At 37.6% G+C, this 71,556-nt stretch overlaps 4 protein-coding genes, 2 long non-coding RNA genes and 1 other non-coding gene across 11 annotated transcripts; 2 read left to right on the top strand and 5 right to left on the bottom strand.

The window, feature by feature from the left end:
* Positions 1-6,400: 6,400 nt before the first annotated feature.
* LOC112793880 (small nucleolar RNA R71) lies at positions 6,401-6,508 on the bottom strand. Its single transcript, XR_003198569.1, has one exon. It is a non-coding gene; the product is annotated as a small nucleolar RNA R71 (small nucleolar RNA).
* A 19,786-nt stretch (positions 6,509-26,294) lies between these two features.
* On the bottom strand, positions 26,295-28,786 carry LOC112770855 (uncharacterized). The gene is made up of 6 exons (XR_011878715.1): positions 28,418-28,786; positions 27,847-28,109; positions 27,678-27,759; positions 27,380-27,517; positions 26,826-26,895; positions 26,295-26,632 (listed from the first exon to the last, which is right to left on the bottom strand). It is a non-coding gene; the product is annotated as an uncharacterized lncRNA (long non-coding RNA).
* A 1,267-nt stretch (positions 28,787-30,053) lies between these two features.
* LOC112778707 (blue-light photoreceptor PHR2-like) lies at positions 30,054-34,779 on the bottom strand. The gene is given in 5 exon segments (XM_025823004.1): positions 30,054-30,095; positions 30,589-30,626; positions 30,721-30,784; positions 32,548-33,057; positions 34,702-34,779. Coding segments are annotated over 5 exon segments (732 nt in total).
* On the top strand, positions 34,580-36,490 carry LOC112790710 (uncharacterized). Of its 2 annotated transcripts, XR_011879988.1 has the most exons (4): positions 34,580-34,925; positions 35,027-35,219; positions 35,318-35,902; positions 36,286-36,490. XR_011879988.1 is itself a non-coding variant. In XM_072233109.1 (3 exons), the coding sequence occupies exons 1-3, from the start codon at positions 34,824-34,826 to the stop codon at positions 35,725-35,727; spliced, it is 705 nt and encodes a 234-aa protein (XP_072089210.1). In that variant the 5' UTR covers positions 34,580-34,823; the 3' UTR covers positions 35,728-35,962. The 2 variants fall into 2 exon arrangements, 1 of the variants encoding a protein (XP_072089210.1); XM_072233109.1 differs by lacking the exon at positions 36,286-36,490 and having other exon boundaries at positions 35,318-35,962.
* On the bottom strand, positions 36,129-39,835 carry LOC112790709 (ethanolamine-phosphate cytidylyltransferase). 3 transcript variants are annotated; one of them, XM_025833240.3, is made up of 10 exons: positions 39,609-39,835; positions 38,602-39,029; positions 38,185-38,420; positions 37,884-38,035; positions 37,644-37,715; positions 37,489-37,556; positions 37,290-37,410; positions 36,915-36,974; positions 36,698-36,820; positions 36,129-36,591 (listed from the first exon to the last, which is right to left on the bottom strand). In XM_025833240.3, the coding sequence occupies exons 2-10, from the start codon at positions 38,937-38,939 to the stop codon at positions 36,520-36,522; spliced, it is 1,242 nt and encodes a 413-aa protein (XP_025689025.1). In that variant the 5' UTR covers positions 38,940-39,029; positions 39,609-39,835; the 3' UTR covers positions 36,129-36,519. The 3 variants fall into 3 exon arrangements, with proteins under 3 accessions (XP_025689025.1, XP_025689026.1, XP_025689028.1); XM_025833241.3 differs by having other exon boundaries at positions 39,448-39,777; XM_025833243.3 differs by having other exon boundaries at positions 39,641-39,777.
* A 7,952-nt stretch (positions 39,836-47,787) lies between these two features.
* LOC112778716 (uncharacterized) lies at positions 47,788-48,273 on the bottom strand. Its single transcript, XM_025823012.1, has one exon. The coding sequence runs from the start codon at positions 48,271-48,273 to the stop codon at positions 47,788-47,790; it is 486 nt and encodes a 161-aa protein (XP_025678797.1).
* Positions 48,274-48,862: 589 nt separating this feature from the next.
* Positions 48,863-53,976, top strand: LOC112790711 (uncharacterized). 2 transcript variants are annotated; one of them, XR_011879987.1, is made up of 9 exons: positions 48,863-49,390; positions 49,541-49,697; positions 50,327-50,439; positions 50,531-50,609; positions 50,773-50,866; positions 51,951-52,035; positions 52,237-52,477; positions 52,997-53,532; positions 53,733-53,976. It is a non-coding gene; the product is annotated as an uncharacterized lncRNA (long non-coding RNA). The 2 variants fall into 2 exon arrangements; XR_011879986.1 differs by having other exon boundaries at positions 48,881-49,390; positions 51,944-52,035.
* Positions 53,977-71,556: the final 17,580 nt, after the last annotated feature.

The raw sequence follows: 71,556 nt of genomic DNA, 5'->3' as shown, positions 1-71,556 counted from the left end.
TTAAGATGCATAATGTCTTCAATTGTTAACTCATGTCCTGCATATTTCTCAAAGTTGCTTGCTTCTCAAGCCTTTAATTATATGGTTAGTATGCATAAACTGAGTGTGGTTCCTGGATTGATTTTGGTGTGGGAACACCAAACTTAATTGTTTGCCACTGCTTCTGATGCAACAGTTAACCATATGTGAAACCTTGTGTTCTTACTAAAGGTTAATGAAATTAAAGCTAGAAAGCAATTAAATAGTTGAATAATGTGTTTGGTTGCTTGGAGCTAGCATCATGCAGGAGGTGAGAATGTGTTTTTAAATGATATTTTTGGTGGAACACCAAACTTAAAATCTTTCATTCTCCCTTAAATTGTTTTGGTGTGCAACACCAAACTTAGCTCCTTGCAATCCATACCAATTATTCAACATTTTTATTGAAAAAGTTATGAAAGAAAACTACCTCAGGTTGGGTTGCCTCCCAACAAGCGCTCTTTTATTGTCACTAGCTTGACATTCTTCATTCTGCTGATCATGAAGATTGAAAATCACAGTGCCTTAGCTTGTCTTTCTTCACGGTGAACTTCCTTCCTGTTTCCTCTTTGATGACCTCTATGAATTCCTGTGGAAGGATCTTGGTCACAATGTAGTGATCAGACAGCTGTGGGGACACCTTCATGGTTTGACTGTTTATCATTACTCTATCCCCTAGTGAAAATTTTCCAGTGGGGATTTTCTGCTTTTCTTTAATTATATCCTCTGTCTCTCCTTGTAAGAATTCCTTGTTGTGTTTTTCTTGGCTGGTATTTTCTTCGTCCAAGGTTTTCTTACTTTCCTCTATGATCTTTTTCCATCCTTCCTTCCTTGCAGCATCTTCATTGTTAGTCAGTTTATCTTCAGTGGCTCTGGGGAAGATATTTACCCTCTTCTCACCCATTTCTGCGAAATGCTTCACCAGTTGAGCTAATTGCCCCTCAATTCCTCTGATTGAAATCTCTTGGTTCTTTGTTATCTCCTCTTGGTGTTTCAGCATTCTCTCCATTAAGATCTCCAAGTTAGTGATTCTTTGAGAGTCTTGTGAGATTGGTTGGTTGTGGGATGTTAAAGGTTGGAGGGGTGGGTGTTGTGGTGGTATGTAATGGTTGTTGTTACTATAATGATGTTTTTGTTGGTTTGTGAAGCTGGGGTTGTATAATTGAAGTCCCTTGGTTTGTGATTTTGGTACTCGTTCCTTCTCCAGTTGGGATGAGTCTGGGAGTGTCTGTGTTGTGAGTATTGGCTTTGAGTGGTATTACTGGGTGAGTGATGTTGATTGTTCGTGATCATGGAATTGCCCTGGTTGAAACTTCCTTGTTCTTGATGTTGAGACTCCCTCATTCTCAGATAAGAATGGGGTCTCCATGGTGGAAATTGGACATTCACTGCAGCAGTCTGCAGGCAATCAACTTTTCTATCTCTCAGCTCCATGTTTTGCTGTGTTTGATGGTGCGTTTGTTTGTTTATGTCCTTGAATGCATTCACCCCTTCAATATTCATCACTTCTTTTTCTAAGATTACAGTCTGTGGTTTCTCAAATGAAGGTTGGTTGTTGACTCCTTTGTCATTGAGATTTGCAATTCCTTGGGCAGTTGTTGTTGCTTTGAGTAGGCCATCTGAGAAGTGGTCCACTGCTTTTCTTGTTTCTGGGGTCAATCCTTCATAGAAAGCTCGGAAGCCCACTTTATCAGTTGCTTTCTTGTATCTTTCCCATGCCTTGAAGAGTGGTTCTTCTTCTCCTTGTGTGAATGAATATTCCCCCTCTTCCATCTTGATGATCTGTTGGGATGAGGAGAATTTGGCCAGAAATTTGGTGACCAAATCGTCCCAACTAGTGATACTTCCTTGAGGAAAAGTTTCAAGCCATTGTGCAGCTTCACCCCTGATGAGCGGATAATTTATACGCTTTTTGGCATTATTTTTTAGTATGATACTTCCTTGGCCGAGACTTTAGCTCACGACGTTGGGGGTGTTAACGTTTTAGTGAAAGTATGAGTTCGAGAATGTTAGTGACACTCAACATTGTCACTAACGTTCCAATGTACCCCTTTGCCTCACGTTAGAGCCCACGTTAACTAGGTTAACGTGGCTTCTAACGTGGCCTTGCCAACCTTTGAGAACGTTAGTGACACTTAACATTGTCACTAACGTTCCAGTGTGCCCCTATGTCTCACGTTAGAATCCCACGTTAACTAGGTTAACGTGGCTTTTAACGTGGCCATTCTTAGCCATCCCCAACGTTAGTGACAATGTTGAGTGTCACTAATGTTGGCTCATCTTTCACTCATCAACGTTAGCTTTCCACTTAGTTAACGTGAAAGTTAACGTGGCTCCTTGGGGTTTTGTGGTTGCTTCCAACGTTAGTGACAATGTTGGGTGTCACTAACGTTGTCGACCACCCTTGCCTCTTATGTTAGCTCCCACGTTAACTGATGAGCGGATAATTTATACGCTTTTTGGCATTGTTTTTAGTATGTTTTTAGTATGATCTAGTTAGTTTTTAGTATATTTTTATTAGTTTTTAGTTAAAATTCACTTTTCTGGACATTACTATGAGTTTGTGTGTTTTTCTGTGATTTCAGGTATTTTCTGGCTGAAATTGAGGGACCTGAGCAAAAATCTGATTCAGAGACTAAAAAGGACTGCAGATGCTGTTGGATTCTGACCTCCCTGCACTCGAAGTGGATTTTCTAGAGCTTCAGAAGCCCAATTGGCGCGCTCTCAACGGCGTTGGAAAGTAGACATCCTGGGCTTTCCAGCAATATATGATAGTTCATACTTTGCTCAAGATTTGATGGCCCAAACCGGCGTTCAAAGTCACCCTCAAGATTTCCAGCGTTAAACGCCGGAACTGGTACCAAAATGGGAGTTAAACGCCCAAACTGGCATAAAAGCTGGCGTTTAACTCCAAGGAGAGTCTCTACACGAAAATGCTTCAATGCTCAGCCCAAGCACACACCAAGTGGGCTCGGAAGTGGATTTTTATGTCATTTACTCATCTCTGTAAACCCTAGGATACTAGTTCTCTATATATAGGACCTTTTACTATTGTATTTTCATCTTTTGATCACTTTGAGATCTCTGGATCATCTTTGGACATCTAGTTCTTAGATCATTGGGAGGCTGGCCTCACGGCCATGCCTAGACCTTGTTCTTATGTATTTTCAACGGTGGAGTTTCTACACACCATAGATTAAGGTGTGGAGCTCTGCTGTACCTCGAGTATTAATGCAATTACTATTGTTCTTCTATTCAATTCCGCTTGTTCTTGTTCTAAGATATCACTTGTTCTTCAACTTGATGAATGTGATGATCCGTGACACTCATCATCATTCTCACCTATGAACGTGTGACTGACAACCACCTCCGTTCTACCTTCGATTGGGTGAATATCTCTTGGATTCCTGATACACGATGCATGGTTGATCGCCTGACAACCGAGTGCTCGCCTGACAAATGAGCCAGCCATTCCGTGAGATCAGAGTCTTCGTGGTATAGGCTAGAACTGATGGCGGCAATCAAGAGAATCCGGAAGGTCTAACCTTGTCTGTGGTATTCTGAGTAGGATTCAATGATTGAATGACTGTGACGTGCTTCAAACTCCTGAGGGCGGGGCGTTAGTGACAGACACAAAAGAATCACTGGATTCTATTCCGGCCTGATCGAGAACCGACAGATGGATAGCCGTGCCGTGACAGGGTGCGTTGAACATTTCCACTGAGAGGATGGGAGGTAGCCACTGACAACGGTAAAACCCTTGCTTAAGCTTGCCATGGAAAGGAGTAAGAAGGATTGGATGAAGACAGTAGGAAAGCAGAGAGACGGAAGGGAAGGCATCTTCATACGCTTATCTGAAGTTCCTACCAATGAATTACATAAGTATCTCTATCTTTATCTTTATGTTTTATTCGTATATCACTCCATATCCATTTGAGTTTGCCTGACTAAGATTTACAAGGTGACCATAGCTTGCTTCATACCAACAATCTCTGTGGGATCGACCCTTACTCGCGTAAGGTTTATTACTTGGACGACCCAGTACACTTGCTGGTTAGTTGTGCGAAGTTGTGTTTATGCCATGGTACTGAATACCAAGTTTTTGGATTCATTACCGGGGATTAATTGATTTGTGAAAAGTAGTGATCACAATTTCGTGCACCAAGTTTTTGGCGCCGTTGCCGGGGATTGTTCGAGTTTTCGGCAAACTTTTGGTCCGGTAACATCAGTGCCAAATTTCTGATCCGGCAACAGCACCAAGTTTTTGGCGCCGTTGCCGGGGATTGTTGAGTTTGGACAACTGAAGGTTCATCTTGTTGCTTAGATTAGGTATTTTTTTCGGAATTCTTGAAGATGAATTCTAGAGTTTCATGATGATTTGTTGAAGTCTGGCTGGCTGTGAAGCCATGTCTAATTTCATTGGACCGAGGTTTCAACTTATCATCACAAGAGCTTGTTGATTTCTATCAATCTTGCTTTTGGAGCAGTGATCTGCTAAGGCTTGGCTGGCCATTGGCCATGTCTAGTTTTTTGGACCGAAGCTTTCTTTAAAAGCTTGGCTGGCTGTGAAGCCATGTCTAATTCCTGGACCGGAGTCTTAGACTAAACATTGCATGATTCCTGGAATTCTCATTAAGAATTTTGATACCTTTTTCCACTTAATTTTTGAAAATCCAAAAAATTTTACAAAATTATAAAAACAAAAAAATATTGCATGTTTGAGTCTAGTGTCTCATTTTAAGTTTGGTGTCAAGTGCATGCATTCATGTGTCTTAAGGATCTTCAAGTAATTCTTGATGATTTCTTACTCTGATCTTTGAATTCTCTTAACTTGAGTGTTTATGTGTCTCATATGCATTCTCATTAGTGTCAGTAGTATACAAACTGCTAAGTTTGGTGTCTTGCATGCATTGTTATTTGATTTTAGTTGCATTTTGATTATTAAAAATCCAAAAATATTTTTAATTTGTGTCTTTTCAAGTCAATAATACAGAGAATTGAAGATTCAGAACATACTGCAGAGGAATTGCACAGAAAAGCTGGGCGTTCAAAACGCCCAGTGAAGAAGGACAGACTGGCGTTTAAACGCCAGCCAGGGTACCTGGTTGGGCGTTTAACGCCCAAAAGGGTAGTATTTTGGGCGTTTAATGCCAGGATGGCACAAGAAGGAAGATTTTGTTTTCAATGCAATTTTTTTTCAAGTTTTCAAAATTTTTCAAAATCAAATCTTTTTCAAATCATATCTTTTCAATCATATGTTTTCAAAATTGATTTCTTTCCATTTTTAAGGATACTTGCTATCAATTAATGATTTGATTCAACATTTCAAGTATATTGCCTTTTCTGTTGAGAAAGGTTTAATGTTTGAATCATATCTTTTCTTGATAGCCAAGTCATTAATTTTCAAAATCAAATCTTTTTTTTAAAATGTTTTTCAAATCATATCTTCTCAATCACATCTTTTTAAAAATAATCATATCTTCTTAACCACATCTTTTTCAAAATAGCTTTCAATCAAATCTTTTTGATTTCTAATTTCAATATCTTTTTCAAAAGTCACTTTACCTCTTTCTCACTCTTAGTTTTCAAAAATCAATTAAGGTTTTTCAAAATGTTTTCAAAATCTTTTACTTAATTTTCAAAAATCACTTCCCTTCTTCTCACATCCTTCTATTTATGGACTAACACTATTCCTTAATGCAAAATTCGAACTCCATCTTCTTTGATAAGTTCGAATTTTCTACTTCTGTCTTCTAATTTTCTTCTCCTCTGACACCTCAAGGAATCTCTATACTGTGACATAGAGGATTCCACATTTTCTTGTTCTCTTCTCTTTCTTATGAGCAGGAGCAAAGACGAAAGCATTCTTGTTGAGGCTGATCCTGAATCTGAAAGGACCTTGAAGCGAAAGCTAAGAGAAGCTAAGGCACAATTCTCTGTAGAGGACCTAACATAAATCTTCAAAGAAGAAGAACTCATGGCAGCCGAAAACAACAATAATGCCAACAATGCAAGGAAGGTGCTAGGTGACTTTACTGCACCTACTCCCGACTTCTATGGGAGAAGCATCTCTATCCCTGCCATTGGAGCAAACAACTTTGAGCTTAAGCCTCAATTAGTTTCTCTAATGCAACAGAATTGCAAGTTCCATGGACTTCCATTGGAAGATCCTCATCAGTTTTTAGCTGAATTCTTGCAAATCTGTGACACTGTCAAGACTAATGGGGTTGACCCTGAGGTCTATAGACTCATGCTATTCCCTTTTGCTGTAAGAGACAGAGCTAGGACATGGTTGGACTCACAACCTAAAGAAAGCCTGGACTCTTTGGAAAAGCTGGTCAATGCCTTCTTGACAAAGTTCTTTCCACCTCAAAAATTGAGTAAGCTTAGAGTGGAAGTCCAAACCTTCAGACAGAAGGAAGGAGAATCCCTCTATGAAGCTTGGGAAAGATACAAACAATTAATCAGAAAGTGTCCTTCTGATATGCTTTCTGAATGGAGCATCATAGGTATTTTCTATGATGGTCTCTCTGAACTATCCAAGATGTCTTTGGATAGCTCTGCTGGAGGCTCTCTTCATCTGAAGAAGACGCCTACAGAAGCTCAAGAGCTGATTGAAATGGTTGCAAATAACCAATTCATGTACACTTCTGAAAGGAATCCTGTGAACAATGGGACTAGTTAGAAGAAAGGAGTTCTTAAGATTGACACTCTGAATGCCATATTGGCTCAGAACAAAATATTGACTCAACAAGTCAATATGATTTCTCAAAGTCTGTCTGGAATGCAAAATGCACCAAGCAGTACTAAGGAAGCTTCATCTGAGGAAGAAGCTTATGATCCTGAGAACCCTTCAATGAAAGAGGTGAATTACATGGGAGAACCCTATGGAAACACCTATAATCCTTCATGGAGAAATCACCCAAATCTTTCATGGAAGGATCAACAGAGACCTCAACAAGGTTTCAACAATAATAATGGTGGAAGAAACAGGTTTAGCAATAGCAAGCCTTTTCCATCATCTTCTCAGCAACAGACAGAGAGTTCTAAGCAGAATAACTCTGACTTAGCAACCATGGTCTCTAATCTAATCAAAACCACTCAAAGTTTCATGACTGAAACAAGGTCCTCCATTAGAAATTTGGAGGCACAAGTGGGTCAGCTGAGCAAGAGAATTACTGAACTCCCTCCTAGCACTCTTCCAAGCAATACAGAAGAAAATCCAAAAGGAGAGTGCAAGGCCATCAACATGGCCGAATTTGGAGAGGAAAGAGAGGCAGTGAACGCCACTGAGGAAGGCCTCAATGGACGTCCACTGGCCTCCAATGAGTTCCCCAATGAGGAACCATGGGAATCTGAGGCTCAAAATGAGACTATAGAGATTCCATTGGACTTACTTCTACCATTCATGAGCTCTGATGAGTATTCTTCCTCTGAAGAGGATGAGTATGTCACTGAAGAGCAAGTTGCTAAATACCTTGGAGCAATCATGAAGCTAAATGACAAGTTGTTTGGAAATGAGACTTGGGAGGATGAACCTCCTTTGCTCACCAAAGAACTGGATGACTTGTCTAGGCAGAAACTGCCTCAAAAGAGACAAGATCCTGGGAAGTTTTCAATACCTTGTACCATAGGCACCATGACCTTCAAGAAGGCCTTGTGTGACTTAGGGTCAAGTATAAACCTCATGCCTCTCTCTGTAATGGAGAAGCTAGGGATCTTTGAGGTGCAAGCTGCAAAAATCTCACTAGAGATGGCAGACAACTCAAGAAAACAAGCTTATGGACTTGTAGAGGATGTTCTGGTAAAATTTGAAGACCATTACATCCCTACTGATTTCATAGTCCTAGAGACTGGGAAGTGCACGGATGAATCCATCATCCTTGGCAGACCCTTCCTAGCCACAGCAAAGGCTGTGATTGATGTTGATAGAGGAGAGTTGATCATTCAAGTGAATGAAGAATCCTTGGTGTTTAAGGCCCAAGGATACCCCTCTGTCACCATGGAGAGGAAGCATGAAGAGCTTCTCTCAAAACAGAGTCAAACAGAGCCCCCACAGTCAAACTCTAAGTTTGGTGTTGGGAGGCCACAACCAAACTCTAAGTTTGGTGTTGAACCCCCACATTCAAACTCTAAGTTTGGTGTTGGGAGGTTCCAACATTGCTCTGAGCATTTCTGAGGCTCCATGAGAGCCCACTGTCAAGCTACTGACATTAAAGAAGCGCTTGTTGGGAGGCAACCCAATGTTATATTTTTATCTATTTTCCTTGTTATTTTATGTCTTTTGTAGTTTGATGATCATGAGAAGTCACAAAATCAATGGAAAAAGCAAAAACAGAATGAAAAACAGAAAGAAAAACAGCACACCCTGGAGAAAGAACCTGCTGGCGTTTAAACGCCAGTAAGGTTAGCTGTTGGGCGTTTAACGCCCAGTCTGGCACCATTCTGAGCGTTTAACGCCAGAAAGGGGCACCAGACTGGCGTTAAACGCCAGAAAAGGGCAAGAAGCTGGCGTTAAACGCCAGAAATGGGCACCAGCCCGGCGTTTAACGCCAGAATTGGCTAAAAACGCAATTTTGCTTGCCATTTGGTGCAGGGATGACTTTTCCTTGACACCTCAGGATCTGTGGACCCCACAGGATCCCCACCTACCCCACCACTCTCTCTATTCTTCACCAATCACCTCAACACCTCTTCCCCAAAAGCCCTTCACCTATCAAAGCCCATCTTTCTCTTCACCACTCACATCCATCCTTCATAAAACCCCACCTACCTCACCATTCAAATTCAAACCACTTTCCCACCCAAACCCACCCTCACTTGACCGAACCTTACCCCTCCCCACTCCTATATAAACCCATCTTCACTCCTTCATTTTCACACAACCTAAACACCACTTCTCCCCCTTTTGGCCGAACACAAGCCATTCCCTTTTCCCTTCATTTCTTCTTCTTCTACTCTCTTCTTTCCTCTTTTGCTCGAGGACGAGCAAACCTTTTAAGTTTGGTGTGGTAAAAGCATTGCTTTTTGTTTTTCCATAACCATTTATGGCATCCAAGGCTGGAGAAACCTCTAGAAAGAGGAAAGGGAAGGCAAAAGCTTCCACCTTCGAGTCATGGGAGATGGAGAGATTCATCTCAAGGGTGCATCAAGACCACTTCTATGAAGTTGTGGCCTTGAAGAAGGTGATCCCCGAGGTCCCTTTTTCACTCAAAAAGAGTGAATATCCGGAGATCCGACATGAGATCCAAAGAAGAGGTTGGGAAGTTCTTACCAACCCCATTCAACAAGTCGGAATCTTAATGGATCAAGAGTTCTATGCCAATGCATGGATCACCAAGAACCATGATCAAAGTGTGAACCTGGATCCAAAGAATTATCTTACTATGGTTCGGGGGAAATACTTAGATTTTAGTCCGGAAAATGTAAGGTTGGCATTCAACTTGCCTATGATGCAAGGAGATGAACATCCTTACACTAGAAGGGTCAACTTTGATCAAAGGTTGGACCAAGTCCTCACAGTCATATGTGAAGAGGGCGCCCAATGGAAGAGAGATTCAAGAGGGAAGCCGGTTCAATTGAGAAGGCATGACCTCAAACCCGTGGCTAGAGGATGGTTGGAGCTCATCCAACGCTCAATCATTCCCACTAGCAACCGGTCCGAAGTTACTATAGACCGGGCTATCATGATCCATAGCATCATGATTGGAGAAGAAATAGAAGTTCATGAGGTTATAGCTCAAGAACTCTATAAGGTGGCGGACAAGTCCTCTACCTTGGCAAGGTTAGCCTTTCCTCATCTCATTTGTCACCTCTGTTATTCAGTTGGAGTTGACATAGAGGGAGACATCCCTATTGATGAGGACAAGCCCATCACTAAGAAGAGGATGGAGCATACAAGAGATCCCACTCATCATGAGATCCCTGAGATTCCTCAAGGGATGCACTTTCCTCCACAAAACTATTGGGAGCAACTAAACACCTCCCTAGGAGAATTGAGTTCCAACATGGGACAACTAAGGGTGGAGCACCAAGAACACTCCATCATCCTCTATGAAATTAGAGAAGATCAAAGAATCATGAGAGAGGAGCAACAAAGACAAGGAAGAGACATTGAGGAGCTCAAGCACTCCATAGGATCTTCAAGAGGAAGAAAGAGCCGCCATCACTAAGGTGGACCCGTTCTTTAATTTCCTAGTTCTTTATTTTTCTATTTTTCGAAAATTATGCTTATGTTTATCTATGTTTGTGTCTTGTGATCATTAGTGTCTTAGTGTCTATGCCTTAAAGTTATGAATGTCCTATGAATCCATCACCTTTCTTGAATAAAAAAATGTTCTTAATTGAAAAAGAAAAAGAATTGCATGAATTTTGAATTTTATAACAGTTTAATTATTTTGATGTGGTGGCAATATTTTTGTCTTCTGAATGTATGCTTAAACAATGCATATGTCTTTTGAATTTGTGGTTCATGAATGTTGGCTCTTGAAAGAATGATGAAAAAGGAGACATGTTACTAAGGATCTGAAAAATCATAAAAATTATTCTTGAAGCAAGAAAAAGCAATGAAAAAAAAAAGGAAATTTCGAGAAAAAAAATATTCGAAAAAAATAGAGAAAAGAAAGAAATAAAGTTGTGATCCAAGGCAAAAAGAGTGTGCTTAAGAACCCTGGACACCTCTAATTGGGGACTCTAGCAAAGCTGAGTCACAATCTGAAAAGGTTCACCCAATTATGTGTCTGTGGCATGTATGTATCCGGTGGTAATACTGGAAGACAGAGTACTTTGGACCACGGCCAAGACTCAATAAGTAGCTATGTTCAAGAATCATCATACTTAACTAGGAGAATCAATAACACTATCTGGATTCTGAGTTCATAAAGAAGCCAATCATTCTGAATTTCAAAGGATAGAGTGAGATGCCAAAACTGTTCAGAGGCAAAAAGCTAAAAGCCCCGCTCATCTAATTAATACTGATCTTCATAGATGTTTTTGGAATTCATTGCATATTCTCTTCTTTTTTTTATCTTGTTTGATTTTCAGTTGCTTGAGGACAAGCAACAATTTAAGTTTGGTATTGTGATGAGCGGATAATTTATACGCTTTTTGGCATTATTTTTAGTATGTTTTTAGTATGATCTAGTTAGTTTTTAGTATATTTTTTATTAGTTTTTAGTTAAAATTCACTTTTCTGGACTTTACTATGAGTTTGTGTGTTTTTCTGTGATTTCAGGTATTTTCTGGCTGAAATTGAGGGACCTGAGCAAAAATCTGATTCAGAGACTAAAAAGGACTGCAGATGCTGTTGGATTCTGACCTCCCTACACTCGAAGTGGATTTTCTGGAGCTACAGAAGCCCAATTGGCGCGCTTTCAACGGCGTTGGAAAGTAGACATCCTGGGCTTTCCAGCAATATATGATAGTCCATACTTTGCCCAAGATTTGATGGCCCAAACCGGCGTTCAAAGTCACCCTCAAGATTTCCAGCGTTAAACGCCGGAACTGGCACCAAAATGGGAGTTAAACGCCCAAACTGGCATAAAAGCTGGCGTTTAACTCCAAGAAGAGTCTCTACACGAAAATGCTTCAATGCTCAGCCCAAGCACACACCAAGTGGGCCCGGAAGTGGATTTTTATGTCATTTACTCATCTCTGTACACCCTAGGCTACTAGTTCTCTATATATAGGACCTTTTACTATTGTATTTTCATCTTTTGATCACTTTTAGATCTCTAGATCATCTTTGGACATCTAGTTCTTAGATTATTGGGAGGCTGGCCTCACGGCCATGCCTAGACCTTGTTCTTATGTATTTTCAACGGTGGAGTTTCTACACACCATAGATTAAGGTTTGGAGCTCTGCTGTACCTCGAGTATTAATGCAATTACTATTGTTCTTCTATTCAATTCTGCTTGTTCTTGTTCTAAGATATCACTTGTTCTTCAACTTGATGAATGTGATGATCCGTGACACTCATCATCATTCTCACCTATGAACGTGTGACTGACAACCACCTCCGTTCTACCTTCGATTGGGTGAATATCTCTTGGATTCCTGATACATGATGCATGGTTGATCGCCTGACAACCGAGTGCTCGCCTGACAAACGAGCCAGCCATTCCGTGAGATCAGAGTCTTCGTGGTATAGGCTAGAACTGATGGCGGCATTCAAGAGAATCCGGAAGGTCTAACCTTGTCTGTGGTATTCTGAGTAGGATTCACTGATTGAATGACTGTGACGTGCTTCAAACTCCTGAGGGCGGGGCGTTAGTGACAGACGCAAAAGAATCACTGGATTCTATTCCGGCCTGATCGAGAACCGACAGATGGATAGCCGTGCCGTGACAGGGTGCGTTGAACATTTCCACTGAGAGGATGGGAGGTAGCCACTGACAACGGTAAAACCCTTGCTTAAGCTTGCCATGGAAAGGAGTAAGAAGGATTGGATGAAGACAGTAGGAAAGCAGAGAGACGGAAGGGAAGGCATCTTCATACGCTTATCTGAAGTTCCTACCAATGAATTACATAAGTATCTCTATCTTTATCTTTATGTTTTATTCGTATATCACTCCATATCCATTTGAGTTTGCCTGACTAAGATTTACAAGGTGACCATAGCTTGCTTCATACCAACAATCTCTGTGGGATCGACCCTTACTCGCGTAAGGTTTATTACTTGGACGACCCAGTACACTTGCTGGTTAGTTGTGCGAAGTTGTGTTTATGCCATGGTACTGAATACCAAGTTTTTGGATTCATTACCGGGGATTAATTGATTTGTGAAAAGTAGTGATCACAATTTCGTGCACCAACCGCTTAGTGAGAAAGGGAATAACAAGATCTTATAAGTGTCAAAATCTAGACCATCAGTTTTGATAACACTACAAGTCTTCAGAAAAGTGGATATGTGCTGTTGAGGATCCTCCAATGGATTTCCGTCGTAGGAACAATTGTTCTTGATTAGTGTAATGAGTGGTGGCTTCATGTCATGCTATTCTTCATCTGCAGAGACTTCTTTTCCAATGATAGCTTTTCTTCTGGCTTCCCTATTTTCCTGTGGCATGCAGACAATCAGGAAGGACAAACAACAGCACTCTTGAGAATTGAGTGTAGTTAGTTGAGATGAACTCTCAAACAGTTAGTGTGTTGATAGAGGCAATTTTTCAAACAGTTAGTGTGTTAGTCAAAATTAAAGAAACAGAAAAGAAAAAGTGCTTGATCTAGACCTCCACTTCACTTAATCATTGTCAATCTATTTCAATCCCCGGCAACGGCGCCAAAAACTTGATGTGTGGAAAACGATCCAACACAAAACTCACCGGCAAGTGTACCGGGTCGCATCAAGTAATAATAACTCACATGAGTGAGGTCGATCCCACAGGGATTGAAGGATTGAGCAATTTTAGTTTAGTGGTTGATTTAGTCAAGCGAATTAAGTTTTAGTTGAGTGGGTTGTATTTAACAGAAGCTAAATTGCTTGGAATGTAAAGGGAGAGGGGAGAATTGCAGTAAATTAAAGGACAGGAAAGTAAAATAGACTGAATCTTAAAGGACAAGAAATTAAATGACTGAAACTTAAAGTGCAAGAAATGTAAATTGCAGTAACTTAAATGGCAAGAAATGTAAATTGCTTGAATGTAAAAGGGATTTAAGGACTGGGATTGCAGAATCTAAACAAAGAGAAATTGAATCGCCACAGTTAATAGAGCAGAAATTGAATTAGAAGCAATTAGGACTCAAATAGTTAAGAAATCAAGTGCAGCAAAGGTTCATAGAAGAACCAAAAGGAAATTGGGATCTCAGGACTCTAGAGACTAAATAGCAGAGCCTAGATCTCAATTGCCTTCCTAGATCCAAGTTCTCAAAGCAATTGATAAGAAATTGAAGAAGAAGTAGTAAAGAGAATGTAAATGAATTCAATTATGCAGAAAAGAAATTAAAGAGCTCTTGAGTGGAGATTGAGACAGAATTTCCTCAATTCTTAACACCCAAGACTCAAACAAGAGAATTAAAAATGCCCAAGCAAGAACAAGGAAGAAGAGAGATCAATTCTCCTCCCCAATTCTCTGAAATCTCGGTCCAGTCTCTCAAAGAAAGGTTGCAAAAATTCAAAGCTCAAAGAAAGTGCAAAATTCAAAAGTCAAGTCAAAAGGTCCTAATTACATCAAACTAGCTCCTATTTATACACTTTCTATTCTTGGATTTTGGGATTTGGATGGGCTTTTGATTTGGTGAAGAAATGAATTAAATTGGATTTTTAATTCAATTTTTGGCCCAAAAACAATAGCTTCCAGGAGGCTGCCCTGCCCTTGTGGAGGGCAGGGCAGGATTTGGTGCTTGGTGCGTGCGTGGTGCGGGCGTGGTGCAGGCTTGGTGCGCAGGATGCTGCCCTGCCCTCGCGGAGGGCAGGGCAGAAAAATTTGGTGCGCCAGATTGGTGCTGTGGTGCGCTGCTGGTGCTGCCAGATGATGCTGTAGTGCGCCAGAATGGTGCCTTGGTGCGCCAGAATTGTGCCACAACAAAATGATGCCCTGCCCTCGCGGAGGGCAGGGCAGTGTTTCCACTTTGACGTCCCGAGTTCGAAACTTGGATGCTACACACGCTACCCATTTTCCTTGGCTTTCTTGGTACCAAAGTGAGGCTTAATTCCTTGCTTCCTCATGGTCCCGTGTTCAACTCTTGTGGCAAGCATTGTAGGCATTTTCCTTTGATTTTCTTCCCTTGGTGAGCCCGATACTGCCCTTATGGAGGGCAGGGCAAGGTTTTGTTCTTCTTGATTCCAAGGCACAGATTTGTGCTCTGCCCTTGTAGTGGGCAGGGCAGAGTTGCCTTTCATGCTTTGTTCCCTTATGTTGCCCTCCTAGAGGGCAGTGTGCCCTTGTGAAGGGCAATGCTTGCTCCCTTCTTTACACGCGGCACACTTCTCCTTCCTTTGACCACGTTTTCTTCTCCTTGGGTCACGCTTTCTTAGGCCACGCTTTTCTCTTTTATTCTTTTCTTCACCTACAATAAACCAAAACAACCACTCCAAGTATCACTAAATTCACAAGGCTTATAAATCAATTAAAATTCAATTAAAATTAGCTTAAATCTCATGAGTTATCATTAATTTCATGGTGGTTGTTTGATTTAAAGAAGTTATGCATTTTCACTCCAAATCACTTACTTAGGATGCAAGAAAGTGCATAAAGACTAATAAAACAAGTGAAATTAGCTTGAAAAATGGGTATATGATGACTTGTCATCATCTGCCAGTTCCACGCTGAACTTGGGATTTTCCAAGTTCAGCGTGGTTAGAAGCGTGCAAAGAGGGAGTTCTTACTGCCAAGTCCACGCTAAACTTGGAAAATTCCCAATTCAGTGTGGAGAACGACGTCAATTAGCGTGCCAGGAGCCAAGACCCACGTTGAACTTGGAAAATTCCAAGTTCAGCGTGGAACACACGTACCAAGTGAGAGTTGCCACTGCCATTCCCACGTTGAACTTGGCTTTCTCCAAGTTCTGCGTGGGAGTAATAAAAAAAATCAACAAAAAAATTCAAAAAGAGAAAAAAAATAATATTCAAAAAAAAAAGAAAAAAAAGCAAGGCCCACGCTGAACTTAGGCTGCACCAGGTTCAGCGTTGAGAGTGGAGAGGCATTCGGGAACCGTGGCACTGAACTTGCTTTTCCACCAAGTTCAGTGTGGGCATCATGAAATCCACTCCAAATCCCATCAATTCCTCACCATATCCCTCTGATTGATTCACTATACCCTTTATCCCCTTCCCAAGATATTCCATTCCAAACCCAACCCCTGCTACCTTCCCAAACCCTTGCTCCCTTGACCGCAGCATTCTCCCTTCCCATAAATACCCCCATTCAACCCTCATCTTCCCAATATATTCCATTCCATACCCAGCCCTTGACCAAACACAACCCGTGACTCCCCCTACCCCCTAATTCCCATGACCACCTACCCCATCATTAAATCACCATTCCAACCAACCCCTTCTATTTAAACACCTCTTCCTCAACCTTCAACACACACAGCACATCAAATACCACCCTCCCAACCTTTCTCTCCCACAACACCGCAACCAGAAAGAGCCCCTCCATCATCATCCTCCAACCACATCCAAGCCATATCTCCCCTTTACCTCCCAGCTGCAACCGTACTCCCTTCTGTCCTTTCCCCCTCGCTCTATTTTACTTTTTCTTTTATTTCTTTCAGCTTCAAAAAAAATAAAAATAAATATCTATATATATCTATATCTATATTTTTAGCATTGTATTTTATTTTCTGCGATTTAAATTTCTGCATCTCTTTCTTCTCCCCTTTGTATTTCTTTATTTTGCTGGAGTACGAGCAATAGTTTTAAGTTTGGTGTTGCCGCTCCGCTGTTTATTTGATTTATCTTTATGGCACCTAAGACCATCCAACAGTCCAAAAAGAGAAAGGGAAAGGAACCAGCAACCGGTTCTCATGACTCAAGGCGCTTCAAATCTAAGTTACATAAAGAACATTTTTTTTTATATCACTGGCAAGAGGCCGATTTTACCAGAAGTGCAGTTTAAGCTCCAACCGGATGAACTTTCAGAAATTACACATGAGATTCAGAGAAGAGGATGGGAAGTCTGTGCAAACCACACCCACAGGCGGGACAATTGATGGTGCAAGAATTCTATGGGAACATGTGGATTACCTACAAGAATGTGTCTGGCATAAATGAAAGGAACCACAAAAATTTTGTAAGGGAAAAAACCATTGACTTCAGCCCAGAGATCATCAGACAGGCCCTCCAGATGCCAGAGACCGAACAATCACTTAGTTCTTACAGTGAGAGGATGCACAGAGATCAGCAGTTGGAACAAGTAATCGCCGACATTTGCATTCCAGGTGCACAGTGGATAATGGGGGCGTGAGGGGAACTCGGCCATATCAAAGTAGGTGACTTGAAGCCTTTGGCTAGAGGATGGCACCATTTCATTCGCTGGTCCATCATGCCCACGAGCAACCGGTCCGAATGTACTTCGGACCGAGCAATCATGATCCACTGTATTCTATTGGGAGAGCCAGTAGAGGTGGCAGACGTTATTGCTGATCAAGTTTACCACATGTCACCAACACCAAGGATAATGTCAGATTGGGCTTCCCACATCTCATCTTCCGCCTCTGTGATGCTGCTAGAGTGAACACAGATAATGACTTCCCTGTCCCAACCGAGAAGCCCATCACAAAGAAACAGCTGGAACAGACAAGGGAACATTGAAGGCACCCCAGAGAACAGGCTGAGGAAGGAGATGAAGAAGAGTTGCCTTAGGGACAAGATCAGCTGCCGCAAGATTATTTGCAGCAGCTTGCAGCCTCCATGGAGCAAATGAGGGTCGCTAATGACAGTCACTGGCAGGAGTACATGGCGTCTGTTAATGAGATGAGGGCCATACAGGACAGCCGATGGGATCATCTTTGTACGACCCTGTATGAAATGAGAGCTGATCAGCGCTCTTAGCGGCAAAAGATTCAGCAGCTAAGGCAGGATTACAGTCGTCTGAGAGGACCTTATGGAGCTCAGCCTGATGAGAGGGATCCCTATCAGGGAAATTGAGGTGGCTCAGTTCCTTTTTCATTTTCTATCTTATTTTGCTATTTATATTATTAGGCTCCTATTTTCTGTTTATTTTGTTATTACATGATCAACTACTATTTTAATTCCTAGGGTATAGTTTTATTTACTGTTCATCTTGTTATTTGAGTTATATGCCAAAAAAAAGTATCTCATGTATTGCTCACTGAACTTGAAAATCAAAAGAAAAGAAAAAAATGATGTAATGCATGAAAAGAGTGAGTTGATATCTATGATTAGTCATATTTACTTAATTTTGGTAGTGTTATTTGTAACTCTGAATGAATGACATGAACAGAGCATATTTGAAGTTGAATCAAGAGATGTTGATGTATGAGGAATAGGAATTTAGAGAATTATTATGACTTCTCTGAAAGAAACAAAAATTTAATCCTTGAACCAGAAGAGACAGTAAAATAAACATAAAAGCAAGGTCCAAGGGTCTGAGCATCAATGACTAGGGGGTTTAAAATAATCAAAAGCTCAAAGAGTTATTTTCCTAGTTATATGCTTGTGGTATTCTTGTTTCAAGTAACCTTTGAGACAGAATATTTAGAGTCGTGACCAAATACATTCAGTAGAGTATGTCAAAGGCTTTGAGCACCACTGTCTGGGAGAAACTAAAAAAGCAATCAGAACTTAAAAAGAGTTCCCCGGTCAAGTGTTTGTGGTGTTTCTGTGTCAAGTAAAGCTTGAGACAAAACATTTAAAGTTACGGCTAGGCTCAAGGTGCAAAGCACCAAAGAAAATATAATTAAAGTAAATTTTGCTGTGTTCAAGGATTAAAATAGAGTATAAAGATCAGAGAATTCATAATATGATCCGGATTCTAATTCCGAATGACACTGACATTCCTCTTATTCAAAGGAGAGTGAGATGCCAAAACTGTTCAGAGTTACAATGAATAAACCCCATTTTAAGAATAGACTTGAGAATGACTAAACTCTCACTTCTCATGCAAATTCATATCTTAATCATGCACTTATTTCAGTTGCTTGAGGACAAGCAACAATTCAAGTTTGGTGTTGTGATGCGTGAGCATCTTATCTATCTTTTCCTTATGAATTTGCACTTGAATTACTAAGTTTGATCAAAATTTAAATATCTTTTGGCCACTATAGATGCTACTTTGAGTTGTGCAAAATTCTATTTATTTCAGGTAGCATTCAAATGGATTTGACGGAGTTTTGTAGTAGAAAAAGAGAAAAGCGAATGATGCTGTCAATCCTGACCTCCCTGCACTCAAAAAGAAATAACTTGAGCTACTGAAATCCAATTGATGTGCTTTTAGCGGCATTGGAAAGCTAACTTTCAGGGCTTTCCAATGATATATAATAGTGTACACTTCTTCTCAAGCAACCTCTGCCTTCTCCATGTTGAACATGGCCCCTGCTAAGTTCAGCGTGGAACCTGAAAGCTCCCAGGAAACCATGCGCAACACTCCACGTTGAACTTGGAAAAAGCCAAGTTCAGCGTGGACTCAAAAGGGAGCGCTAAATATCACACTTCCTCCTCCATGCTGAACTTGGCTTTTTTCAAGTTCAGCGTGGATCTTCAATATCAGCGTAGTCCCCATATACGTCAGCGTGGTTGCACGAATAATCAATTAATTTTGATTAAATTTGTATATTATTTTCAAATTGGAAAAGATATTATTTTAATTTTAGAAAATATATTTTTTACATTAATTAGGATTAGAAATAAAAAGGAAAAAGAATCAGCCCTTCGAGCTCTCTTCTCTTCTACCTCATTCCGTATTTTACAGTTTACCTGAATCCTTATTTTCTCTCTGAACCATGAGCAACTAAACCTCCACTGTTAAGGTTAGGAGCCCTATCTATTATATGGATTGATACTATTATTTTTCTATTTTAATTCATGTACTCATTTATATTTCAAGAATTATTTTCATTCCTTATTTTATGAATTTGGGTGGAACAGAAGTATGACTCATGTTCTAATTGAGTTCTTGTATAACTTGAAAAAGCTCTTTACTTAAATAACAGCTTGAAAACATATTCTCCTAAATTTCTAATTATCTAGACTTAAAGGGATACGTGACATATAATCCTCTTATATTTGAGTAATTAGGATTTCTGTGGCATATAAACTAGAATTGAACTTCACCCTCTAATTAGAATTAAGTACCAAGGAATTGGCGGTTGATGAACTTTAGAAGAAACTAAAAAGGTCTAAGGAATTAGGGTTTAGTCACATATAGTTTGCCATGAATTAAATCTTGCATGATTAAAATAGTTAGTAAGAAAAGTCAATCCAGAAAATAGATAACTCTAAAGTCTTAACTGTTTTCTCCATATATTATTCACAACTTGTTTACTGCTTGCTTTTCTGATTCTCTGAATTACTGTTAATATTTTTGAACCTTCAAACACCATTTTTGTTTGTCTGACTAAACTAATCACTCAATCATTGTTGCTTGATCCATCAATTCTCGTGGGATCGATTCTCATTCACCTGAGGTACTACTTGGTACGACCCGATGCACTTACCGGTTAGTTTGTGGTTATAAATTCCGCACCAGTTAGCATCCAGAAGAGAATCTCAGCAGCGTTGTCAAGTCCTCTTCGAAAAACCTCGTCTCACAACTACTTGGCAACAGCGGATACCAATGTCTGACAGCAATAGGAGAAGACGCTGGAAGCGAAGGCGCTCGAAGAGTGGTTTTTTTCTTTGTAGCATAGTGGCTGCCATAGAGAAGGTAAGGAAAGGAAAGGCGTGTCTTGCAGTTTCTGCCAAGTCAGGTCAAAGCTGGGGGGTCTGCCGATTCAGATATGCTTTAGGGCCTGAACATTGCAACATCTTTGATTAGCTTTTTAATTAATTTTTATTACATATATAAAATATTTACCCAGTCTTCATTAAAAATTCACCATTCTTATTGCAGTCACATTACTGGTTTTACTTTCCAAAACTGCCATGAATAAAAATTTATTGGAGAGTCATCTTTAACTATCTTAGTCTAGGCTATATATATACACTTGATTTATACTACATGTCTGATTCAATGAAATAATTAATAATTTCAAACATGCATTAATATATTGTAATAACTATATTTAGTTTCTTTAGTTTTTTTTTTTTTTTTTTGGTGGGAGAAGGGAGTCAAGAAAATAAAAAAGGAAACTGAACAAAGCCTCTAAACAGAGGAATCGAGGCTACATCAGTTACAAGCAAATGAGCAATATCACCACGGACAAAATCAAATATATGCAAACTAATGGAAAGATATCGATAATGTCCTTTTTTCGCTAAGTGGTCAATCACAAAGTTTGCTTCACGTGGAACATAGATCCAGAACACGAGGATTACAATTCGGTTGGAGCTTGGTGTCTTCAATGAGAGAGGAATATGAGTCTTCAACTGGACAGTCTTTGGTAATAAATTTTAAAGTTGCTGTGGAATCAGATTGAATAATTATACAAGAAAAATTCAGAGCAATAACAACCGGAAGACCATGACTCATTCCCCAAAGTTCCACATATATGATAGAATAACTTCCAAGATTGTAAAACAAGCTTTTGATAAAGCCTCCGAAGTGGTTTTTAATAATCCCACTGCAAGCAGCATTGTTGATGGTACCATGTAGGATCTGTCTACATTCAATTTCACAGCATCTTCGTTGGAAGTCTCCGACAACTGTTTCGATCAAAAGCTCAATTGGGGTACTTTAAGGATCACCTTAATAACATCTAATCCAAAACTATACATGATGTATAACTCGATAAATTGTAAATAATTTTTCGTACAATTATGGTGAGGATTAAATGCAAACACAAATAAAGTGATTGAATTAGAATAAAATTCGCTCATTGTAATTTCTTTATTTTTGTCTCTCGTTTAATCGTGCCATATTACATTTATTTCATTTGCCTTGCTTTAATAATTCAGAAACTTATTAAAATTGTTAATACTCAATTCAACTCCCTTTTAAATATTTTGTGCTTATTCATTGACCAATAGATTTTATATTTATTTTATGTATTCACTTTTCACTTTTATACCTAACGTTTATATCATTAATAAAAAAATTAACTATCTAAATTTATTTAATTTTTTTATTATTTTAACCTTTTAACCAGTCATAGAAATATCATTTACAATGCCGTATTAACTATAATTTTCAATCATGAAATATTTATTACTTTTAGTAATGATTAATACTAAAGTGACAACTATTTATTTAAAAATAGAAACTTAATTGTTTATTTCAAAATAAAGCTAAAATATCCCAATAATTTTATTATTTTTATAATAAATATTTAATAAATAATTCAGTGCCAAATGAAATTATGTATATCAATTACCAGTTTAAAACATTAATTTTTGTATTTTTTTCATTGAGTCTTAAATATTTTTTAATAGTAGTGGTCAATTATTTAATATGTACAATAATTTTATTGTTTCTGAAATATTTTTTACTCTTTTGTTATTTAAGCTTTTAGCTTCTTTCATATAATCCAAAGACCATTTGGAGAGTTAATATTCAATTTAATTTTGAAACTTGCACGTAAATTTTAATTTAGTTCTTTAAATTTTTATTTTTTTTAGTTTTTAAATTTTATAAATATAACTCACGATTAATTTTTGGAATAATTTTTACTATACAAATATTATTGGACCGTTGACATAAATAACTAGATGTCACGCTAAAACTTGTAAAACGACATCAAATCATTTATTTTAGGAGAAAAAGTTTCAATAAACACCATTTATGATGGTATTTTTTACTATTTGAGTGCTAAAAAAATATTGTTGATTTACAGAGTCCAATATAATATTCGATTATCTACATCAGTATTTTGTTAATATCTGTGTATCGAAAATTATCTCTGAGACTAATATAAATTATATTCACAAAATTTAAAAATTAATTAAAACTTATATGAGACTAAGGCTTAGTTTGGTAAAGTTTTACTTTTTAAAAGTAATTTATAAAAGTTAATTTTTAAAAAATGTCTTTTAAAAAGTTGTAATATTTATATTTGGTAAATCAAATTAAAAATAGTTTTTAATAAACACAAGCAACAACAATTGTGTTTGATAAAATAACTTTTAAAATTTAAAACTACTATAATAGACATAAATATAAGTATTAAATTTAAAAATTAGTTAACATATGAGATTATATTAGATTTTTAAATTTTGAAAAACATAAGCCAACTTTAAAAAGTTCTATTTTAGGTGCTTTCAAAAGTACTCTGATCTTTTAAAAGCTGCAAATACAAGCACATGATTTTTTTTATTTACCAAACACAAAATGAAGAGGGCACCAGATCCGATGATCCTAGAATATTTAGACTATTAAATGGTCCCATTACAAAATATATTTTTTAAGCTATTTAATAACTGCTAAATAGTCCATATGTAATTTTAATTACAAATTTATCTTTTATATATTATTTATTTATAAAATCTATTTTTTATTTTATAAATTATTATTTTATCATTCATCTATCATGTTCATTAATAATCAAAAACAAAAAGAATAACGAATTATATTTTCCATTAATCGTAATAATCTTTTTGGTGATCCTAATTGATTAAAATTTTATCTTTGATCGGTTACATCCGTATACGGTTGTGAAATCGTGTTTCTTAGAAAATCAATTGATTGGATTCACAAAACAATCGATTGAATGTCAGGTTTCCCATAATTCAACCGATTGGAATTAATACACAATCGATTGAATTTTGCAAGACATGTGTGCTTTTTCTTATTCAATCGATTGAAGTTTTCAAAACAATATGAGGTCTCACAAATCAATCGATTGGTTGTGTTACCCAATCGATTGACTTATGCTATTAGAATAATATATCAAAATTTAGTTGATTAGTATGATAATATAATCGATTGAAGTTTTTACGTGATTAATGGTGTTTTCGAATTCAATCGATTGGTCTGATAATACAATCGATTGAAATGTGTCGGTTTTTTCTGCATTCAATCGATTGGTATCCCTCCTTTTTAAAATATAACTCCATTTCTGCATAACCTCTCTTCTTTCTCTAAATTTAGAAAACTTCTCTCTTCATCTTCTCCAATCTCATTAACACCCACTCTAAACTACATACATATTATTAATCCTTATCCAAATTCCTACAAAACCCACCGAACCAATATCCCCAAAATGGCCAGAACTAAAAACGCAAAGGGAGCTAGAGTTGAAGGTGAAAGTTCTACATCCGCCAGACTAGTTGCTTCATCCTATTACATGGCAAGGTGGATGTTGTCTCTGAAGGCATTGAACAACCATGTGGAAAAGTTCAAGTCAAGGGCGATTGTTCTTCCCAGGTACATAACAGCCAATTTCATTTATGGTAGACATTATAATTTGTTCTGGAATGCTTTACAAACACAATACTGATTTTGTACAAACTAAGGATGAATATTATCCTTACTTGGTTAGGGCTGTTTATAGTACTTTAAATTATGTTGTTCCTGAAAGTGATGAAGAGAATGAAGAAGTAATAATGTCGCTACTTAAGTTTGATTTAGGGTCACGGCATTATAGAGTTACTTTGGAATAATTAGCTGAACAATGAAATTTAGTTTATCACGGGGCAAAATTTATTGGAGGTATTGCGACAGATGAGGAATGGGTGAATATGAAAGATTGATTAGTTTGCAGAGTCTGCAATATGAGGATCTACACATGGATGCTAGAGGTAATATAAGTTGTAGTGGTTTGGATAATAAGCAGCGTATATTGATGTATTTGTTTCCATACGTGTTAATTCCAAGAAAACATAATCATGGAATCTTGTTTAAAACGAAGATATTCTAGTGTTTTGGGCTATGATGACCGGAAATGAGATAAATTGGCTTTATTTTATAGTTTATCATATGTTTGAGATAAAGAGAGAAAAATCAAGTATTGGTTAGGATATGCTTGCCAATGGACCAAGATTTTCAAATAGCTTGAAATTGACTTGAATGAAGAGAAAAGTATCGTCTTGAGTAATGTAGTCAAGATTGATGACAACACTCTAAGACAGATGAGAAGAGATCTGAATGCCCAAGAACCTCAAGTACAAGGACAAGTACAAGACCCTGAGGTGCAAGCACAATCCCAGGAATTCCACCACCACTGCCTCCTTCACCGACAATGGGAGATTTGATGGATGAATTGCAAAGCATAAGATTATACATTGAGGGACAATTTGTTGAGATAAGACAGCTCAAGACAGACAAATTTGGGTAATGAAGTGGATAGATATAACTTTTGAGTTTAAACCAAAGGGTAATAATAAGGTGAGCAACTAAAATAAATCTCTAAAGTTAAATCAACTAGAAGAAGTCACAAATTATAGTGTCGGCCAATGAATTTTAGAATATGCACACAAATCATGAGACGTAAAGATAATATTAATAATCTAGATAAATTATAATACTTTAGTTATTGAGTATTTATTTGTTAGGTTTGATGGATGTACTTCTTTAGTTATTTTTCAATGACTTCTTAAATAGATATTTTTAACTTTGTAGCTTTACAATTTTTCTCTAATTCTATGCACTATATAAATATCTTATTTTAAAAAAACTCATTTTTATGATAAAGAAATATCATTTTCATTTATTATTTCAACAACAATGTCATACAAATATTGTCTTGTGAATTATATTTTATTTTATACAATTAATGTTTTAAAAAAAAATTTCCATTTTTTTTATTTGTTTGCATTCTATTTATATGTTTTCATGTATTCAAGATTTGAACCAGTTTGATAAAGGATCTTTCGAGCAATAATTTTTTTTTCTTAAATCCTCTTATTTATATTTGTAAAGCATATTTTAAACTTTATTAAGGTCCAAAATCAGAAGAGATTTCAACTAATAGAGATTAAACGAAATCTATTTACTGTAACTATAATATTCTTGTTGCAAATATGATTGAAATTGTTAAATGCAAACTAGCAAATTAAAAACTAATATTTATTACAGTAGTTTATGTTAAATGTTCAAACATCAAAAATAGTTGTAGATTTCAAGTTTACTAAGACAAAAGAATTTAATCATCACATTCAAACAATTTTTCTCCTCAAATCCTAATATTATTAGTACGTATTTTTTGATATTTTGATTATCCATTATCATAAAAATTAGAAGCGAAAATAGGAGAAGAATCAGAAAATTGAATGAGAGAAAATTGAGAAATATTTTAGGTTTAATTACTCTGTTGGTCCCTATATTTTCGCAAAATTTTCAATTAGATTCTTATACTTTTTTTCCTTTTAATTGGGTTCCTATACGTTAATTTTTTTTTCAATTTAGTCCCTATTAACGTTAAACGTCAAAAAAATGTTAGTGACTTGTGAAATTACTTGTATACCCTTAGGGACCTAATTGAAAAGAAAAAAAGTATATGGACCTAATTAAAAATTTAGTAAAACTATAAATATTCAATGAAAGATATTCATATAATCCCTATTCACACTACAAGAAATTACCGGAATAGCGACCGATTTAGTGATTGATTTCTCTTGAAAATCGGTCGCTGAACCCTTTAGCCGCTAATTTCTGAACTAAAAATCTAAATCGGTCATTAACTCGGTCATTATTCCTAATTTTATAATTATAGATTTTTACTAATTTCAGATTAACCACTATTAAAACTAAATTTTCATAAATAATTATATTTCCACAAAATATAAAAGGAATTGACCATAGATTAATTTTTCAAATAAATACAACAACATTTACAATGTCTACATCAAAATATAAAATTTAACATATTGAAATTTTCTAAATACATTAAATTTATGATCCACAATCTAGACTAAAACATGGTAAAAATAATTCATGAACATAACATTCCAACTAGAAAATTAACTTAAAGATTCTTCACCATAGCATGGTGCTTCATGCATGCTTTTGTACAAAGCTGAATCAAACTTTTAGGCCCTCATAAAGATAGAAGCTCGACTTAGATTCCATACTTATGTTTCAAAAAAAAATTCTCTTCCTAAGTCTGCAGCAAAGAGAACACCTACAATCAACATATCACTCTCAATTAAAACATAATAGAACAAATCTTGCATTATGTGAAAAAGGAGCTCCACCAGCTACCAGCCAATATTTCCACTTGGTCATGTGTTCTTTCTCCCTTAAATATCTCCTTAACTTGTCAGCCATATGCTTGTGAGTGCCAAATTTTGTTTAAGCCATGAAAGAAATCTCACCTTCTTTACATTCAAGGTCTTCAGGCACTTCTAGAAAGTCTTGAAGTCTAGTCTAAAGCCAACTTTGTATCTAAACATTTCCTCCAAAATAAACAAATAAGTATTAAATACCAAACAAAAACTATAGCACAAAGCTAGAAATGATCAAAGGCCCAAGAAAATCAACTCACTGATGTTAGATAAACAATGCAAAAGAACATGCTGGCCATTTCTCCTATACTTGATGGAATACAAAAAAATAAATGAAAAGAAAGGCAGAGTGATGACGTGAAGATCTACTCTACAAAAAAATTTTAAAAAAAAGTGAAAGAATTTATTCCATTTATGCCTAAAAGGAAGTTTCATGGCTTAATTACCTTATCAGGTTTTTCCTTGAAATGCTTGTGAGATTTCAAATTCTAAGACATGTCAAACCTTCACAACACACATGCATCTTGATCCACTGTAGTTGTATGCTTAATTTGGTTTTCAATTTTCATATGCACTGAAATGGTTAATTAGCTCCTTGGAAAATTATGACACTTAAAAATGATTAACATTAAATTGAGTTTTACCTATTTTCGAGCATTTTACGCATTGATAATTTGTTACTCTTCTTGAATCCAATTTTCTACCCTTCTTTCAGTTGCAAGACCCAAAACTGATCCCTTGTTTTCATTTTTGAATGTGTTAAAGCTTCAAGTGTGTAAAAGCTGCCAATGACATCAATCAAATATACGTTCAACTTAATCTGTCAATAAAACCACATTTATTTTTGAAAAATCTTTGTGCTGCCATATTGGCCACATTTCTAAAATCTAAATCATTGCTGCATATATTTAGGTTATATCTATTGACAATGAATTTAGGTACCTTATGAATGCACCTTCCTTGCAGTTTTCACACCAAACTCACTTCCCTTTGCCCATACATTTCTTGGAACACCTCCGACAAGCTTTATAGTAATATAAAATGCAAAAATAATTTTTCTAGTTGAAAAAAATGAAATGAAACTAAAATAAATGAAATAAATAATGCTTACATGTCAAAGAAGGTTTGAAGCCTTGAATAAAAATTCTGATCTGTAATTTGGTCCCAAAATTCACGTAACTCGTTCTTGGTTATGGAGGCTGATGTTAATGGTATTATGCCTCTGAATCAAAAGCCCTTAAAGTCATCATTCTATTTCTTTCATAGTGAGATTGGAAACTGCTTCGATGGAAAGTCGTTCTTCATGGAAGCTCATCTTTCTTTGTTCTCATCCAATGTTGATGACCATGATGATAAAATCCGAATCCTCCATCACTACATTAAAAAAGAGAAACAGAGTCCTAATAAAGCAATAAAGCAGTATCATCACAGCAACAACAATCAACAATAAACAAAACTCATCATTAGCATAAAATTAATTTATATGTCAATTCACTAATTAACAAAATTCCTATACATAAATATTCATATTGTAAATTCTAAATTACTATATCAAAATAATTCAGAAATCAATTCAAAAATTAGGTACTCAACAATGCCATATTTTTTGAAAATTAAAATTAGCATAAACATGTTACATCGAGTTTTAAAAACTGAAAAAAAAAATAAATGTTATATGTTACCTATTTTATGACAGATCAAGTACAGGGAGATAGAGGAGAGGTGCAGCGTGGGAAAGAGAGACCAGACGGGAGGTCAGGCGCGGCGAGGCTTGGCGCGGTGTGATGCGGCGCAGCGACGTCATACGAGGCAAAGCACCGGGAGGGACGGCGACAACTTGGATGAAAAAATAGCGCAGAAGACCTCCAAAGAGAATAACGCAGAACAGACCAATGCAGAGAGAAGGAGGCAAAGAACGACCGACCACCAAGCGTCCGCTGCAGATGACACCACAGATGAATGAAGACGATGGACGCAGGAGATGACACTGAATGCGATCTCCACAGAGGACTAGCTAGGTTTTTTTTCCTAAGTGTGGGAGGGTTATTTTGGTATTTCAAAAAATAAGAGTGAAAGAGATTTAGAGATTTAGAAAAAAGTTAGAGAATCTTTAATTTAAGAACAGAATATTCTGTTAAATTTAATTGTTTGGTCACGGTAGGGACCTAATTGAAAAAAAATTGGTGCAAAGACCCAATTAAAAGGAAAAAAGTAGAGGGACCTAACTGAAAATTTCGCGAAACTATAGGGACCAACAGAGTAATTAAACCTTATATTTAACATAATAAACTTTGTATTTTCTTTCATTTTCATCTAAGAATTCCACCAATCTCCTCTTCTACATTTTTGTAACTTTATCCTCAACTTCTTTAAGTTGAGTAGTCCTCTTCATCAATAAATAAAAAAAAAATAAAATAAATATTATAAATTAAATAGCTAGACATACAAAATTATTGTTTTTAATGAACTCGCAAAATCACTTCCAAATACTAAATAAAACTTTGTATAATTAGTGTTTTTTTCTTTGTTCTCATCATTGACACTAATCTACACTATATAACCATCTCCCTACATTTGGTGACACTAATTAAGATTTAACCATTAAATTCCACAATCTTCAAAAGTTGAGCGAAAGCACAAAACAGTCATTTAATAACAATTTACATACTAGTACATTTTTTTATTCTAAAAGAAAATTAAAAAAATAAAAAATATTGAAAAATTGTTGCTATTTTTAATTTTTTTTCCCTAAGAAGCACAAATAAACGTATCTAATGGAAGTGTTTGAATTGCTAGACTTGGTAGTTAAATATTTAATATTTAAAATATTATTATTTTGAGTATATTTAATAATTTTTTTCTCAAAGTTGAGTACTCGTGATATAATTTGTAACTAGTTGCTTCAATTTAAATATTTAATAAAATGCTAATTGATTTTATTTGCTATGACGCTCAACCTATTCCATAAATTGAATTCATCTAATTTAATTTTTCATGGAATATAAATTTAATTATAGTGGGACTCACAATGAAAAAACAAAAATATAAGTTATATAAATTTTTTTAGTATAATAATTTAATAATACATTTTAAGTCCATACCTTTAAATATTGCTAGCTAATTAATAATAAAAAATAATAAAATTTATTTACTTTTTAGTATTCCTCAATATTTGTGAATTACTAAAAGATAAAAAAAATATTTTTCATTGCACAATCAATTTCACGAATAAAGAATCGAAATGAAAAATTGCAAAATTAGAGATTCTATTCACTGACTTCGATTTTATAATCAAAACAGTAGATTATTTTCTGAATACTACAATGAAGAAATTGGTTGGATCTTTGCTGATTGCTGCAACTGTGATTATCAATTAATGATGAACAAATATTGGATATTAAAAAGATGGATAAAAAATGAAGAAAAATTGGATATTAAGTAGATGGATAACTAGAACAAAAAGGGGTAAGTACTTTTTTCGTCCCTAAGATTTAGGGTCAAAATCAAAATCGTCTCCGACTTTTTTTTCTTATTAAAATCATCCTTAACATTAAAAAAAGTTTTAAAATCATCTTTTTTTCTCTAAAAAGACAAATTTACCCTTGTAAAAAATAAATTATAAAATAAAAAGTTATAAAATAAAAAATTAAAATCAAAATCCAACCATCATCATCAATTCCCAATTTCCACCATCATTATCCCTCACCTTCACTTCATCTTCATTTCTTCGTCTTCATCATCATCTACCACCATTCAACCTTACTCACCAGTGAATCTCTGAACCTCACCCACCCACCACTATATGCTCCCAGTCACCCACACCTCTACCTTCATCCAACTGTCATTCTCTTACCATAACAATGTAACCCACAGGCTCTTTCTCATAATCCACTAACATTATCAACAACAACAATAGAAGAGAAGACAGAAAAGAAAACAACAACAATAATTAACTTATTCAACAATAATTTTTTTGATACAAAACCAACGGCTTTAACAAGCTCAAATAAAACCGTTTCTGATTTTCCAATCCTGACAACGAGATTTGACTGACGAATGGGTTTTTGACGGTTTAAAATTTCACAAATAAATTCTCGTTAAAAGTATAGTTTCTAAACCAACAAGAATCCTTTCGTACAAAAGATTGTTTGTCACAAGTAACAAACCCCTAATAAATAATAACCGAAGTATTTAAACCTCGGGTCGTCTCTCAAGGAATTGCAGGGAAGTGTTCTTGTTATTGGTTATGTAAAGGTATATTTTGAGATTTTTAAGATAAGAAGCAAGAATAGTAAATGGTAATAAAAATCAAATGACTAGAAAAGCTCTTGGCAGGGTATGAGAACTGGAAATCCTATCCTAGTTATCCTTATCAATTGTGATGAGAATTGTTCATTGCTCCCACGTAGTTAACTCTCAACGAATGAAGGAAAGTCAAGTGGACTAATCAATTTGATTCCTCAGGTCCTAGTCAACTAATAAGGAAAGACTAGCTTTAGTGGAATCCAAATCAATCAGCAACTTTCAATTATCAATCAACAAAGGAGTTTGATAACTCAAGTGTCACCAATTACTCAACCAAGCCAAAGAACATAAAATCCTACTTTAACATTCTTCTAAGCATTTTGTCAAGTATTTGGAGGGCATAACATAAAAACATAGAAAATTAATAAGAAAATATTAAATCTAAAATCAACAATTGCAAAATCAATGATAACAAATAATAGAAAGAGTAATAAACATGAAATACTTCAAATTGCATAAAAAGGAAAATCAATCTAACATGAAGAGTTCATAAACTAAATTGTAGAATAAATAGATCAACAAGAGAAGATAAATAAACTAAAGGGAAAGTCTAGGGGGCCAGCAGTTTTATTGAATTTTGGCCAGCATATAACCAGCAGAGAAATGTGAGCCATTGGATGAAATCTCACACCAATCTCACACCATCAAATCATCATTGATGGCTAGTTGATGGCTAACAATCACAAAAATTGCTGGCCCCTAGCATTGCTCTAAACTAAACTACTAGAACAAATAGGAGTAGAAGAAAACTAAATTAAAGCATGATAGAAATCTGAATTTAAGAAAAGCTAATCCTAAAATCCTAAAACCTAAGAGAGAGGAGAGAGCCTCTCCCTCTAGAAAACTACATCTAAAACCTAAAATTATGTGAATGAGAAGTGTATGAATGATTCCTTCACTCTGCAGCCTCTAATCCGTGTTTTTATGGGCCAAAAACTAGGTCAAAAACAGTTCAGAAATCACCCCCAACAATTTCTGATACGTACAACACGTGGCTTCATCACGCGTACGCGTCGCTTGTCTGTAGCACAATCCACACGTACACGTACTTCACGCGTGCGCATCGCCTAACAACAAAGCAACTATGACAAATTATATATCGTTGCGAAGACCCGGGTGTTGGCTTTCCAACGCAACTGAAACTGCCTCATTTGGACCTATGTAGCTCAAGTTATGATCGATTGAGTGCAAAGAGGTCAGGGTTGACAGCTCTGCAGTTCCTTCAGCTTCTTGTATTCCTTCCACTTTTACATGCTTGCTTTCCATCCTCTAAGTCATTCCTGCCCTATAAAACCTGAAAATACTTAACACACATATCACAACATCGAATGGTAATAAGAGAAGATTAAAAATAGTAAATTAAAGGCCAAAGAAGCATGTTTTCAATCATAGCACAAAATTAGGAAGGAAAGTGTAAAACATGCGAATTCTGTGAATAAGTGTGAGATTAGTGGATAAAATCTACCGAATTAAGCACAAGATATACCACGAAATAGTGGTGCATCACTGACCCACGCTCTTAAAGATTCTACATGAGATTCAAAACCAATTGGATCAAGAAATTGGTGCAAAAAGGACCGGTCTTATCGAACCCTGAAGAAGATTTGCTGTAATCCAAAGAGTCAAAGCAGTAAATAGGTACGATTGACAGTGATTCGTTGTGCGTGGTGTTTAGGATTTTGTTGTTGTGAATGCGTAGGTCGTTGCGGGACCACACAACGGCGACGCGCAGGAGTGCGGTGGCGCCTAAGAGGTCAGAAGTGCGGTGCGGGAGAAGAGGAAAAGGGCATTGGAGTGGATTGTAGGAGATCGTTAACTTGAACAAAAGCTTGTTGTTAATGGAGTTTGAGGAGAGAGAAAGTAGGATTGGTGTAGAGAGAGAAAGGTGGGTGAGGGAAGAAGTTTGGGTTAGGACTTTGAGCTTATTAGATTGTTGGGAAGAAAACAAAGTTTGAATCTTTGATTGGAAGAAGAAATGAGTTGGGGGGAAGATGGAGAGATAGGGATAATGAAGCCACTGCAGCTCATGGAGTTTAATTTTTTATTTTATAATTTATTTTTTATAAGGGTAAATTTGTCTTTTTAGAGCGAAAATGATGATTTTAAAGTGTTTTTGAACGTTAAGGATGATTTTAATAAGAAAAAAAGGTTGGGGACGATTTTGATTTTAACCCTAATCCTTAGGGACGAAAAAAGTATTTAACCCGAACAAAAATAATGAAAATTTTTATAATCAATGAGATTGATAAACAATTCCAATTATAGGATTGAATAATTGATGATAGATTATTCACCAATTTATAACGTTAATATTAAAGAAAAGATAAGATTAGAGTATCTAAATCAAAATAAAAATTTAAAAATTGAAGATAGAATTTTAAAGATAAGATAAATGAATAATGAAATAATAATTTATAAACACGAGTAAAAAATTTGAGAACGGCGTAACATACAACGTAGTGCACAATTCAATAGATTAAATAACAAAACTAATCGATTGAATTGTGAAAATTCATATTGTTTTGAAGACTTAAATCGATTGAATAACACGATCAATCTATTGAATTATGGGATCTCATATTGCTTTGAAGCCTTCAATCAATTGGGTAACATGAACAATCGATTGAAATAGAAAAAACCTACATTCTAAGCATCGTTCAATCGATTGTGTAAAAGTTACAATCGATTGATATTTAGAAAAATCATACTATCGTCCAACATTTAATCGATTATTTTGTGAAAACCTGAAGTCCAATCAATTGAATTTTGGGAAACCTAAAATTTAATCGATTGTTTTGTGAATACAATCAATTCTAATTCGTTATTGTTTCTGTTTTTAATTATTAATAAACATGATAGATGAATAATAAAATAATAATTTATAAAATAAAAAATAAATTTTATAATTAAATAATATATAAAAAATTAATTTGTAATTAAAATTAGATAAACACTATTTAGTAGTTATTAAAAAATTTAAAAACATATTTTGTAATGAAATCATTTAGTAGTCTAAATCTAATGCCAATAAAAAACATAAATTTTTAAAAAGTACAGACACTTTTTTCCAAAAACTTTACAAAACCAAATCTATATTAAATATTATCTTATCATTTAACATTCATGTACACCGGAAAATCGGCTCCTTTTGAACCATTTTTAATATTCTCTAAAGCTATATTTTTTTTTATGTTAAACTTAAACCAACTACTCCTTGCTATATTTGAAGACAAGTGTCGCTATATATATGGTTAAAATGAAAGACGTGTACATTTATCTTTGTGCCTAACTGCCTTAACATTTATCTTATTCAAAACATTTTTTGAAAAGTAATATTTCTAGTAATTATATTTCACTATAATAGTATAAAAAATTTATTTATTTATTATATTAAAATATATTTTGTAAAATTTTTTGCCAAAAAGATAAATATAATTCTTTTAAAAAAATTATCAATATTAAAAAATTAAAAAATATTTTTTCGTAGTATTTTATAGAATCCAAATATACACTTAACTAAAATGATTTTATTAAAATACCCTAAACAGTAAATAATTGAAGATTATTGGTGGGGAAGCAAAATGACACGTGTGAGAAATAGGAGGTGAGGGAATTGGAGAACGGAAAGGGGGAAGAAATTCCAGAGAAATCTAGACCTCACTCGCTCTCCCTTTCTTTCACTCTTCTTTTCTTTCTGTATATTAAACTCTGCAAACGCATTCCCCTTTCTACGCATCATCGTAATCGTAATTCTAATCCGAATCCTAATCATCTTCTTCATCCATGGCGGGATACAAACTGTTGAAGCGGAAAGGCATCGATCATGTTCCCGACGATTTCTACGATTTCCCTCTTTCTTCTCCCGCCACCAAGATTCGCCGTCTGGTTCGTCTTCTCTCTTTCTTTCGTTCTCATTGTTCATTCCAAGTTCCTCATCGGTTTATTAATGAATCAAATCGTGTTTTGTTAATTATGGTTGTGATCAGGATGGTGAGTTGCCGCCAATTGCAGAGGTGGAACTCGAACATGAACAACCCTTGCCCATTTCAGCGGAAGCAGAAGCAGATGCTTCTCCACCTCCCAACGCAGAGAGAGCTCTCGTTATCTTCAAGCCGCTAATGCATTCGTCTTCTCCGTTCTCTCTCACCCTCGACTCTGATCTCCTCTCTCGATTCAAGAGTACGTCTCTCTCTCTCGCAAATTAATTAGTAGGCGACTTCATCCAATTCAATTCGAGATTCAAAATTCAGTTGACTTTACTCTTTAATTTGCTGCAGGGGAAGCGCATTGGTCGAAAGGTGACTCTGATTGCGAGCGCCTCATAAAATCAGCGGTGGAGAAGGAAGAACAAGACAAGAGGAATCGTGGAATGGCTATTGTGCCTTGGGCACCCTCATCCAATTTCGCGCAAGGTTCCAACATTGCAAATACAGAGATGATGGAAGCTGATCACATGGGTCCAGAACCAGAAGAAGAATCATCCGTGATGATGGATGTAGAAAACCAACAAGAAGAAAATAATAGTCATTTTAAGTCTTCAAGTTCAATGCTAAATCTAAGTAATGGTGGTGGTGTTCTTGTTGGTGGAGTGGCAGCAACACCAGAAGGGTTCAACCAACAGCAGCATCATTGCTTGTGGCCACATCTTCCTCAAAACATGTCAACTCCAATCACATGGACACGTTGAGACGCAAATCACCTATTAGTTTTTACACGCCCTTCCTTTCATTGTAGTGCTACTAGATTAGAATATAATGGGATTGCAATTTTTTTCAGTTTTGCAGAGAATTGCACCTTTTCAATATCAAGGAATGGAATGTGGATAGGGTTAGGCATGCCATGGGACTTGAGAGGATAGGACGGTAATCCTTTGTACTTATGTGGAAGACCATCCACTTTTAACCAAGAATTTCATGTTCTTATGTCGTCTTTGCCCCTCATGCTTCATCATTTAAACTTGTCATTGGCTAATGCTTAGCAGCACTAGATATGAATTTTGCATTGGTATTTGTATTCGTGTCAACTCGATAAGGCTTTTCATAGATATGAATTACAGATTATTATAAAAAGAAAAAGAATGCGTACATGTGCAAAGAAGGAGGAGGTCCTTTCAATTTTTATTACAAAAAGAAAATCCTTCTAAGAATGAATTAAATGGTTTTCCACAAATCCAAATCAAACAATCCAAAGGGCTTGGTTGGAGTTTTTTTCATTTAGGTTTGGAGCTTATAATTCAATTTTACAGGTACATCTCTGGTAAAACCAGAATCACAGCAAAATTAAATGCCAAAAAACTGGCAGGTCAATCATAAGGGAGCCTTTCAGACGACAATATAAATGGAAAGGTCATCATGTAATTCCTAGGTTACGGCCGAAAATATTGTTCTTCTATGTCATACTCTGTACTCTTCTTCCTTAAGAAAGTATATGTAGATATTCTTCTCTATCCAGCATCTCTATGATTCTATATATATATATGCTAATCTCCAGTCACATAAGTCTTTTCTTCATAGTATCTCTTTTCGCTCTGAGCCTTCTTAGCATTGCGTTTCTGCATCACATAAAACAAATGGAAGCAGAGAACTTTCTATCAGAAATTTGTACAGGAAAAGAAAATAGGATAGGAGTAAAGCGTTCTATCAGAATTCAGCCGTTACCACATAGGCTTCATGGTTAGCCATAATACGCTGGGCTACTGAGGTAGTAGTGATATCTTTAGGGCTTTCAAGCAAGTGGAATATTCCCATGCTCTTTGGGACCTCATATGGATCTCTTTCACTCTGTACAATGACAACTTGCTCACTCGTATGGAAGAAAAATAATAAAATAAGGAAATGACATTGAATCATGTGAAATTGCAAAAGGCCAACTTACATATAATGATTTCTCAGCAACAGTCCCGTGCACAACCGCTGAGATATTGAAAGTTGTGATCTGTTTGATTCCAAATAAATAAATAGAACTCATCATCATGAAATATTGGAAATGCATATGAACACTTTGCTCAAACTATGCTCAATAAGGGTGAGACAAATGGAGAGGATAAGCATGTTCAGATGATTCTTAAGTATGCAATTTATGTGTAAAAGCAGTTAAATCCTTAATCACTTAAAAAAGAACGCAAGGGAAAAGGCAGATATAATGAAACTAGCATGCACTATTAAAAGACTAATTCGAATCAATACACCAAGAACAACTTCATATAAATGGTGGCAGCTACTTAAACGATGTTCAGACTTGAGCATATACCATGTCCTTTGTAATTTCCCATGGTGCGCCAATAATGACTTCATCAACATAGCTGCAAGCCAGCACACTAAGGCTACGCTCGTGTAGGTGCATAATTGGATAGTGATTCCCTCGTTGTGAGCTGCAAGGAAGTTGCTAGTCACATGAATACTTGGATCATAGCTGTAACTTCAATTTTACGTGATAAAAAACTGCATACCTCACAGTCTCGTCTGAGTGGATACCAACAAGAAGAAAATCTCCGAGCTGCCTAGCCTTCTTAAGTATCTGAGAGAACAGGAAATACTGAATTAAGACAGCCATATCAAATAATGCTATTTGACTGTTGCACACCTATAGAAAACTCATGTATACCTCAACGTGCCCAGCATGGAAGAGATCAAATGCCCCATCAATGTATACAATACGAGCATCAGGTCCAGGCCCCTAAAAGAGGACGAAGCCACAATGAATTATCATGCAAAATATTTCCAAAAACTAATGAGCAAATTCGCTCAAAATATTTTCATCTTGAAACCAATGATTGTGGCATAAATTTCAAATCAGTGTCTGTCGCAGCAAGTCAAGATATACAAGCATTGATCATCAAAATACCTTGCCATTTGAAAACTGTACAATACGTCGGGAAGTTGGTAGGAATTGGGACAAGTGGGAAACCTTTAGCTTGCTTTCTTCTTGAGGTTTTGCATCAGTACCATCAAGATCTTCGCGAGCTTTTTTATCTTTTAACGAAGACATAATTCTTCCTGTATAGAAATAGAGATCATACACATAATTAGCTTTTACCTACCACCCAATTTTTATCAATATAACACTTGGAACAAGAAAATTAACTTTATCCATCAACAACACAAGATTTCTGCTATCTTCGAACATAAGAAGAGACAAATCTTACCAACAATATCTGTGCTGGAAACTCCTTCAGTACGTTTAATTTGCTTGTATCGGCCAGCTTTCTTTGCTGCAGCATAAGCATCTGTTCCATCTGGAAGCAGGCAAGGGTCATCCCCATGTATGACATAGTCAATGTTGTATTCATAGAAAAGACGATTCAAGAATTCCTCAGTAATTGCATAAGGAGCATCGGTTATGACTTCGTCCACCCATTTCAATCCACTAACAAGGGTCAGCCTGGAAAGACAAAATACATTCTCAACATTAATTCTTTTACAATGTTGGCAAACTTGAGTTATTCAAACAAACAAGTTTATTCCCTTGCTGCAAAGTCTCTAGTCTTATGTTTAAGCTGAATTAGATTTTGTCTAAGAGAAAATCAATAGGAGCAAAACAGAAAAGGACCAAATATTTGTACCTCTCCTCCATGGACAAAACAGGCGGGCCTTTATTGGCGAGGATCTCCTCATCACTCACCAGACCCACAACCAATTCATCTCCTAGAGCTTTTGCCTGTCTGAGTGCATTGGCATGGCCATAGTGCATCAGATCAAAACAACCATCCATGTAAACCCGAACACGCCTCTTACCGGATCTCTTCTTAGGGAAAATCCCCAAATTAGACCAGGAGTTGGTCATCCCCCCAAAGTAGCTCGTCGACAGTCCCAGCAAGGCTGCTGTAACCATTAGACCACCCAACACATGTGGGTGGTTGTATACCCCCTCCCAAATCCAACTATTACTGTCATAATCCATATGGTCTTCTTTCTTTCTTTTTTGGTTTTGTTTTGTTTTGTTTTCTTATCAGAAACAAGATGTTTCTGTGATGTAAGAGGAGGCACAGACCTGCAACAAAGCAACCATCACGGCAAAATGTTAATAACATGAATTGTATGCCATCCAAAATCCTAAATTTCATACACAAAAACCTTTTTTATAGCTCAAATGCAAACAAGTGAAACTATGAAGGAATTATTGCTTCACATAATCACATATCTTGATTCATCCCAAAAAATAAAAGAAGAATTAAAAATGCTTCATATATTTAAGCAAAAGGTTGGCAAGCCACCACAATGAAATCAAATAACCGTTACACGTAAAATCCACAACAACAAAAAATGGAGGCGTTCTCATCTTCCTGATCTAGTCAAACCAACAAATAAAAAATGCAGCTATATTGTGAAATTCTTAGAGCAAGTATCTTCCATTGTATGACTGAATGAGTATGTAAAAAGATTAAAAAAATTCCAACGAGAAAACCGACCTGAGATCCCGAAGTAAAAAACGAGAATTTTCACGGAAGGATGTGCAGCAATAAATGAAGATGGCAGAATGAGAAAATTGAACGCGTTTGATGGCATGCAAATTGCAAAAAGGAACTAGAAAAGAAGAAAAAAAGGAAGAAGGAAGAGATCGAATCTTAACCTGTTGTGTTTGTTTGTTCCTTTTTGCGTTACCTTTGTGTCTGTGTCTCCTCTTTCCTTGTTTTTTCTCTTTTCCTTTTTTTCTTTTTTTTCTTCTCTCTGTTCTCTCTCCCTTTGGATTCGTATGGAAGAAACCTCCTCTAAGTTTTGGCAACAACGAAGCTTTGTCTGAGCTTAATATTATTAATATTAATATATATACGTCACTTTTGAAAGGGGAAAATTTTTAAAGTAACCAAAAATAAACAAAGGCAGAAGTTATTACTCATTAGTTATGGAAAAGTATAGGTAGATAATATAAATAATAGATATATAAAATGTTTAATTTATTAAATGTGTAAATAATTATTTTATAATTTAGATATATAATATATTTTAATTTTATTAGGCTAATTTTAAAATTTATTATTTATATTATTCATAAAAATTATTCTCTACCTAATAAAATTTTTATTATTAGTCCAAATATCTCTCCTTTTTAACTGTTAACGATTTATATTATTTTATTAATTTTTTATTGAATTTCATTTTCTACCGTTGTTCTTATAAGGTATCTGTAAATTTTATCTTATTTTAATATTAAAAATTATTATTATTTTAAAATTCGATTCTGTTGTCCACCATGCCTGGGATATGGCTGCTGGTGGTTTTTCTATGTTTATATATAACTTTTTAGGATTCTATAATAAATATACACACCCCCCTCTTTTTCTTTTGTATTCAAGTTTTGATATATTTCTCCTATAATACTTGTGATGAAATTATAAAATTTAAATATAATTAAAAATCTAGATAATAAAATATGTAATTAACTTTTAATCACAATTAGTTAATAGGTACTGTCTTATTGACATCAGTTAATTTTGTAAAAAAATTACAAAAATTCCGATATTTTTCATAGTAATAGTACTCCTATTCAATAATTGTAACTTGGAAGGCACTCTCATAAACAAAAAATAAAAAAATAAAAAACATTGTACTAGACAAAGAATAGACTTATTAGTTGTCAGTAGGGTGTTCATGTCCCAAATTGAAACCAGTTGATTTGATATAGACTCAAAAATCAGTTGGATCTTTTATAAAATTTGAAGTTGATGCAATAACAATTTGAAATACGGAATATTATTAGTAAGGTTGTGTTTTTAATACTAATAAAAAGATCCAGGACCTACTAACATTCTAGAACACAATATTATCTCTGGAGACGTGACTAGAACGTTACTTCCTATGAACAGATTCTATTCCATGACTGCTTGTTTGAAAAAAAAATGGTAGAAATGGTAAATGGTCAAGGAAAACCACCGAATCGGGGAAAATAAGAAAGCAACCAAATAAGGAGGAAGTTTTTTTTTTATTACATGGAAGTTTAAAGTCTAAAAAAAAGAGAAAAACTACGAATCACCGGCTAAACGAGTTAAAGAAATCGTTTTGCCATCAATAAAATGTTTTAGAGGCTCTTTGAGAATCAGAAAATAGAGTAGAAATAAAAGAATGAGAAAGAGAGAGTGAGAGAGTAACAGAGGAAGTGTGGGAGAGATTAATAATTTCATTATGAAGATCATTAAAAATAATCACATCTGATATTTATTATACTGTAGCTTAGTATTTACACTAACTTAAGGTTCTAGCCATAACAATCACATGCTCTATTTTTGTAACTATTTCTCAATAGAATTGTTAGTTCAACTAAACTACTAATTGTTATTAACTGTCATGAACTAACACCACTTTTAACTCTTATTTTTCTTTTTCATCGCTATATTTAACATCTCTCCTCCTCCCTCAAATTGAGGGATGGTTGCTCAACCAACCTCAAATTAGGCCAAAAATGAAGAAAGACATTTTGAGACACCGACTTTATAAGTAAATCGACAATTTGATCACATGATGGTATATAAACTACATGTGCTTGCTGTTGGATTACTCGGCTGTGTACAAAGTGTAGGTCAATCTCAAAATGTTTCGATTGGTTATGCAGAATTGGATTTCTACTCATGAAGACAATGCTTTGATTATCACAAAAAAAATGTAGGAGAAGGACCTGAAGACAGAAGCATTTCATACAAGAGCTTTTGTACCCAAGTAGTATTAGCTATGACATCAACTAAGACACGGAACTCTACCTCTATGCTAAACCTGGACACTGAGACTTGTTTGCGGCTGGACCAGCAAATGAGATTGGAACCCAGAAAGACACAGAACTCAGTAGTGGACTTCCTAACAACTGGATCAGCTACCCAATCCGAGTAACAAAATCATCAGACTTTCGTTTCACCTGAAACACCCACCTACAACCAATAGGTTCAATGCCTGAGGATGCATCCATCAATTTTCACAATTTACATTTCAATAGGGTCGCATACTCTTTGTCCATTGCTGCCTTCCAACGAGAAGAGTGTAGAGCTTGAGCTACTAATGTTGGTTCAGTTTGTGTAAGATCTAGGTTCAAGCGAGGAAGCTGCAAGTTGTGCACCTTTGGTTTGAAAATTCCAGCTCTTCTTCTTGTGATCATAGAGTGTACTTTGTCTACATTGGGGACTAATGCAGCAGTAGTTTTCTCAAGCAGTTCTTCAGTTAACCCTGCACTTCTCAAGAGAAACACAGAAGTAGAAGTAAAGTCACAAGAATTAATAGCTAATTGATATGTATCAATACAAATAGCATTAGTAACAAAGTTGGACTGAGGTGTGAGAGGCGGTTGTGGAGGCAAAGGTTGGGAGGGTGAGGCTGGTGTAGGTTGAATGACTTGGTGTAAGGGTGTTGTGACTGAAAGGTCTGTACCAGACACTTGGTTAACTGCATTGCTAGACTGTTGTGGTGAGTGAGGAGTAAGATTTGTTAGTTATGTTGATGTGGTATAGGTAATTTCTATAAGAATTGAGGTTGGTTGTGATAGATGTAGAACTGAATCTTTGAGGGTTGGTTGTTTGTTAAAGAAGATGCTTTGATAAGGGAATTCTTCTTCATTAAACAAAACATTCCTGGAGATGTAGAGTTTCCTAGAGGGTGAGAGACTTTGTAGCCCTTGTGTTATGAGAAGTACCCAAGAAATAGACACTTGTGAGTGTTATAATGTCTAAGTTGCGGGTAATGGGAGCAGCCAAAAATTCTTAGAAATTTATAATCTGGTGCTTTGTTGTGCAACAATTCAAAAGGAGACTTCTGATTAGTGACAAGCGAGGGAAGCATATTGATGAGGTGTGTAGCAGTGAGGCATGCCTCATCCCAAAACTTTAGAGTCATGGATGCTTGAGATAGAAGTGTAAGGGCAGTCTTTATTATGTGTCTATGTTTTTTTTGGCACGTCCATTCTGTTGATGTGTGTAGGGGCAACTAAGTCAGTAAGCAATACCATTCTCTATGAGGAACTGTGTCAAGGCATGCGAAGTGTATTCTTTTTCATTATCAGTTTGAATAGTCTTTATTTTGTGGCCAATTTTATTTTCCATGAGAAGTTAAACCGTTTGAAAGCTTGAAGCGATTGTGCTTTGTCGTTCAGAAGGTATATGCACGTGTACCTAGTCTTAGCATCTATGAAAATAATGTAAAATCTGGATCTAGAAATGCTGGTAGTAGGGGCTGGACCCCAAAGATCGGAATAAACCAGTTCCAATGGAGCATTATAAGCTGTTGTAGAGTTAGAAAAAAAGGAGATTATGATGTTTACACTCACAACATGCATTACACAAAGTATTCTTTGAGCTTTTATTCAATTCATTAGTGTTAACATTACATTGTTTTAACACTCTTTCAATCACAGCAACAGCTGGATGACCTAATTTTTGGTGCCATACATTTACTTGAAAGACTGACTTATTGGAGCTAGCACCATTGGCTGCTGCCCCTAAACCTTCTAAATTTAAGGGTATAATCAGAGATAGTGACATTACAGACTCTATCTAAGGTTGTGGTTTGGTTTGATGGACAATGAAGTGTATGTGTGTTACTTAATTATTTATTTTGGTTGTGCCTTACCATTCTGCCAGGTTGTGCTGCCCTTGCAAGCACTCCAATGTTATCAAACTTGTAGAGACCACCTCTAAGGGATTCTCTTAGCAGCACTTTTCTGGTCTCCTAAGATTTCACAAAGCAGTCAAATGGGTAAAATTCAAAGAACACTTGGTTATCTAATGCAAACTTGGCCACACTTATAAGGTTCTTGGTGATGGTTGGGACATGTAAGAGGTTAAGCAGTTTAAATTACTGAAGGCTTGATTCATGGAATATGACAATTTTGCTAATGCTATTTATATTCATACCTTAGCCATTACCTGTGAAGACTTGCTCCATTTCTTCATACTCTGAGCCTGCAACGAAGTTATTCTCCTCAAAGGTCAAGTGATGGAAAGTGCTAGTATCCAAATACCATGCTTTGTCTGTGAGTCAGGTTGGAGGTGGTACTGCTGCCAGTAATGCTTAAGCTTGTGAAGTTGGTTGTGGCCTGTGAAATAAAGAGGAAGGAAGAGGCGGCGTGGTAATAGCAGTTTCATGAGATTTTTGAAAATCTTGATTAAACCCGTGGTTGCACTCCCATACATGGTGCGCGAATTAGGATTTCGCACAACTTAACCGGCAAGTGCACTGGGTCATCCAAGTAATACCTCAGGTGAGTGAGAGTCAATCCCACGAGGAATGTCGGACTGAGCAAACAATGGTCGTTAGGTTGGACTTAGTCAGGTGAATCAGAAAAAGGGCTAGTGAGTCAATTCGCATAAAAACAGTAGATAAGCAAGTAAAGAGAACAATAAGGGTTTGGTGTGAAAATAGAACGAGAAAATAGTTAAGGCTTCAGAGATGTTTATCTTTTCAGATTAAAAGTTCTTAGACACTATTTTAACAATGCATGATTCATTCCATGGCAAACTGTCAATGTCTAAACCCTAATCTCTTAGTGATTTAGCCTCCTCTAACCTTCATTAACCGCCACTCTCGTGGTCACTTAATTATGATTAAAGGGTTAAGTTCAAAAACTAGTTTATGGCCACAAAAACTCTAATTATCCAAAGCTAACAGGATTATATGTCACGTATCCCAATTAGTTCATGTCATTAGCAATTTAGGAGGAATTTGTTTTCATGCTGTAGTTCAAGCGAGATAACTCTCCCGAGAATCACAAGAACTCATGTAGAATAAGGGTCATACTCTCGTTCCACCAAAATTCATAAGATTAAGAACAAAAACAATCCTTAGAATTGAATCAAAACACTAATTAAAATAGAAGAATAATAGTTCTAGTCTATAGAAATAAACAGAGCTCCTAACCTTAACCAAGAGGTTTAGTTGCTTATACTTACAGAAAAAATAGGGTTCTGAAAAGTGCGGAAGGAAGAAGATCTGAATCACAAGTGATCTTTTGCCTAATATACTAACCTAATTTGATACGGAAATAAAATAGAATAATAAATCCTAAGACTAAAAGATATTGTTTGTAAATAAAAATTACAAAAAGAAAATAAAATAAAACTAATAAATGCTAAATCCACTTGAAAGCCCAAAGAGGGGGTGAATCCGGCCTGCTGTTGGCATTAAATGCCAATTTGGGCATTTAACGCCCCAACAGGAGCATGCGCTTCTGGCTCTAGGTCCCCTGCTGGCGCTAAATGCCAGGTGGGCATTTAGCGCCCAAGGAGGGTGCTTCCAGCATTTTCCCTTTTAGCTCCAAACTCTATCAATTGCTCCGAATTTCACCTGAAATCATAAAAAACACCAAAACAACTCAAAGTAGCATCCAAAAGGGATTTTTTTCACTAAAATCAAGTAAAACTAAATAAAATCTAACTAAAAACAACTGAAAAATGCTAAGAAAAAGGGTATAAGATGCTCACGCATCACAACACCAAACTTAAATTGTTGCTTGTTCTTAAGCAACCAAAATAATATAGGACCAAGAAGAGAAAATGTCTGAGACTTGAGTTATCATTTAAGCTTAGGTCTAGTTACTGAATAGGGCTTATGACACTCTAATTCTGAATAGATTCGACATCTCACTATCCTTTGAAGCTCATAGATATTAGTATCCTTTGTAGCTAGAACTCGGATGATATTATAGATTCTTTTCGTTAGACTCTAATTGATTCTTGAACACAACTCTTCTTTTCTTTGCACCTTGAGTCTAGCCGTGACTCTAAGTGTTTTGTCTTCAAGCTTGACTTGAAACAAGAACACCACAAGCACTTAACTGGGGAACTTCTTTGAGTTTGAGTTTTTCATGCTTTTTCTTTCAGATAGTGGCGCTCAGAGCCTTAGGCATACTCTGTAACAGCAATGAGTCAGGACTTTAAGTGTTTAGTCTCAAGGGTTACTTGACACTTTCACACCACAAGCATATGGCTAGGGAAAACCACTCTTTTGAGCTTTAGATCAGTTTTGACCCTCCTAACCATTGATGCTCAAAGGCTTTGACATTTTCTTTTTAATTCTTTTTGCTGCTTCTTTTGCTTCAAGAATCAATTTTTTTAATTGGGAGAATCAATAATACTTCTCTAAGTTCCCATTCCTCAAGAACCAATATTCTTAACTCCAAAATCAAATATGCACAGTTAATTCATACATTCAGAAACAGAGATAGTGTCACCATATCCAAGTAACTAGAACACGCAATATATACTCAAAATCTCATGCATTTTGCTGCTTCTTTTTCTTTTGATTTTTGTTCAAGCTTAGTGCACAATACATGAGACCTCTTTTTAAAATAAACATAAAATACTGAAATAAATAACTAAACTAGAAAGCAAGGAAATCCTAATACTGATCATGCAAACTAAGAAAAGAATAGAATGAAATACTGAAAAATAGACATAAAATAAGGGAAGGGAGAATGAAACTCAACCACCTTAGTGATGGTGGTTGCTGCTCCCTCCGGGAATCCTCTAGAGTGCTTAAGCTCCTCTATATCACGCCTCTGTCTACTCTGCTCTTCCATCATCTGATGGAGGAGTGCAACATGATCCTGAAGCTCTAGCCTCAGCTGATCAACTGATGATGTCAGCTCCCCTATAGATGTGTCATAGGGAGGAAAGTAAACTCCCTGAGGCATCTCCGGAAGATCCTGTGGAGGCGGTGGAACTAGCTCCTACTGCAGTCCCTGTCCGAGCTCTCTAGCATGCTCCATACCCTTTATTGTGATCAACCTCTCAACTACGATCGGGGTATCTCCATCAATGTGAGCTCCAGCTGTTGCATATAGGCGGTAGATAAGATGAGAGAAAGCTAATCTCGCAGTAGTGGAGGACTTGTCAGCTATTCTGTAGAACTCTTGAGGGATCACCTCATGCACCTCCACTTCATTGCCGAGCATAATACAGTGAATCATCATTACCCGCTCGATTGTAACCTCAGAACGATTACTGGTAGCAAGGATGGAACGTTGGATAAACTACAACCATCCCCTTGCTACTGGCTTAAGGTCATGCCTACCCAACTGGTATGGCTTGCCTTTAGAATTCCTCCTCCACTAAGCTTCGGGGAGGCAAATGTCAGCTAGAACTTGATCCAATCGCTGGTCAGTATTGACCCTTCCAGTGTATGATTGAGGATCCTCTCTTTGGATGGTGGTAACTATAGCGCCACCCTCACACTCTCCGGACTGAAATCCATGATGTGCCCTCTAACCATGGTGCGCCAATTGTAACAGCCCAAACCACCCGCTAGCATGACATTATCCGGTTTGACACACAAGGCCTCACGATTTTGCCTTTGACGATAAGGATGATAGCCGAAATCCCCCACACTCACTCGTCAAAACGCGTCATGCTAGGGAGAGGTATCCACACCCTTATAAGGCATGCTTCGTTCCCCTCCCCAACCGATGTGGGACCTTACAATCCACCCCCCTAAGGGAGCCCAGCGCCCTCGCTGGCACATCGATCCGAGCTCCGGCTTTGATACCATCTGTAATAGCCCAGACCACCCGCTAGCACGATATTGTCCGCTTTGGCACACAAGGCCTCACGGTTTTGCCTTTGACGATAGGGATGATAGCCGAAGCCCCCCACACTCACTTGTCAAAATGCGTCATGTTAAGGAGAGATATCCATACCCTTATAAGGCATGCTTCGTTCCCCTCCCCAACTGATGTGGGACCTTACACAAGAAATTATGTACAAGGAGGATCATACCATGGTGGGGTGTTTCTCACCTGGCACTTTTCTTTAACGTCCTTAAGTTAGAAGGTCAGGAGCTTAAGACTCTCCTCCTCTTGGTGCATCCTCAAGAAGGAACACCTCCAATTCCTTTGGTGACTTATAACTATGATACTTCTTTATCATGTGTCCGTTGACTTTGAATGTTGCACCACTTTGAGGGTGAAATAGCTCAACCACTCCATAGGGCTTCACTTCCTTCACCTTAAAAGGACCATCCCACCTTGAACGGAGCTTTCCGGGCAAGAATCTAAGTTTTGAATTGTATAGAAGAACTTCATCACCCTCTTGGAAGTCTTTCTTGCAGATATGGTGATCATGAAATGTCATAGTCTTCTCCTTATGAATCCTTGCATTCTCATAGGCCTCAATCCTAAGACATTCGAGTTCCTTTAATTGCAACTTTCTTGCTATGCCCGCCTTGGTGAAGTCCATGTTGCATTGCTTAACCGCCCAATAGGCCTTATATTCAATTTCAACCGGGAGGTGGCACGCCTTCCCATAGACAATCCGAAAGGGACTCATCTGGAGTCTTGTAGGCCGTCCTATATGCCCATAATGCATCACCCAACCGAGAACTCCAATCTTTTCTTTGTGGATTCACCACTTTTTTCAAAATCTGCTTTATCTCTCGGTTGGACACCTCCGCTTCGCCATTAGTTTGGGGGTGGTAAGTGGTTGCAACCTTGTGTAGAACCCCATATCGCTTGAGTAGTGCTTCTATCTTCCTATTGCAAAAGTGAGTACCTTCACTAAAAGAAAAAAGGCCTATGGCCACGTTTTAAAAGCGTGGTCAAAAGTGATCAATGGCCACGCTTTTGTGAGGGTGGTGATTGAATAGAAATTCGGCCACGTTTTTTCTCGTCACGCTTCAAAAGCGTGGCGAAAAGAGTTAATGGCCACGCTTTTGTAAGGGTGGCAATTGATTAGGGATACAGCCACGTTTTTTTTTGTCACGCTTCAAAAACGTAACCATAAAGAAAAACAGAAACGTTTTAAAAATGTGACAACAAAATTTCATTACAGTAACATTTATAAAACGTGGCCATATCCTGATACTCTTTTGGCATACTTTAAAATAAAAGTGTGGCCAAAATGTTTAAAAAAAAAAACTAATAACCCCAGACCCAATATCCCTGCATCCTAATAACCCTAAAACTTGGCCAAAAGCTTCGCGAGACTCTCTCACTCTCCACTCTTACCGTCATTCTCATCTATGCCATTTCTTCGGTACTTCACCCAGAAAGAAAAACAAGATACTACTAATAATAAAACCCTAAATCCCCGAATCCAATTCAACAAAACCCTAATTTACCCCTCCGATTCTCGCATCTCCATGGTGTGAAGTGCGAACTCTGGCGTATTCAATTGCTCCCACAATAAACGATTTGAAGAATGTCACAAAACGACCGCCCGGAGGCGCCGTCCCCGGCGACGGCCGCAAACGGCTCTACAGCGGCGAAGGAGGAGAATCCAACTGCGAGGGCATTGGTTTCTTCGAGCAAGGCTGAGGCTGAATCTGAACAAGGAGCACAAAGCGGAGGAGTACGAAGACTTGCAATTGATGTATTGCCCAGCGGTTTTCACCGCACTGGAGAGGTACCTTCTGCCAAACATGCTCAATGCTCGTCGCGAACACAAGGTATATGCTCCGTGTAGAGCAGACCAGAGTATGGTGCCTATTTCTTTCTTTCTTTCTTTTTTTTGTTAAGTTTTTTTATTTTTCAGTTAATTTCAATTGAGGCTGGTAAACTGCAGCAAAGTAAACCTTAGGATTCCTTAAAATGAACAGATTTCTCCAACTGAAATTCGCGGTGCGCTTGGATCTAATCAACTTCTTCCGAGAATTTATATCGCTTTTGTGTTGTTGGTCGGAATTCTTCTGTTTAGTTCTCTTTTCGTGAACGTGTCTTGAATCTGGTCACATTTGGAAGCCCCTTCTTTCACTGGTAATTTCATTTTCTTTTTAGTCCGTACACACACACACACACTACCCAAAGAAGTAAAAACTATATATTGCTCCGAGCTGAGTTAATTTCTGTCTTCGTCATAATCATTTTACTTTGTTTACTCATTTGTGCAAAGGGGTTATGTTTTATTGTTTTGCACTTATCTTCCATTTGATGAGATTTATATGAATACTTTATTTGTTAACCTTTTATCATAAAGTTTGGAGACACACTTGGATTATTGTTGCACAACAAATTTTATTATGTGAAAGATGTTCTTTTGAAATTGGAGTCGTGATCTGATCCTTTATTTTAGCAAATCTTGTTTTTCACCTTGTTGGGATGCACCCACCAGATACCATGACATCTAATCCAAGCATTGGTGTAGGGGAAGATTAGTATCTGAGTCGTCATATATGAAAGTTTACTTTGACAGGCTTTTCAGTTAAGGCTGTTGTGGTCAAGATCAAGCAACACACAAAGATTGCGTTTGTTTGACAATGGATATTTGGTTGCTGAGATTTTGCATTTGATAGATACATATTTTGCTGCTATAAATTATTTTAACATTTCTGATCTTATTTATATATTTTATATTGACTGCTTGGGTGATTCCTTACAATGAACAGATTTCTCCAACTGAAATTCGCCGTGCGCTTGGATCTGTTAATCAACTTTTAATATGTAGTGGGATTCTTGCAGCATTAGTAGCCGGCTTGCCTCTTGCAGGAAATCCTATATGGTATTGAGCTATTTATTTTTCTTTTGAATACAAATATCAAATAGAGATCGTAACATATATATGATTGTTAACCTTGAAATTTTTTTGGCAGACAATGTTTAGAATTTTGGTTATGCACGACTTAACAGCAGCAAGATGATTTGATCTTTTTAGTAGCCGGTATCGGAAAGGTATTCAATAATTTAAGATTAATCCCAAATTCCATTAACCAGGAGAAATAAAAATCTAGTGTAACTAAGCACAAGTTTGGTGCTCCCTTTTCAAAATATAAGATTGCTTTCAATATTTAGTTTACTCTGAAAATAATTGATGCTTTGTGAATTGGTGTTGCAGTTGTCAGTGTTAGAGCAGCACTTTTCTTGTTCTAGCAGTTTGCCGCATCAATGGAAGATTTGGAACCCTTACGGCTGTTCCAACACACCGTATGGTTAGTCTTATGAGATCTCTTCTTACAAGCTTTTATAGTGTGTGATCAATTAGTCTTTTCACAATTCCATCAGTATAAAACCACTCTTCCTTAAAATTCAATTGATAGGTAGGTTTAAAGATATTTTTCTTTAAGATATTTTTTTGTTTTTTTTTTTTGTTATTCTTTTAATTTGCTTCTATTTCATTTAGCCAGGATATTTATTCGTTGCAATCCTGAGGCATATAGATCGGCCTGTAATTTTTTAAAAAATTGTTTTTTTTTTCCCGGTGATCAGGTTAGATTATTCACCTTCTGGATGTTTCTTCTTTTTTTTTTTTTCGTTTTTGTTATATATTATATCACCTTTTTTAAGGAATCTAAGTTTTTGCTGGGGGAATTTTGGAAACACTAATCTGTACATGCAAATTTGTAGAAAGGGTAGAGATTTAAGGCCGTGTTCTTATGTGTTGGCAAATTTTACAATTAATTTTATTAAATTTTCGGTGTTTTTTGAATTGCGAGCTATGTCCCCTGATTGCTACTACTATGATTAATACTTTAATGCTTTTTGGGCCTGGTTATTGTATTTAGCAGATATGAATACTTTTCAAATGGTTTTGAATATCTTAAGTGATGGTGAAGTTCGAATCAGCTATAGATACTGTCATTTTAAATTTGCTTGATCTGGTAAATTTTGTGGTTGAATGTATATTAAAGAGAGATTTGAGATGTCAATTCATATATCACATCACAGAAAAATGTTTCATTTTTATCAACTCATGATTAATTATTAAATGGGTCAACATCCTTAAGCTTGTTTTGTTATATGCTTATTAAAATGGATTTCTGTAAATCTTTATTTTTTTGGTTTGATTAGGACTCGAGGTTATAAAAAATGAAGATTTTGTTCCATGCTTTTTCTTTATTTATTACTGAAATGAAAGTTTCTTTCTTCTGGTGTTAAATGAGCCAAAATGAATAAGTTCTTTTTAGCTGGAAGGAAAAATTCTAATAAGTTCTTTTCTTTCTCTTCTCTTTTGGCCTAAGATCTTTTCTTGTTTTTACCGAAACTTCCTCCTTGTCATGGTTTTGGAGATTGCAGGAGTCATGGATGAACTTGCAAGCCCTATAAGTCCTAGGAAAGACGTGGTCCAAAACTACTGTCTTGAATTCATGCAATTAATCAGGTTTCATACCTCTAATATCTATGCATGTACTAATGGCAACAAAGTCTTTTATCAAAAGGAAAAATTGGCAGTATGAAAAATACACTAGCAAAACTATAATTATAATTTTCTCATTTCAATTGAAGAGGTACACCAACTGTTGTATAAGCATAACACTGCTTCTGGCACTTATGACTTTTATTTGGATTCAATATTTGTCAGGTTATGAAAATTCAACTGCCTCTTGTCTTTGCATTCTACAAATTCCTTATTCAAATTGATATAGAGTGAGAAACATAAAAGGAACAATGAGATTTGCTACAAGAAAGCGGGACTTATCATGCAGCAGTTTGAAGTGATGTATATTTAGAAGCCTGTGTCGAGTTGAGCAGAAATCAGTGAGAAGCTCCGTTTCAATGTTCAAAGACTTTCCAGATTTAGGAAGAAGAATGCAAGAACAAAGGTGAGTTTGTTTATACCTTTTTCTTTACGTATGTTAGAGAATATTAAGAATATCTTACAATTCCGTATCACGTTTGTAATTTGATTAACTAGGTTCACATTTCTACTCTTAGTGGATTTGAGCTCATATTAGTAGTACTAGTATGAATAAAGTTACAACTAGTTTATTGCACCCATTAAATATCAATAGATAGTAAGTGAAATAGACATTATTTGTTAAGAACAAATGGTGAGACTTTTTAAGAACCAGTTATATATTGACAATACAATTTATTAGGAAAATTGAAGAATAAACTACATGATAATCAAGTTGGACATGAATCTCTGGAAACATCTGTTGCCAACTAGGTGTGCCTATACTACTATAGTTTTAGACTTGCCATTTTTTTCCCGGTCGAAATGTCACATGAATCAACCAATTACAATCTAAACCATGCTGCATCCACTTATTAAACTAGTGTGTAGAGTTAATATGATTTCCCTCTTGGTTATGATCAGTGATATTTGTGCTGTTTTCCAGGCAGCTGTTGCACGTAGCTTTTGCAAAGCGATCTATGTTTATGACCAGGACATACATGTTCATACGTTATGACCATAAGGATTCTATACAGTACTTCAACACTTTTTTTCTTAAATTTTTATGAAAATAGGAATAAGTATCTGCCCTTAATTGCTTCTCCATGATTCATTCTTATTTTTCCAGCCCTGCAATACCCTTTAGACTTGAATATGACCTAACTTTGGCAATTTACAATATTTCTTTGGCTATTTATTTTTTATGATAAGAATTGTATGCTGTTCACTTTAATCTCAATTATTGATTTCTCTCTTCTCTTGTTTTGGTTCACATTTCAGTTCAGTTCCTGTGCACTGTGTTGTTTTTTTCCTTATTAATCAAGGCAATCAAGTTTAGGTATCTAGCTTACTTTAATTACATAAATTGGCTTATTTTCTTAATTTTTCTTTTTCGTTTCCTTGGACATAAGTGATATTAAGTGACCTGGTATTTGCTTGTGGAGGCAAAAGAATAACTGAAAATCTGCTGGAGGAGTTCTGGTAATAATGCTTGTTTCCTTTTCTTTTATTCTTTAATCTTCTTTTAAAGTTTTTTTACAGGATAACACATGTTTTAGTTTGCGACTGAGTAATAGGCTAAAAGAAAATAAAGCTAGTGTTGCCCAGAATGGAAAGTGAAGCTTCAAAATAATTTATCAATTTTGTATCTGTTCTTGCCATGTTCTTGCCATCTTTTGTAGGTAAAAATGTTCACAAATGTTCTAGAAACAATTATGTATGATCTAACGGAAGGAAGTTTAAGAGGGCTAAAGGAAGGAGGAACAGCAAAGGACTTAGGATTTAAGCTGTATTGTTTCTGTATTTTTTTTTTTCAGTTTTTAGTTTTGGAATTTGAACTTGAGATTATTTTGTATTGGAGTATTAGTTTTTTAATGTATAAAATAATTATAGCAAAAATTATATATATCACTAATTATTGTTTGATTTGTCTTGTAATAAAAATTGCATACTATATTTATAGGTTTGGTAATAAAAAAGGACCGAATATTTATGTGAAGGTAAAAAACAAGAAAAAGGAAGGCGGTATCACTGGCTATCGCCACGTGTCAAAAGCGTAGTTGTACCTTACTATTGCCACGCTTTAAAAGTGTGGCCATATCTCTCTTTATCGCCACGTTTTTTAAGCGTGGCTATATCTCTCACATGGTCACGCTTTTAAGGGTGGCCATTTGTTAAAAGTGTGGCAAAAAAATGTGGCAATAGGTTACCAAAAGCGTGGTGATAGAGCAACTGCTACGCTTGCAAATGTAACCTTTTCAAAAGCGTGGTGGTAGCTCAAAAAGCGTGGCGACCCATAGCGGCAAACAAAAAATGTGGTAGCTCAAACATAACCTGTTTTCTTGTAATGCTTGGTCGCTCACGATTGATTTTGGCGACCCATAGCGGCATACAATATTGTTTCTAATGAAAGAAACCACATTATTAGCGTCATCAAGGCAGGTAGGTATCGCTTCCACCCACTTTGATACATAATCAACCGCCAATAGAATGTAAAGATATCCACTTGAGTTAGGAAATGGCCCCATAAAGTTTATGTCCATACATCAAAGATTTCATAAAACAACATTGTTTGTTGAGGCATTTCATCTCTTTGGGATGCATTTCCTAACTTTTGACATTGGTGACATGACAAACAATATTGGTTTGCATCCTTGAACAATGTTGGCCACCAGAATCCGCAATCCAAAACTTTTTTAGTCGTCCGTTGTGGGCTAAAGTGGCCACCACACTCGGATGAATGACAAGATTTAAGAATAGGTTGGAATTTGGACTCCGGGACACATCTACGAATCTCTTGGTCTACCCCCCATTTCCACAAGTGAGGGTCATCCCAAATGTAATACTTGGAATCACTCCTCAACTTGTCTCTTTGATGTTTTGAAAAGTTGGGAGGGAAGATTTTGGCAACCAAGTAATTCGCCATAGGTGCAAACGAAGGAGAGCTATTTGAAATAGCATGCAAACCATCCAAAGGAAATGAATCGTCAATCGGAAATGGGTCATACTAAAGATTTTCAAGGCGGCTCAGATGGTCTGTAACCAAATTTTGTGACCCATTCGATCCTTAATCTCAATGTCAAACTCTTGCAAGAGCAAGATCCAACATATGAGCCTTGATTTCGACTCATTCTTCGTCAACAAATATTTTAGGAATGCATGATCCGTATACACCACTATTTTGGAGCCTAGCAAATAAGATCTAAATCTATCCAATGCATGAACAATCGCTAGAAGCTCTTTTCCCATAGTGGTGTAATTGGATTGCGCCGCATCCAATGTCTTTGAAGAATAAGCAACAATGTAAGGGAGCTTACCATCGCACTGTGCAAGTGCGGCACCTACAGCATGATTTGACGCGTCACACACGATTTTGAACGGCTGCGTCTAGTCAGGGCCCCTCACAATTGGTGCCGCGGTAAGAGCTCTTCTCAACTCCTCAAATGCTTCCGCACAAGCACTATCAAACTCAAAGTCTACGTCCTTTTGTAGCAGGCACGATAACGGCAATGCAATCTTGCTAAATTTCTTGATGAAGCGCCTATAAAATCCTGCATGTCCTAAAAAGGAGCGGACCTCCCTCACAGAAGAGGGCTGAGGTAAACTAGTAATGACATCAACCTTGGCCGGGTCCACAGAAATGCCTTTATCAGAAACTACGTGCCCTAACACTATGCCTTGTCTCACCATGAAGTGACATTTTTCGAAATTGAAGACAAGGTTAGTGTTAACACACCTTTCTAAGACCTTAGCCAAGTTCTCTAAACAGCTATCAAAAGAAGTTCCATATACATTGAAATCGTCAATAAAGACTTCCTGACAACTCTCCATGAGATCAGAGAAGACACTAGTCATGCACCGCTGAAAAGTGGCAGGTGCATTGCATAACCCAAATGGCATCCTTTTGTAAGCAAATGTGCTAAAGGGACAAGTAAATGTGGTCTTTTCCTGATCCTCAGGAGCAATATGTATCTGGAAGTAGCCAGTAAAACCATCAAGAAAGCAGTAATGAGATTTACCTACAAGTCGGTCCAACATCTGGTCAATGAATGGCAAGGGTTAATGGTCTTTCCTTGTTGCGACATTCAGCTTCCTATAATCAATGCAAACCCACCAAGCATTTTGCACCCTTGTTGTGACCATTTCACCATCATCTTTCTTGATAGTAGTGATTCCCGATTTCTTTAGAACAACTTGAACTGGGCTCACCCACTCACTATAAAAAATCGGATAAATAATGCCCGCATCAAGCAACCTTGTGACTTCCTTTTTCACCACATCAAGAATGGTGGGGTTGACCCTTCTTTCGGGTTGTCTAACCGGCCAAGCTCCCTCTTGGAGGAAGATGCGATGCATGCACATACGTGGGTCAATTCCCACAATGTCAGCTAAGCTCCAACCGATTGATTTCTTGTGCTGCCTTAGGACCTCTAGGAGCTTCTCTTCTTCTTGGCTAGAGAGCTCACTAGCAATGATTACCGGAAACCTTTGGTTGTCCTCAAGGAATGCATATTTCAAGTGAGAAGGTAGAGGCTTCAATTCACTTTTTGCTTCAAGTTGAGGTTCTTTTTCAGCAAGATTTTGAAGCTCATCCTCATCGACTTCCTTTTGTTTATCCTCATGTTTATCTTTCCCTTCAATAACAAGATAGTGCAACCTGTTGTGATCTTCCCTTTGTATCTCCGCTACCACCTCATCAATTACATCACATCGGAGGATGGAGTGCTCTTCAGGTGGATGTCTCATGGCCTCTTCCATGTTAAACTTGATGTTCTTGTCACCTACCTTGAAAGAGTATGTGCCGGTAAATGCATCCAATTTAAATTTTGAGGTCTTCAAGAAAAGTCTACCAAACAAAACGGAGGAAGAACTTCCATTATCCGTCGGAGGCATTTCAAGGATATAAAAATCAACCGAAAAAACTAAATCCTTGATTGTCACAAGCACATCTTCCGTTATCTCTACTACGGTGGTCACACTCTTGTCGGCTAGGACAAATTTGGCGGCCGACCTTTTTAATGGGGCTAAATTCAACCTTGCAAATATAGAGAGTGGCATGATACTCACACAAGCCCCCAAATCACACATGCAACCATAAAAGGCAACTCCACCAATCCAATAAGATACTAAACATGGTCCGGGGTCACTACACTTTTCCAGAATAGACTTCATCAATGAAAAAATAGAACTACCCAAGGACAATGTTTCCAACTCACCAATCCTATCTTTGTGTGTGCACAAGTCCTTTAAAAATTTAGCATACTTCGAAATTTGTTAAATGGCATCAAGAAGTGGAATGGTTACCTCAACCTTCTTGAATATTTGAAGTATGTTTAGATCAAACTCTGGAGTTTTCTTGGCCTTCTTTACCATGGAAGGGAATGGAATGGAAATGGATTCATCCATTATGGCCTTCCTCTTGGGCTCCTTAAGGCTTACTTCTTCTTTCTCTTGCTTTGTGTCTCCCTCATTTTTCTCATGTGGAACTTCAAAAACCACTTCCTCCTCATGGATGTCTTCCATGGACCTAGGAGGTATCTCCTCCAATGTAGTCTCTGACCATAGAGTAATGGTGTTGAGACTGCGGTTTGGGTTTGGAAGGGGTTGGGATGGAAGGTTAGAAGAGCTTGAGGGTTGGTTGGTGTTGGTGTTGTTGGAAGGAGGTAGAGACATCTTTGAAAGCATTTCGGTTATGTTGGAAAATTGAGCACTCATGTTACCAAATTGTGCATTGATATTCCTAGTGTTCTCTTCATTTTTCTCTACTATGGCCCTAAGTCTCTCTTGCTCTTGGTAGAGTTCACGATTAGAGTCATCACCTTGGTTGGTGGAAGCGGAAGAGGATTGGTTGGATTGTTGTCTTGGTGAGGTGCTTGGTACGTAGGGTGGTTGTTTTGGTTTTGGTGAGGTGCTTTGTATGATTGATTATGGTGGTTTTGGTTGGCTTGATGGTTATTGTTGTGATATTGGAAAGAAGATTGGTGGTTGTTGTGGTAATGAGAAGATGAGTTGCCTTGGTTCCATCTTTGATTATGGTTGTTCCCTTGAGCATTGTTCCTCCACCCTTGATTAGAACTATTACCATGAGAGTAATTGTTTTGACCTTGAGATTGATAGGGTGGACAGTTGTTGTAGTTGTTGGCTACCGCAAGAGTGTAATCCTCTTGGACTTGATGGCATTGGTCGATGTAATGTGCGGTACTAGAGCATAAATCATATACTCTAGGAGGTCCTTCAAGTTAGAGGATTTGAGGCGGGGTTTGGATGGCTTGGATTGATTGAAATGCCTTTTGTTCTTTGTGAATCTCCTTGAGGAGAATGATTATGTCTCCAAGCACTTTGGTCAAAGTCGATTCAGAAGGAGACGCTTCCACCACACTCTTGGGAGGATTGTTCCTCACTCTTACATGTTGGGTAGCCTCGGCGACATCATTGATCAAACTCTATGCTTCTGCCGCTGTCTTGTTCTTAGAAAGGGAACCACCACTAGAAGTGGTGAGCAATCTCTTATCCGCCGCACAAAGACCTCCAGCGAAATAGCTAATGAGCAAGTGAGTGTCTAATCCATCACGTGGACAAGATTCCAACAACCTCTTAAATTGAGTCCAATATTCATAGAGTGTCTCTTGGTCTCTTTGCATTATATCGGAAATTTTCTTCCGGATGTAGTCGGTCTTCTCCGGCGAAAAGAACTTATCTAAGAACTCTCTTCTCAATAGGTCCCATTTAGTCACCACTTCATCAGGTTGGGAGTAGAACCACTCTTTTGCCGACCCCTTAAGAGAGAAGAGGAAAGCAAAAACCATGATAGCAATCTCATCTGCACCATGCCTTCGAGCTGTGGAACAAGCAACTTGAAAGTCTCTCAAATGCCTAATGAGGTCTTGGCCCGGTAGTCCATGGTATTTAGGAAGCAAGTTAATCAGACTGTTCTTCAGCTCAAAATTCGGGTCAAGATTCGGATACCTAGCTTGCAACGGTTGAAGAATGAGATCTGGTGCTCCTTGTTCGTGCAAGGTAATTCTACGTAGCTCCATCTTGTGATTTTCACCTGTAGTATACTGATAAACTGCTATTTTGTGATTCATATTGTGTTTAATTGTGTGATTTTATCAAGTCTTCACCCACTTATTCATATGATTTGCATGTATTTACAATTCCTTCCTAAAAATATTCTATGATTGAAAACTTGCTTCCTAAAGACCTTTTAGTTGTATATTTTTACTTTCCTTCGTACCATTCGATGCCGTGATCAATGTGCTAAGTGTTTCAGGCTTCATAGAGCAGGAATGACGTAAGGAATGAAGAGGAAGCATGCAAAAGTGGAAGGAACACAAGGAATTGAGGAGATGACCAGCGAGAAGTCGCGCGGTCGCATGGCTCACGCGACTGCGCGAAATGGAAGAAATCACAGTGACGCGCTCGCATGCCTGACGCGACCGCGTGGATTGGAAGCTGCACGAACTACGTGAATGCGTGGACAACGCGCACTCGTGGTACAAAAAACGCTGAGTAACGCGAACACGTGGATGACGCGGCCGCTTGACGTGCGTGATCTGCAGAATTACAGAAGTCGCTGGCACAGATTCTGGGCCGCATTTCAACCCAGTTTTTTGGCCCAGAAATACAGATTAGAGCTAGGGAACATGTAGAGACAAAAACAACAATTCATTCCGCGCAATTTGAAGTTTTTTGAGATCTGATTTTACTCCTCCCCTAGGTTTCTCTTTTTGACATTCATAAGATAGGATTTGAAGATTTTTGGCTTTAGCTTTTGAGAAGAGTCTACCTCCGGAACTGGTTATCATAGTTTGTTATTTACTTTTCATTTACTCTTTCATATTCTCAATTTTTCAGAGTTGACATTGGATTATTTTCATAGTTTATTAATACAAAACTATTTTTACTTTTAATTAATCTCTTTCATTATTGTTTATTATGTCTCTTCTTATTTCCCCTATTGATTTGGTGAAGTCTACATTTATGATGATGGAGTGGTTCCCCAATTTGATTGGAAGTTGATTAAAAGGAGAACCTTGAGTTAGAATACTCAAGAGTTCAATTGTAATTGGTTCATTGTTGGTTGGCTTGTTAGTCACTAACTCTAATCCTTCCCAAGGGAGAGGATTAGGACTTGTGAATAGAAGTTGACTTTTAATTTGACTTTTCTTCATTCGTTGAGGGTTAACTAAATGTAAACAATGACTAATTATTAATTGCTCTTGATAAAATTCTAACAAGGATAGAACTTCCAATTAATCTTCTCCCGGTCAAGATTTTATTTAAATCATATAAATTCTCTAATTTAATTTTCTGTTCATCAAATTCAAAACCCTTTTTGAAAACCTCTGATTGATAAAATAGCACATCTTCTTACAACTCGTTGGGAGACGACCTGGGACTCATACTCTCAGTATTTTATTTCTAAAATTTGTGACAACCCTTTTTCTAAATTGACAAGTGGATTTTTGCCTGTTAAGAGCTGTACTCGCAACGCCATTTCCCTAATTAATTCTTAATCTGCCAATTTCTGCTTACGTCAATTTTTGGCGCCGTTGCCGGGGAGTTGCAATAATGTGCTAATTTATTGAATGGAATTTATTTAATTAAATTTTTCTTTTTATTTTGTTACTATGAGCTGCATGTTTCTTTCATTAAATAACGCGTTCACTTCCTGATCCAAGTTTGCCAGTATTTGACCCTGAGATTGAAAGAACTATTTCACGTATAAGGCAAGCTCGGCGTCGGCTAGTCCTCTCCGAGGACGAATCTAAAACGTCATCTAAGGGAGAAACAAGCTCCCCCTCTACTGATCCAGTTGATTCACGTGCAGGTGACATGGCAGCACCTAGGAGAGTCACTATCCAGGAGGCTGGAGCCCCTGATTTTACACTACAGCCATACCAGGCACGCCACCCAACGGTGGCTGTGGACTTTGAAATAAAGACTGCATTACTCAACTTGATGCCCAAGTTTCATGGCTTACCTGCTCAAGAGCCTATCAAGCACCTTAGGGATTTTAAGACAGCTTGTTCTACTGTTAAGCGTGATGGTACTGACGAAACTTCTATTCTGCTAAAGGCTTTCCCATTCTCTCTTGAGGAGAAGGCAAAAGAGTGGTACTACACTCAACCCGGAGCAACTGTTTCTAACTGGGGTACGCTTAGAAGAGAATTTTTGGAGAAATTCCTTCCAGCTGAGGTTACCGATAAACTAAGGAAAGACATTTTCATGATCGTTCAGGACGAATCTGAGACTTTTTACGAATATTGGGAGCGCTTCAATAATCTTCTGGAAGTATGCCCCCACCATATGATTGACAAGATAGTGTTGCTCGGTTACTTTACACAGGGCATGAAATCTCAGGATAAGACCACATTGGAAGGTGCTAGCAATTGGTCTATGAAAAAGTACAAGACTACGGAAGAGGCATGCCAATTGATTAGCAACTTAGCTGAATCTACTAGGAATCACAGGTAGAAACAAAGTCGGTCAAGAGCTGTTGCAGAGGTATCCTCTAACAAAGAGACTGCTGCTATAACTCAGAGCTTATGTGAAATGACCAACTTATTGAAGCAGATGCAACTAAGTCAACAACAAGCTCAGCAAGTTCAGCCTTCTCCACCATAGCACAGCCAACAGTTGGTTCCACAAAGAGTATGCGAGATTTGTGCCGATTACAGTCATTATACTAATGAGTGTCTGCAACTCCAACAGGAAGACCACACTGTGGCAGCCACCCACAACTTCTATGACCGCCCCAATCAAGGGTACAATCAAGGTGGCGGCTACAACCATGGATGGCAGGATAACCTCAACCAAGGCTGGAGAGATAATTCTAACCAGGGTTGGAGGGATAATCATAACAGAGGAGGCAGAGATAACAATGGAAACCAGAGGTGGAATAACAATAACAACTTCAGGCAGTAGAATCAGAATCAGGCCTATAGAGCACCTCATCTAAGGCAGCCTCAAGCATCTCAGCAAACTCCTCAGATCACTTATCCCTCTTCATCTGCTAATGACGAGTTACTACAATCTATTGATCAGAGACAGCAGGCCATGGAAAACAACCCTACTTCTACTCTAAATGGTCTGAACTCTACCTTGCAAGCCCTTGTCTCATAGATTGGATCACTGAATAACTCTAACAACCAGTCCTCAAGCTCTGGTGGACTCCCTTCTCAACCATTACCCAACCCCAAGGGTGGCATCAATGCCATTACCCTGAGATCTGGAACCACAATGCAAGAGAGGAATCCAGAGGAATCAAGCCCATCAGAACACGCCCCAGCTGCGGACACGGTTGAGGTAGAGGATGTTGAAGAAGAAGATGAAGCACAAGGCATGGCTGAATCAGAAGCAGCCCAACCAAGGAATGCAGAACCCAGCAAGCTGAAGCTATAAAAGACACCACTCCTATTCCATTTCCTTACCTTGCTAAGAATCCCAGAAAGTAGATAGAACTTGATCCCAAAATGGTAGAGATCTTCAAAAAGGTTGAGGTAACTGTTCCCCTTTTTGATGTTATCCAGTAAGTGCCTAAATACGCAAAGTTTCTAAAAGAGTTGTGCATACATAAAGATAAAATTAATGAATTAGAAACTATTTCTTTAGGTAGTTCTATATCTGCTTTAATAGGAAATATACCTGAAAAATGTAGTGACCCAGGCCCATGCATGGTTAACTGTACCATTGGAGGTGTGATATTTTTTGACTGTATGTGTGATTTAGGAGCATGCATGAGTATTATGCCCTTGTCTATATATAATACTTTAAGGCTCCCTCCCTTAGAAAGGTCGGCAGCTCGTTTTGTGTTAGCAGATAAAAGCATTATCATAGTGGTTGGAATTGCTGAAGATGTATTGGTGAGCATTAAGGGGCTCACGTTTTCCATTGATTTTTATATCCTGGAGATGCCCCAAAATGACTCAGGGAGACCTTCGTCAATCCTACTTGGTAGACCCTTTTTGAAGACCTCAAAATTCAAGCTGGATGCCTTTTTGGGTACCTATTCCTTTGAGGTAGATGGCAGAACAGTGAGCTTCAATCTAGATGAAGCTATGAAGCATCCCCCAGAAGATCACTCTATATTCCAATATGACATCATTGATGAAATTTTAGCTGCAACTCACCAGGAAGAAATGGAAGAGAGTCACATGGAGCAAGACCCAAGTGTGGGGACACCCTCTGAACATACTGAAGCTTCATCACCATTTTCACCAATCCCAGAGAATCCAAAACCAAACCATGAGCGAAAAATGGAATTAAAGCCCCTTCCTCTACACCTCAAGTATGCGTACCTTGAGGACAAGCAGAAGTTTCCAGTTATCATTGCAAGGGATCTCACTTTCCAACAAGAAGAACAACTGCTTAGTGTATTGAGGACGCATAAGAAAGCAATTGGATGATGCTTGGCAGATATAGTAGGCATCAGCCCTCAAGTTTGTGAACATAGAATATTCTTAGAAGAAGGAGCAAAGCCTGTCCGTCAACCTCAGAGAAGATTGAATCCCACCATCTTAGAAGTTGTCAAGAAGGAAGTAACCAGACTATTTGAAGCAGATATCATTTACCCCATTTTAGATAGCGAATGGGTCAGCGCAGTACAAGTGGTGCCCAAGAAGTCTGGAGTCACAACAATAAGAAATGAGCAAGGAGAACTTCTGACAACCAGAGTGCAGAACGCATGGAGAGTTTGCATTGACTACAGGCGTCTCAACCATGCCACACGCAAGGATCATTATCCCTTGCCATTCATTGATCAGATGCTTGATTGCCTGTCGGGTAAATCTCACTACTGCTTTCTAGACGGTTATACAGGTTATTTTCAAATCTATATAGCTCCTGAAGATCAGGAAAAGACTACTTTTACATGTCCTTTTGGGACTTATGCTTATAAAAGAATGCCCTTTGCCTTGTGCAATGCACCAGCTACTTTCCAAAGGTGTATGATGAGTCTTTTCTCTGATCTCATTAAGACCTGTATGGATGTTTTTATGGATGAATTTAGCGTTTATGGTGATTCATTTAACCTTTGCTTGGATAGTTTGTCTAAAGTATTGGACAGGTGTATTAGTTCAAACCTTGTTTTAAATTTTGAAAAGTGTCATTTTATGGTAAAACAAGGTATTGTTCTAGGACATGTTGTTTCTGATACTGATATCTCTGTAGACCCAGCAAAGGTGGATGTTATTTCTAGTTTACCTTACCCCTCCTCTGTGAGGGAAGTCCGTTCGTTCCTTGGCCATGCAGGTTTTTACAGGAGATTCATTAAGGACTTTAGTAAGGTAGCACTACCCTTATCCAGACTACTGCAGAAAGACATTGAGTTCGAGTTGAGTGAGGATTGAAAACAAGTGTTTGATAAGCTAAAGACCGCCTTGACTCAAGCTCCAATTGTGAGGGGACCAGACTGGAGTCAACCATTTGACATCATGTGTGACGCCTCCAATCATGCAGTAGGAGCAGCACTGGCTCAACATGAAGGTAACGACCCTTTTGTAATTGCTTATGCATCTAAGACTTTAGATGCTGCTCAATGTAATTACACTACTACTGAAAAAGAGCTTCTAGCTATCATTTTTGCTCTAGATAAATTCCGAGCCTACTTACTTGGTACTAAGGTAGTAGTGTACTCAGACCATGCAGCTCTAAAATATTTATTAGCTAAAAAGGAGTGTAAACCAAGGCTAATACGTTGGATGCTACTGCTGCAAGAATTTGATCTGGAAATTAAAGATAGGAGTGGTAACCAAAATTTAGTGGCTGACCACTTAAGTCGCCTTGAGCACATTAAAGATGACTCCATTCCTATCAATGATAATTTCCCATTTGATAGCTTACAGGCAGTATCTGATGTAGCCCTTTGGTATGCACCTGTAGCTAATTATCTAGTTAGCCATACTTTTCTTCCCAATTTTACTAAGCATCAGAGAGACAAGCTGAAAAGCGAGTCCAAATACTATGTATGGGATGACCCATATCTGTGGAGGTGTGGTGCTGACCAGGTAATTAGACGGTGTATACCCCAATCAGAATTCCAGTCCATTTTAGAGGCCTGCCACTCATTTGAGAGTGGAGGACATTTTGGGCCTCAACGAACTGCTAGAAAAGTTTTAAACTGCGGATTCTGGTGGCCTACTCTTTTTAAAGATACTGCTGACCTTTGTAAATCTTGTCCTCCATGCCAAAGGTTTGGTAATATATCCCGAGGGATGAAATACCTCAACAAATTATGCTTTTCTGTGAAATTTTTTATGTTTCGGGCATTGACTTCATGGGTCTATTTTCAAATTTTAATGGCCACCTTTATATACTGTTAGCTGTAGATTATGTTTCTAAATGGGTGGAAGCAATTCCTACCCATATTGATGATGCTAACACTGTTATTTCCTTTGTTAGAAACCATATTATTTGTCGTTTTGGATCACCACGAGCAATCGTGAGCGATCAAGGCACTCACTTTTGCAACAGGAGACTAACAGGTTTACTAAAGAGGCATGGGATAATTCACAAAGTATCGACAGCTTATCACCCCCAAACTAATGGGCAAGCAGAGGTGTCTAACAGAGAGATAAAGTGCATACTACAAAAGGTAGTCAAGCCTCATAGAAAGGATTGGAGCACCAGGCTCCAAGATGCGTTTTGGGCATATCGGACAGCATACAAGACACCGATTGGGATGACTTGGTTTATGGAAAGGCCTGTCATCTCCCAGTTGAGTTGGAGCACAAAGCCTTCTGGGTGGTAAAGGAGTGCATCATGGACTATGAGAGAACCGGAGTTGAACGGAAGTTGCAACTGTAAGAATTAGAGAGTCTTCGCCTAGAAGCTTATGAAAACTCCAGGCTGTATAAAGAGAAGGTGAAGGCTGTGCATGACAAGAGCATTAAGCGAAGAGAATTTTAACCTGGGGACTTAGTCCTACTTTACAACTCCAAAATGCGACTCATGCCAGGCAAGCTGAGATCCAGATGGGATGGTCCCTATCGAGTAGAGAAGGTGGAACCACACGAAGTCTTTCACTTGAGCCATCCTTCAAGCTCTGAACTTATCAAGGTCAATGGACATCGCTTGAAGTTATTCCATGGTGAAAAGATGGCAAAAAATCAGGAACTAGAGATCTTCCTCTTGGAAGATCCGCCCACAGCAGAAGACTGAGCTAGTGGAGCATCCAACTTAAGGACGTTAAAGCAAAGTGCTAGGTGGGAGATAACCCACCATGGTATGATCGTTCCTCCCCTCTCCTGATCTTCCCTTGTCAATAACTCTTCTCAGTACTAATGCCTATCTTTTGCATCTCATCCATATACTGCATATTGCATTTTTATATAAAAAATAGGTTACCACATGCGACGCGCCAGCGTCGCTGACGTGCTCGCGTCATTGTGCCTTCAAAGCATTAATGAAAAGGAACAGAGAGTTGCGCAGGTATGTGGCTGGAGGTGTGCCCCTGGCACCATTTGATCCACGCGTCCACGTGGATGACGCAATCGCGTCATTCATAACAAGGCCTCCCCACGCGTCCGCGTCAACCACGCGAACGCGTGGCTCTGCAATTCGACGTAAAAGGGTGTATGGCTGTGAGTTGCGCTGGAGCTGGGCTGCACTTGTGCTAGTGGCACAAGCCCTGCCATGCGAACGCGTGCCACACGCGTCCGCGCCGTTTTCTCAATCTGGCCATCCACGCGATCGTGTCAACCACGCGACCGCGTCACTCTGAAATTTGGCAAAAACATGTTTCACATAGAGAGTTGTGCGAGCGCAAAGCTGCCCTTGCGCCCCTAGCGCAAATCATGTCACGCGTCCGCGTGACCGACGTGTTCGCGTCATTTCCTTCAAGGGCCCTCCGCGCGATCGCGTGCACCACGCGTCCGCGTCGCTTGCGCCGCTGGTGCACGAAATTGCAATCACACTTTTTGCAATCCGCACAACTAACCAGCAAGTGCACTGGGTCGTCCAAGTAATACCTTACGTGAGTAAGGGTCGAATCCCAAGGAGATTGTTGGATTGAAGCAAGCTGTGTTTATTTTATTAATCTTAGTCAGGATACCAATAGGATTCTTTAGCCTCGTATAAAGTAAAAAGGGCATAAAATAAATAGTTGTTACTTTAATAATGGAGAATATGTTGGAGTTTTGGAGATGCTTGTCCTTTGAATTTCAACTTTTCCTTGAAATCCTCTTCCCACACGCAAGGTTCCTTCCATGGCAAGCTCTATGTAGGGTGTCACCGTTGTCAATGGCTACTTCCCATCCTCTCAGTGAAAATGGTCCAAATGCTCTGTCACAGCACGACTAATCATCTGTCGGTTCTCAATCAGGTTAGAATAGAATCCATTGATTCTTTTGCGTCTGTCACGAACGCCCAGCCTTCAGGAGTTTGAAGCTCGTCATAGTCATTCAATCCCAGAATCCTACTCGGAATACCACAGACAAGGTTTAGACTTTCCGGATTCTCATGAATGCCGCCATCAATCCGGCTTATACCACGAAGATTCTGATTAAGGAATCTAAGAGATACTCATTCAATCTGATGTAGAACGGAGGTGGTTGTCAGGCACACGTTCATGGATTGAGGAAGGTGATGAGTGTCACGGATCATCACCTTCTCCATAATTAAGCGCGAATGAACATCTTAGATAAGAACAAGCGTGTTTGAATGGAAAACAAAAGTAATTGCATTAATTCATCGAGACGCTGCAGAGCTCCTCACCCCAACAATGGAGTTTAGAGACTCATGCTGCCAAAGAGTGTATAATTCAGATCTGAAAATGTCATGAGGTACAAGATAAGTCTCTAAAAGTTGTTTAAATAGTAAACTAGTAACCTAGGTTTACAGAATATGAGTGAACTAAGATAATTGGTGCAGAAATCCACTTCTGGGGCCCACTTGGTGTGTGCTGGGGCTGAGACTAAAGCTATCCACGAGCTGAGGCTTTTCTTGGAGTTGAACTCCAAGTTATAACGTATTTTGGGCGTTCAACTCCAGATCATGACGTGTTTTTGGCGTTTAACTCCAGACAGCAGCATGTACTTGGCGTTCAACGCCATGTTACGTCATCTATCTTTGCGCAAAGTATGGACAATTATATATTGCTGGAAAGCACTGAATGTCTACTTTCCAACGCCGTTAAGAGCGCCCCAATTGGACTCCTTTAGCTCCAAAAAATCCATTCCGAGTGCAGGGAGGTCAGGATCCAACAGCATTAGCAGTTCTTTTTCAGCCTAACTCAGATTTTTGCTCAGCTCCCTCAATTTCAGCCAGAAATTACCTGAAATCACAGAAAAACACACAAACTCATAGTAAAGTCCAGAAATATGATTTTTGCCTAAAAACTAATAATATTCTACTAAAAACTAATTAAAACATACTAAAATCTACATGAAATTACCCCCAAAAAGCGTATAAAATATCCGCTCATCACAACACCAAACTTAAACTGTTGCTTGTCCTCAAGCAACTAGATAAATAAAATAGGATTGAAAGAAATTAAGAAGTAATAATATTTTAGAGTTTTTAAGTGGAGCTCAGATTCTTATTAGATGAGCGGGGCTTGTGGCTTTTTGTTTCCGAACAGTTTTGGCATCTCCCTTTATCCTTTGAAATTCAGAATGATTGGCATCCATAGGAACTCAGAATTCAGATAGTATTATTGATTCTCCTAGTGTAGTATGTTGATTCTTGAACACAGTTACTTTATGAGTCTTGGCCGTGGCCCTAAGCACTTTGTTTTCCAGTATTACCACCGGATACATAAATGCCACAGACACATGACTGGGTGAACCTTTTCAGATTGTGACTCAGCTTTGCTAAAGTCCCCAATTAGAGGTGTCCAGAGCTCTTAAGCACACTCTTTTTGCTTTGGATCACGACTTTAACCACTCAGTCTCAAGCTTTTCACTTGGACCTGCATGCCACAAGCACATGGTTAGGGACAGCTTGATTTAGCCGCTTAGGCCTGGAATTACTTCCTTGGGCCCTCCTATCCACTGATGCTCAAAGCCTTGGATCCTTTTCACCCTTGCCTTTTGGTTTTAAGGGCTGTTGGCTTTTATTCCTTTTCTTGATCCAATGATTTCTTGTAACAAGAAATTTTTTTTCACTGCTTTTTCTTGCTTCAAGAATCAATTTCATGATTTTTCAGATCATCAATAATATTTTTCGTGTTCCTCATTCTTTCAGGAGCCAATATTCATAAAATTCAAGATAAAAATTATGCACTGTTCATGCATTCGTTCAAAGAACAAAAAGTGTTGCCACCACATATAGTTAATTATAATTTTTATTATTAAGAACTCGAAAATAAATTACTTCTTTATTTTAATTATCTACTATTTTATTCATGCCTGATGATGATGAGAAAAATAAATTATAACTTAATTGGAAATAAAACCAGAATAGATATACTAATTACTACTACTACTACTACTACTATATATATCCCCTAAGGTAAATTTCTATAATAACACTATCACAGAGTTAAAGCTAACATTAGAACTTGGTGCACGAATTTGTGATTCGCACAACTAACCAGCAAGTGCACTGGGTCGTCCAAGTAATACCTTACGTGAGTAAGGGTCGATCCCACGGAGATTATTGGTTTGAAGCAATCAATGTTTATTTTATTTATCTTAGTTAGGATACCAATAGGATTCTTTAGCCTCGTATTTTAATAAAGAAAAGGGCATAAAATAAATAGTTATTACTTTAATAATGGAGAATAAAGCGTTACTTGTAGTGCAGTAATGAGAAATATGTTGGAGTTTTGGAGATGCTTTGTCCTCTGAACTTCAACTCTTCCTTGAAATCCTTTTCCACACGCAAAATCCCTTCTATGGCAAGCTCTATGTAGGGTGTCACCGTTGTCAATGGCTACTTCCCATCCTCTCAGTGAAAACGTTCCTATGCTCTGTCACAGCACGGCTAATCATCTGTCGGTTCTCAATCAGGTTGGAATAGAATCCATTGATTCTTTTGCGTCTGTCACTAATGCCCAGCCTTCAGGAGTTTGAAGCTCGTCACAGTCATTCAATCCCAGAATCCTACTCGGAATACCACAGACAAGGTTTAGACCTTCCGGATTCTCATGAATGCCGCCATCAATCCGGCTTATACCACGAAGATTCTGATTAAGGAATCTAAGAGATACTCATTCAATCTGATGTAGAACGGAGGTGGTTGTCAGGCACACGTTCATGGATTGAGGAAGGTGATGAGTGTCACGGATCATCACCTTCTCCATAATTAAGCGCGAATGAACATCTTAGATAAGAACAAGCGTGTTTGAATGGAAAACAAAGGAATTGTATTAAATCATCGAGACGCTGCAGAGCTCCTCACCCCCAACAATGGAGTTTAGAGACTCATGCCGTCACAAAGTATGTAATTCAGATCTGAAAATGTCATGAGGTGCAAGATAAGTCTCTAAAAGTTGTTTAAATAGTAAACTAGTAACCTAGGTTTACAGAATATGAGTAAACTAAGATAATTGGTGCAGAAATCCACTTCTGGGGCCCACTTAGTGTGTGCTGGGGCTGAGACTAAAGCTATCCACGAGTAGAGGCCTTTCTTGGAGTTAAACTCCAAGTTATGACGTGTTTTGGGCGTTCAACTCCGGATCATGACGTTTTTCTGGCGTTTAACTCCAGACAGCAGCATGTACTTGGCGTTCAACGCCAAGTTACGTCGTCTATCTTCGCGCAAAGTATGGACTATTATATATTGCTGGAAAGCCCTGGATGTCTACTTTCCAACGCCGTTGAGAGCGCGCCAATTGGACTCCTGTAGCTCTAAAAAATCCATTCCGAGTGCAGGGAGGTCAGGATCCAACAGCATCAGCAGTCCTTTTTCAGCCTAAGTCAGATTTTTGCTCAACTCCCTCAATTTCAGCCAGAAAATACCTGAAATCACAGAAAAATACACACACTCATAGTAAAATCCAGAAATATGATTTTTGCCTAAAAACTAATAATATTCTACTAAAAACTAATTAAAACATACTAAAATCTACATGAAATTACCCCCAAAAAGCGTATAAAATATCCGCTCATCACAACACCAAACTTAAACTGTTGCTTGTCCTCAAGAAACTAGATAAATAAAATAGGATGAAAAGAAATTAAGAAACAATAATATCTCAGAGTTTCAAGTGAAGCTCAGATTCTAATTAGATGAGCGGGACTAGTAGCTTTTTGCTTCTGAACAGTTTTGGCATCTCACTTTATCCTTTGAACTTCAGAATGGTTGGCATCCATAGGAACTCAGAATTCAGATAGTATTATTGATTCTCCTAGTTTAGTATGTTGATTCTTGAACACAGCTACTTTATGAGTCTTGGCCGTGGCCCTAAGCACTTTGTTTTCCAGTATTACCACCGGATACATAAATGCCACAGACACATAATTGGGTGAACCTTTTTAGATTGTGACTCAGCTTTGCTAGAGTCCCCAGTTAGAGGTGTCCAGAGTTCTTAAGCACACTCTTTTGCTTTAGATCACGACT

Source organism: Arachis hypogaea, chromosome 3 (genome assembly GCF_003086295.3).
Source record: "Arachis hypogaea cultivar Tifrunner chromosome 3, arahy.Tifrunner.gnm2.J5K5, whole genome shotgun sequence".
Classification (NCBI taxonomy): domain Eukaryota; kingdom Viridiplantae; phylum Streptophyta; class Magnoliopsida; order Fabales; family Fabaceae; genus Arachis; species Arachis hypogaea.
Note: the sequence above shows the minus strand (reverse complement) of the source record. Positions and strands in the feature narration are given on the sequence as shown.

Excerpts from the sequence above, each read along its gene's own strand:
- LOC112778716 (XM_025823012.1), bottom strand. The coding sequence starts at position 48,273 with ATGAGTCCCTTTCGGATTGTCTATGGGAAGGCGTGCCACCTCCCGGTT.
- LOC112790709 (XM_025833240.3), bottom strand. The coding sequence starts at position 38,939 with ATGGATTATGACAGTAATAGTTGGATTTGGGAGGGGGTATACAACCAC. Across the intron at positions 38,036-38,184 it reads TTCCAGCACAGATATTGTTG|GAAGAATTATGTCTTCGTTA; the intron begins GTAAGATTTGTC and ends ATTTCTATACAG. Across the intron at positions 36,975-37,289 it reads GGGAAATTACAAAGGACATG|ATCACAACTTTCAATATCTC; the intron begins GTATATGCTCAA and ends GGAATCAAACAG.
- LOC112790710 (XM_072233109.1), top strand. The coding sequence starts at position 34,824 with ATGGCGGGATACAAACTGTTGAAGCGGAAAGGCATCGATCATGTTCCC. Across the intron at positions 34,926-35,026 it reads CCACCAAGATTCGCCGTCTG|GATGGTGAGTTGCCGCCAAT; the intron begins GTTCGTCTTCTC and ends GGTTGTGATCAG. Across the intron at positions 35,220-35,317 it reads TCTCCTCTCTCGATTCAAGA|GGGAAGCGCATTGGTCGAAA; the intron begins GTACGTCTCTCT and ends AATTTGCTGCAG.